Below are 72,089 nucleotides of genomic sequence, written 5' to 3' on the forward strand. Positions count from 1 at the left end.
ACACGCACTTAGAGTTGGGTCTATTAGGCGACAAAGTTTAGATGCCAATGAGGTTGGTGCTATGTGGGCGAGTAGTGGTCGTGTAGCTAGGCATGATCGCCTACTAGATGAAACCACTAGAACCTTGATAGAAAGTTTTTGGGAGGAGAATTGTCGTGCATCGCCAGTTTTCAAGAAAGCTTTGCGTAAGAGAGTGACAAGAGGAGTGTTCATTGAGCACGGTGCTTGCTTTCTTGAAATGTCCCAAACTGAGTTGTATTCTCAGTTTGTAGCTTCGTATCCAGAGCTTAAAATTGGGCAAAGGTCATTTGAGGGGTGTAAGCCTTGGTTTGTGAGGTACTCACGTCAGCGTGACACATGTTGTTGTCGCTACCATGTTGAGTTCAATCTTTTTTATGATGTGTTCCGTTCTCTTAGTGGGCATAGAGAGTTGCCTCGTAGTCCACGTGATTTCATCCACTCTCTTTTGTGTGCACGCACGGAGGATGCCCAGTTCCATAGGATGCCTTGTGTGGAGAGCAATTGCACATCATGTGGTTCACTTGCACATCTACAGATGGTAGATCTTGATGCAAGTGACCAAGAGATAGTGGCATGGCAACGTTATGAGTATGTGACACACCAGCTCCAGAGTGGTGGACAGTCCAGGAAGTTGCAGCTCGTGGACAAACATACACCACGTTGTCACTTCACAGCCACATTTAGGGAGCAGATCTACCCCTACATACGGCACAGTCATTGTGCCAAGTGGCAGGATCGTCAGTTCCGAGCATGCCTAGCAGAGTTTCCTATTGGTGTGGTCGTCTCTGTGATTGATTTTGCAGAGAACTACACTTTCACACCTTTTCAGGAGATACAATCTGAGTATTACTTCTCAGAGCAGGTAATGGTTATATTTTGTACTATTTGTTTTATGTTTGAGCTTCATTACTTAATTGATTTTTTGTGTCCTAAACGTATGTATTGCTTCCCTCACCAGGTTGCTATTTTGGTCCACATTAGCTATCGACATGCAGAGGCTCATGTAGATGGGATAGCGAGTACCCCCGAGACCCGTGTCATTATTCGAGAGTATCATTTCTATATCAGTGATGATCGTTCACATGATGCACATTTTGTGCAACACTGCTTTCGTCTCCATGACGATTTTTTAGGAGATTGTGGGATCAGACATGTCCAGCGATGGGTTTGGTCGGATGGTTGTGGCGCACAGTTCAAGTCATCACGTCAATTCTATTGGCTCTACAGGTTGTACTTATGGCTTTCTTACATTTTCAATTAAACTAAATTCACTAGAACATCTTAAAGAAAACAATAACTAAGACTATCTTTTATGGATTTATAGGTGGCATGTGCAGTCTAGTATCCCAGTGATTTGGTCATTCTTTGAGACTGGTCATGGGAAGGGTGAGCATGATGGTGCAGGCGCGTGTGTGAAACGTGCCTTGAGGCGTCATCAGCTGCGACAGGATGCTCAGCGGTTCAGAGATGCGGGCCACGTAGTCGAGTGGTGCTCCCAACATTTGTGTGGGAGTGCAGCATCATCGTACCCCAGACGTGATGCTCGGATTGTCAGGAGATTTTTTTGGCATGTGGATGGTGGCACGATTGACCGCAGAGCCTCCCATGATTGTGACACAGTACCTGGCACCTTGGGCTTACATTCCATCAGGAGCACGTGCATGGCGGCCCCCACGATTTACACACGACGGTTTGCATGCTTCTGTGGAGCATGTATGGATGGCGATTGGTCACATTGTGCCTCGAGAGGATGGGCAGATGCATGGATACAGACATTCCTCTCCCCCGAGCATCCTTCACATCCAGTGGTGTCTGTTGAGCACACAGGTCCTGCGTTCATGGTCAGTTATGATGACCTGACAGATTTGCTACAGGAGGGTGATGTATTTGCTGTTATTGCCAGTGAGGGAAACAGCGAGGGAGTAGACTACTATCTGATGAGTTGCACTAGGCCAAAGTGCATGCTTGACCAGGATACAGTGGATGATCATGGGTTTTCTTATGACGCCCATAGCATGATTGTGGCAGGCCGGTTCTACCAGCAGATTCGACTTCATCGGGGGAGTCTTGAGTTCCAGCAGTGGAAGTGGGAGTTAGAGGCATTTCAGTTCTCTCATCTAGTGGTTGCTACCAGGCTCACTCTTGTTCGAGTACAGAGCCGAAAACACAGTTCTCACCCTCGTTTTCGGCTTCGAGTGGATGACCATGAGAGCATTCTAGAGCAGTTGAGAGCTAGAGAGGGTGCTGCTGACTAGATCTCTATCTTGATAGTGACTAAACTCAGACTAGCTGGGTTAGCTCACTTACATTGTACTTAGATTTTTGGGCAGTGACTAACCTCAGACTAGCTGGGGTAGCTCATTTTCATTCTGATGTACTTATTTGATGTTTATATCATTATGAGTTTTCTCATTATTGAGTATCATTACATTTTAGTTGATGTTCTTGATTTTATTATATTTTTTAACACTTTGGCTATCATATTGTTTGTTGAAAATCTCCATGTGGGGGGGCCCACCCCCACACGCTTGCAAAGTTTGGTCCCCATCGGAGCATGTTTGGATTGGCAATGGGCGCCCAGTGCGGGTTTTTCAAGTCTCTTGGTGCTTAAGAGGCCATGGAAAATCCGGGCCTTCCCCATACCATCGTACCCAAACATGCTCCGATGGGGACCAAACTTTGCAAGCGTGTGGGGGTGGGCCCCCCCCACATGCTTGCAAAGTTTGGTCCCCATCGGAGCATGTTTGGGTTGGCAATGGGCGCCCAGTGCGGGTTTTTCAAGTCTCTTGGTGCTTAAGAGGCCATGGAAAATCCGGGCCTTCCCCATACCATCGTACCCAAACATGCTCCGATGGGGACCAAACTTTGCAAGAATGTGGGGGGGGCCCACCCCCACACGCTTGCAAAGTTTGGTCCCCATCGGAGCATGTTTGGGTACGATGGTATGGGGAAGGCCCGGATTTTCCATGGCCTCTTAAGCACCAAGAGACTTGAAAAAACCGCACTGGGCGCCCATTGCCAACCCAAACATGCTCCGATGGGGACCAAACTTTGCAAGCATGTGGGGGGGGCCCACCCCCACACGCTTGCAAAGTTTGGTCCCCATCGGAGCATGTTTGAGTACGATGGTATGGGGAAGGCCCGGATTTTCCATGGCCTCTTAAGCACCAAGAGACTTGAAAAAACCGCACTGGGCGCCCATTGCCAACCCAAACATGCTCCGATGGGGACCAAACTTTGCAAGCATGTGGGGGGGGCCCACCCCCACACGCTTGCAAAGTTTGGTCCCCATCGGAGCATGTTTGAGTACGATGGTATGGGGAAGGCCCGGATTTTCCATGGCCTCTTAAGCACCAAGAGACTTGAAAAACCCGCACTGGGCGCCCATTGCCAACCCAAACATGCTCCGATGGGGACCAAACTTTGCAAGCATGTGGGGGGGGCCCACCCCCACATGCTTGCAAAGTTTGGTCCCCATCGGAGCATGTTTGGGTACGATGGTATGGGGAAGGCCCGGATTTTCCATGGCCTCTTAAGCACCAAGAGACTTGAAAAACCCGCACTGGGCGCCCATTGCCAACCCAAACATGCTCCGATGGGGACCAAACTTTGCAAGCGTGTGGGGGGGGCCCACCCCCACACGCTTGCAAAGTTTGGTCCCCATCGGAGCATGTTTGAGTACGATGGTATAGGGAAGGCCCGGATTTTCCATGGCCTCTTAAGCACCAAGAGACTTGAAAAACCCGCACTGGGCGCCCATTGCCAACCCAAACATGCTCCGATGGGGACCAAACTTTGCAAGCATGTGGGGGGGGCCCACCCCCACATGCTTGCAAAGTTTGGTCCCCATCGGAGCATGTTTGGGTACGATGGTATGGGGAAGGCCCGGATTTTCCATGGCCTCTTAAGCACCAAGAGACTTGAAAAACCCGCACTGGGCGCCCATTGCCAACCCAAACATGCTCCGATGGGGACCAAACTTTGCAAGCATGTGGGGGGGGCCCACCCCCACACGCTTGCAAAGTTTGGTCCCCATCGGAGCATGTTTGGGTACGATGGTATGGGGAAGGCCCGGATTTTCCATGGCCTCTTAAGCACCAAGAGACTTGAAAAAACCGCACTGGGCGCCCATTGCCAACCCAAACATGCTCCGATGCGGACCAAACTTTGCAAGCATGTGGGGGGGGCCCACCCCCACACGCTTGCAAAGTTTGGTCCCCATCGGAGCATGTTTGGGTACGATGGTATGGGGAAGGCCCGGATTTTCCATGGCCTCTTAAGCACCAAGAGACTTGAAAAAACCGCACTGGGCGCCCATTGCCAATCCAAACATGCTCCGATGCGGACCAAACTTTGAAAGCGTGTGGGGGTGGGCCCCCCCCACATGCTTGCAAAGTTTGGTCCCCATCGGAGCATGTTTGGGTACGATGGTATGGGGAAGGCCCGGATTTTCCATGGCCTCTTAAGCACCAAGAGACTTGAAAAAACCGCACTGGGCGCCCATTGCCAACCCAAACATGCTCCGATGGGGACCAAACTTTGCAAGCATGTGGGGGGGGCCCACCCCCACATGCTTGCAAAGTTTGGTCCCCATCGGAGCATGTTTGGGTACGATGGTATAGGGAAGGCCCGGATTTTCCATGGCCTCTTAAGCACCAAGAGACTTGAAAAACCCGCACTGGGCGCCCATTGCCAACCCAAACATGCTCCGATGGGGACCAAACTTTGCAAGCATGTGGGGGGGGCCCACCCCCACATGCTTGCAAAGTTTGGTCCCCATCGGAGCATGTTTGGGTACGATGGTATGGGGAAGGCCCGGATTTTCCATGGCCTCTTAAGCACCAAGAGACTTGAAAAACCCGCACTGGGCGCCCATTGCCAACCCAAACATGCTCCGATGGGGACCAAACTTTGCAAGCATGTGGGGGGGGCCCACCCCCACATGCTTGCAAAGTTTGGTCCCCATCGGAGCATGTTTGGGTACGATGGTATAGGGAAGGCCCGGATTTTCCATGGCCTCTTAAGCACCAAGAGACTTGAAAAACCCGCACTGGGCGCCCATTGCCAACCCAAACATGCTCCGATGGGGACCAAACTTTGCAAGCATGTGGGGGGGGCCCACCCCCACACGCTTGCAAAGTTTGGTCCCCATCGGAGCATGTTTGGGTACGATGGTATGGGGAAGGCCCGGATTTTCCATGGCCTCTTAAGCACCAAGAGACTTGAAAAAACCGCACTGGGCGCCCATTGCCAATCCAAACATGCTCCGATGCGGACCAAACTTTGAAAGCGTGTGGGGGTGGGCCCCCCCCACATGCTTGCAAAGTTTGGTCCCCATCGGAGCATGTTTGGGTACGATGGTATGGGGAAGGCCCGGATTTTCCATGGCCTCTTAAGCACCAAGAGACTTGAAAAAACCGCACTGGGCGCCCATTGCCAACCCAAACATGCTCCGATGGGGACCAAACTTTGCAAGCATGTGGGGGGGGCCCACCCCCACATGCTTGCAAAGTTTGGTCCCCATCGGAGCATGTTTGGGTACGACGGTATGGGGAAGGCCCGGATTTTCCATGGCCTCTTAAGCACCAAGAGACTTGAAAAACCCGCACTGGGCGCCCATTGCCAACCCAAACATGCTTTGATTGTGACCAAACTTTGCAAGCATGTGGGGGGGGCCCACCCCCACACGCTTGCAAAGTTTGGTCCCCATCGGAGCATGTTTGGGTACGATGGTATGGGGAAGGCCCGGATTTTCCATGGCCTCTTAAGCACCAAGAGACTTGAAAAAACCACACTGGGCGCCCATTGCCAACCCAAACATGCTCCGATGGGGACCAAACTTTGCAAGCATGTGGGGGGGGCCCACCCCCACATGCTTGCAAAGTTTGGTCCCCATCGGAGCATGTTTGGGTACGATGGCATGGAGATTTTCAACAAACAATATGATAGCAAAAGTGTTAAGAAATATAATAAAATCAAGAACATCAACTAAAATGTAATGATACTCAATAATGAGAAAACTCATAATGATATAAACATCAAATAAGTACATCAGAATGAAAATGAGCTACCCCAGCTAGCCTGAGGTTAGTCACTGCCCAAAAATCTAAGTACAATGTAAGTGAGCTAACCCAGCTAGTCTGAGTTTAGTCACTATCAACAGCAACCCAATCAAAATCGTCATCTCTAACTGCCGGTCGACGTGCGCGTCGAGGCTGCTGTGCACGTCGAGGCGGCTGTGCCGGCTGCGGGGGTCGTCGAATGTCTGCGGGGAGGTCTGCCTCAAAGGAAGGATCGTGAGCTGGTGCCGGTATACTCGGGAGCTCACGAGTCCCAAAAGCTGCTATGGCCCTCTCTCTCTCTCTGCGTCGTGCTAATGCAAGACGCCTCTGTCTGTACACCCAAAATCTATAATCTGCAATGGTGCGTGTCTGCCACTCTGCTCGTGTAAGCTCCTCTGCTGTAAGGACACGCTGCTCATGAGAAGCAGCACTGCTGCTAGCACCATCACCCGCTGTGCCACTAGGGCCAGCACCACCCACGCGCTCAAATGCTGTCACCTGGCTCTCATGTAGCACTCTCTGGTAAGCGTCGAACTCATGTGAGCTCCACTCTATCTCAGGAGGCACCTCAGGCTCCTGGGCTCTATCGTCGAAGGCGTCGAGTCCCAAGTCCATAGCTGATGTAAAGTCGACAGGCCTCCCAGTCCTGGCATCTACTCGTACAAGGCCTGGGTGAAGATCATCGATGCCCAATACCCTGTACGTCGCTAAGTCGACGCGTGCACGGCAGGATGGGCATGCTGAGAACCGGACGAGCTCCTGGGTGATGCAAGACAAGTGGAAAATATGTCCACATCCTAGGGCATATCCTCCTGTACTGTCAATGTCCTCGATGCATAAACAGCAGCACGCATCCCGTAGGAAGGGAGGTGCATCCTGAGGGAGAGGTCGTCGAAAAACCTCTGTGATAGGCCGTGGATATAACGGTAGGTAAGGCACTGTCACATCGGATGATCTACGATACTCTCGAACATGCAGCATCAGCTGCTCTGCCCTGTGCTGGGCAATCTGCTCCATGATCTGATGATGCTGTGCCTCAGCTCTGGAGCTCTCTACCTCGGTCCGAGCCTACGCAAAAAAGTAAAGCATTAAAATATTTGGTTAGTCTCTCATTAGGTATTACTTAAAGAAATTTGTAACTTAAACGTGCAAGAGAAACCTACCTGCTGGATGTCGGACTCTCTCAGATGCTGTGCCTCTGCAGTAGCTGCCTCTGCCATCTGTAATGCAGCTCGGAGGCGGTCTATCTCCGCTCTCGCCTCTACCAACTCCTGAGTGAGCCTCTGAGTGGCAGGTGTGGGAACCTGCGTGACACAATCAACCATGCTGCTCATGTAAAAATATAGAAAAGTACATATAAACATGAAGATAAATGACCAAAAAAACTTAAGACGTAATCTATATGTAAATACCTCCACATCTGTCGTCGGTATAGCTCGTGAGAATAGGCGCACCACGTGCTGGATGCTCTCCGTGGTACTCCGTACGTCAATGCCGACCTGCGTGCCAAGAGCCTCTACTGTCGACAATGGCACAAAGGAAGGATCTGTGGCGGCAGGTGCTACACGAAGTGCTGGTGGAGGCCGCTTACCCTGGTCCTGGAGACGGCCTCGGCCAGCACCACCACCCGGACGATGGCTGGTGTAATCGACCTCCTCCCCTAAGACAAACTCCGCATATAACTGCTTTGCGAAGTATATGGGGATCTGGCGGTTGTTCGGCATCCTCCCATATGCGGCAACATATCGACTATAGATATGTGCCGCCATACGAGGATGCGAACACCGCGAAATAGTGAGGGGCTTCCCCGCCCCGGGCCTCATCCCACGACTATCGAGGAAAAGATCTAGGAAAGCCCCATCCCTAATAGGAGCAAGATCACAGACCTGACGATATGTCAGGCCATGTGACACCGGAGCAGCGCGATGGTGGGCTATCCACTCATCTACATAAACAATATCGTGAAGGCTACGAAGGGACGCAAGCATCGCCTCCAAGTCTGCCACGATATGTAATGTAGACGGAGTGTCTCTAGCACTCCTACGGATAGCCGCTAGCTCACGGTCTATCTCCGCGATGAGGTCCGCAATAGATGAGCGGCCCTCCTCGTGGCCCTCCTCGTGGCCCTCCATGCTAAAACCTAAGCCCAATGTGAAGGGTCCAATGTGAAGGGTCTAATGTGAAATGTCTAATGTGAAAGGTCTAATGCTTAGTGCTAAGTAGCACTAATGAAGCTAAAAACAAAGCTAATGGGCTCACTAACACTAATCCAAATCAAGAGAGAGCAAGGGAGTGAAAACGACTTGTGAAAATGAGCCAAAAAAAAAAGTTTTCCGGTTTTATAACCTCGATCGAGGTTCGGTAACATCATGCAATTTAGGGTTTGCAAGATTAACGCTCTGGATATTAGGGTTAGTGCAACATACGGCCAAGATACACACCTAATTCTAGGGTTGGGGAAGGATCGACGGCTGAGATTTGATATTAATATCTCGATCGAGGTAATTGGACGGCCACGATTTAGAGGCATTACCACGAAAAGGTATCTCGACGGTCAAGATTCATTATATACCTCGATCGAGATATTTAAACGGCCGAGATCGCATCTTCCAGCGTACGTAAATGGACGGTATAGATTGCGTTTCCTTATCTCGATCGAGATAATTGGACGGTGGATATTGCATCTACGTATCTCGATCGAGATATTCGGACGGTGCAGATTGAATCTCTATATCACGATCGAGATATTTGGACGGCTGAGATTTGAACTCAGTATCTCGATCGAGATATGGGGACGGTGGAGATTGTATCCGATTACCTCGAACAATGAATGGTCGCGATTGGATGTATATTTCTCGTTCGAGATACGTGGACGATGGAGATGTGCTAGTCAAATATGCCTACGGGGATACAGCGTGGCCCTGATGTGGATCCGAGTGGCATAGATATCTCGATCGAGATATTGTGGTGGCGGTGACATGTATTGGTGACATGGATGACGCCTGGAAAGCCGGACCTGCTAGCGTGGCATTAGTTGGCATCTCGATCGAGATATGTCGATTTAGGCTCGGGAGCCACGTGTCGTCTTTTGATTGGCGGCACTATCACGATCGAGGTACTCCGCCCGAGATGGATGGATGTCCCAATTTTGGAGAGAGTGAACGAAAGTGAGTACCCTCATCTTGCAACCACCCTGTATACGTAGATGTAGATGTATAGATGTAGATGTGAATGGAGATGTGGATGTATGCATGTAGATGTAGGTGTATAGACGTAGATGTGGATGTAGAGGTGGATGTATGCATGTAGATGTAGATGTATAGATGTGGATGTGAATGTGGAGTGGATGTATGCATGTAGATGTAGATGTATGGAGGTGAATGAGAATGTGGATGTGGATGTATGCATAGGGATGTAGATGTATGCATGTAGATGTGAATGCACGCATATAGTTGTGGATGTATGGATGTGAATATACGATTGTGATGTGAGGGAATATGAAGTGATGAGATGGAAATGAGGTGATGGGATGAGTATACATATAAATGGAATATGGAATAAGTAATGTAGATTGAGGAGGGATAATGTGGAAAAATGAAAGTTAAAATAGAAATTGTATTGTAAACTGTTTGTAAATGCTGTTTGTAAATGCTGTTTGTAAATGATTGTTTTATGTCAAGAATGCTGGGGGGAGCATTTTGACCGTCTTGTGATTAAGGTCGTGATGAGAAAGTTGCAACTGCTGACGGGGAGTCAATGAAGGACGTCTCGCGTAGCAAGGTCGGCCGAGGTCTTGACCAGCCTCGATGCGATTAAAATGGTGAGCTTCCGGTACGGTGGATGAGGGGCCAAGGAAGCGGCCTATGCGTGAAGCGCTAGGTTACCTGCGAAGGATCCTAGAGGGTGCTGACCATACGGTGCTCGGGCTCTGGGTTGCCTAGGATACCCACGCGTGCGTCGAGGAAGATATTGGATCAGAGTTGGAGTTGTTTTCTGAATTCGAGCATGGATCTGGTTGATTGACCTTGCTGGTCTTCAATGGATGAGTCCATGGCTCCTTATATGGATCTGTTGGTTGATCTTGCTGATCTTCAACGAGAGTCCATCTTGTTAAGTGATTATATTGCCAAGTATTATGGGCTAGGAACTATCGAAACGGCTCCTGAGCGTTCTAGTTGCCAATGATGCCATAGATACTCTGATGAAGGAATGATGGGAAATTAAGAATCAATTGGATAAATTGGAAGATGGTGATCAATGATACTATGGTTTTATTAAAGGATTGTTTTAAACTGGTTGAATCTGGTTGAAAAAGGCAATTTCATATTGGGTGTGTGAGTGGTGTGACTAGTTTTATTTTGCATGAACATCCGGCTAGGGGGCCTTGGAACTCTTTTCCTTGGTACCCGGGACAAAACCTAACCAAATTTTTAATTGGATCCCATCACTACAGTGGTTGGGCGGTTGGCTAACCCATGGGATTGGATGGGGTTAGGCTGGACTGATGGATCCGTAAATCGAGACTCAAACTTTTGTTTTTACGATAGAAAAAAAAAATAAATCCCGGACAGAAACTGTTCTATGGATAGGAATCAACGGCTGTGCCTCTTGAATGGGGAAAAAAGCGTTCATCCCAATGATCCAAGTGCAAGTTTCTTCCTTGAACTGACTAAGTATCTTATAGATGTAATCGGATCATCTCGATCAGAAATGATCTTGACTACGTTAGAGTAAAAAGTTATCCTGGTGGAATCGCCCGTGCTTTCCGGTAAAGGAAGTTTTTCCGGGTTCGGTTTTGGAACAACCGACGGATTAGTCTCTTATCCGGATATCCGTGGGCGAGGCCCCGAGTGTGGGACCCCTGTCCCGCGCGAGAAGCGCTACTTCCGCTGCCAGTACCCCGAATCCGTTGCTCGGTGGACTGTAAGATCCCTGTTCCCACCGAGCAACGGATTCGGGGTACTGGCAGCGGAAGTAGCGCTTCTCGCGCGGGACAGGGGTCCCACACTCGGGGCCTCGCCCACGGATATCCGGATAAGAGACTAATCCGTCGGTTGTTCCAAAACCGAACCCGGAAAAACTTCCTTTACCGGAAAGCACGGGCGATTCCACCAGGATAACTTTTTACTCTAACGTAGTCAAGATCATTTCTGATCGAGATGATCCGATTACATCTATAAGATACTTAGTCAGTTCAAGGAAGAAACTTGCACTTGGATCATTGGGATCAACGCTTTTTTCCCCATTCAAGAGGCACAGTCGTTGATTCCTATCCATAGAACAGTTTCTGTCCGGGATTTTTTTTTTTCTATCGTAAAAACAAAAGTTTGAGTCTCGATTTACGGATCCATCAGTCCAGCCTAGCCCCATCCAATCCCATGGGTTAGCCAACCGCCCAACCACTGTAGTGATGGGATCCAATTAAAAATTTGGTTAGGTTTTGTCCCGGGTACCAAGGAAAAGAGTTCCAAGGCCCCCTAGCCGGATGTTCATGCAAAATAAAACTAGTCACACCACTCACACACCCAATATGAAATTGCCTTTTTCAACCAGATTCAACCAGTTTAAAACAATCCTTTAATAAAACCATAGTATCATTGATCACCATCTTCCAATTTATCCAATTGATTCTTAATTCCCATCATTCCTTCATCAGAGTATCTATGGCATCATTGGCAACTAGAACGCTCAGGAGCCGTTTCGATAGTTCCTAGCCCATAATACTTGGCAATATAATCACTTAACAAGATGGACTCTCATAACCAACAGATCCATATAAGGAGCCATGGACTCATCCATTGAAGACCAGCAAGGTCAATCAACCAGATCCATGCTCGATTTCAGAAAACAACTCCAACTCTGTTCCAATATCTTCCTCGACGCACGCGTGGGTATCCTAGGCAACCCAGAGCCCGAGCACCGTATGGTCAGCACCCTCTAGGATCCTTCGCAGGTAACCTAGCGCTTCACGCATAGGCCGCTTCCTTGGCCCCTCATCCACCGTACCGGAAGCTCACCATTTTAATCGCACCGAGGCTGGTCAAGACCTCGGCCGACCTTGCTACGCGAGACGTCCTTCATTGACTCCCCGTCAGCAGTTGCAACTTTACCATCACGACTTTAATCACAAGACGGTCAAAATGCTCCCCCCAGCATTCTTGACATAAAACAATCATTTACAAACAGCATTTACAAACAGTATTTACAAACAGTTTACAACACAATTTCTATTTTAACTTTCATTTTTCCACATTATCCTTCATCTATCTACATTACTTATTCCATATTCCATTTATATGTATACTCATCCCATCACATCATTTCTATCTCATCATTTCAGATTCCCTCACATCGCATATCGTATATTCACATCCATACATCCACATCTATATGCGTACATTCACATCTACATGCATACATCTACATTTCTATGCATACATCCACATCCACATTCACATTCACCTCCATACATCTACATCTACATGCATACATCCACATCTCCATTCACATCTACATCTATACATCTACATCTACATGCATCCATCCACCTCCACATCCACATCTACATCTATACATCTACATCTACATGCATACATCCATATCTCCATTCCCATCTACATCTATACATCTACATCTACATGCATCCATCTACCTCCACATCCACATCTACATCTATACATCTACATCTACATGTATACATCCACCTCCACATCCACATCCGTATCTATACATCTACATCTACATGTATACATTCACATCCACATCTATACATCTACATCTACATGCATACATCCACATCTCCATTCACATCTACATCTATACATCTACATCTACATGCATCCATCTACCTCCACATCCACATCTACATCTATACATCTACATCTACATGTATACATCCACCTCCACATCCACATCCGTATCTATACATCTACATCTACATGTATACATTCACATCCACATCTATACATCTACATCTACATGCATACATCCACATCTCCATTCACATCTACATCTATACATCTACATCTACATGCATCCATCCACCTCCACATCCACATCTACATCTACAAGCATACATCCATATCTCCATTCCCATCTACATCTATACATCTACATCTACATGCATCCATCTACCTCCACATCCACATCTACATCTATACATCTACATCTACATGTATACATCCACCTCCACATCCACATCCGTATCTATACATCTACATCTACATGTATACATTCACATCCACATCTATACATCTACATCTACATGCATACATCCACATCTCCATTCACATCTACATCTATACATCTACATCTACATGCATCCATCTACCTCCACATCCACATCTACATCTATACATCTACATCTACATGTATACATCCACCTCCACATCCACATCCGTATCTATACATCTACATCTACATGTATACATTCACATCCACATCTATACATCTACATCTACATGCATACATCCACATCTCCATTCACATCTACATCTATACATCTACATCTACATGCATCCATCCACCTCCACATCCACATCTACATCTACATGCAAACATCCACATCTCCATACATAATAAAATTCTTTTAATTAATCTAGGATGATAGTTCCTAGAATATGGTAGGAAGTCCTCTTTTTATGCTTTGAATGAATTTATTTTATGCGTAATTTCTATAAAAATTTTTCCATAGCTCCGCTACTATGACTGATAAATCTCAATTTTTTTCTAAGGGATAAAGCTCATTATTAAAGAAATAATTAGAATGGTCTCTAATTGGATCATCAATCCATAATGGTCTCTAATTGGATCATTAAGAAAACAATTAGAATGGTCTCTAATTGGATCATCAATCCATAATAGTCTCTAATTGGATCATTAAGAAAACAATTAGAATGATTTCTAATTGGATCATCAATCCATAATGGTATCTAATTGGATCATTAAGAAAACAATTGGAATGGTCTCTAATTGGGTCATCAATCCATAATGGATTGAATCATCAATGTGCATAAACTAAAAGCATAGCAAAAGCCATTAATTTGGCCTCAAGCATAGCTTAATCTTGGATTAAGGAAAAGCTTTATGAAAAGCTTCATTTGGATTGAGAATGGGTCATGAGTATGACCATTTCTTGAGTGAGAGAGAGAAATTATAAAAACCATTAGAATTTAAATATAAGTGGAAATTAACTTCTATAGCATTTATTAAATTATGTAACTCTTCACTACTATTCACCAATTAACTTCAATAGCATTTAAAAAAACCATACCAATTAAACTTCTCAAGCTTGAGAGGGGTTGAGAAGAGAGAATCATTGAGTAATTATAGAAAGATCAAAATTCAATATACTTACCTTATAATTTGCTTGATTCTTTATTCACGGTAGAGGCCCCCAACCAATCAATTGGTTTAGTGTGTTGATGGAGCCACCAATGGGGATTGAAGAAAGAGAGAAGTATCAAAAACTAGTGAATTATTAAAGAATTCACAGTTCTTGGCTTAGGTAGAGTAGAGTAACAATGCCTAAGACACTCTATATTTTGGCTTAGGTGGAGTAGAGTAATAAAGCATAAGACACTCTATATTTTGGCTTAGGTGGAGTAGAGTAACAAGGCATAAGACACTATATATTTTGGCTTAGGAGGAGTAGAGTAACAAAGCATAAGACACTATCTAATTTGGCTTAGGTGGAGTAGAGTAACAAAGCATAAGAGACTATATATTTTGGCTTAGGTGGAGTAGAGTAACAAAGCATAAGAGACTATATATTTTGGCTTAGGTGGAGTAGAGTAACAAAGCATAAGAGACTATCTATTTTGGCTTAGGTGGAGTAGAGTAACAAAGCATAAGAGACTATATCTTTTTCAACAAGGGTAGGCTTCTATTTATAGGAAAATTTGAGCTCCTAACCAAACAAACTGATTCTAGAATTTTCCAAGTCAGTTTGGTCACTTTTTGACCATTTTTAGGTCACTTAAGCTAACTTTTTGGAACTAGACTTGAATTAGGAGAGAGGAGAGATAAAATATCTCAATTTTTATGAGTTTTAAACTCATTCAAGCATGTGAAATATGCACCTCCTTTAAAGAACTCCCCTTCCTTACATATGTGTCATAATGGAATCATTTTAATATTGCTCATAGTTTTTTACTAATAAACCTTGTACATTTTCAACTCTTCATCTTATGTGAGCATTTAAGGGACTCCCCTTCCTTACATATGTGTCATAATAAAATCATTATTCCCAAAATATCTCATATTTTTAATATTGCTCATAGTTTTTTTACTAATAAACCTTGTACATTTTTAACTCTTCATCTTATGTGAAATATGCACCTCCTTTAAAGAACTTCCCTTCCTTACATATGTGTTTATTTACTAATAAACCTTGTACATTTTCAACTCTTCATCTTATGTGAAATATGCACCTCCTTTAAAGAACTTCCCTTCCTTACATATGTGTTTATTTACTAATAAACCTTGTACATTTTCAACTCTTCATCTTATGTGAAATATGCACCTCCTTTAAAGAACTCCCCTTCCTTACATATGTGTTTATTTACTAATAAACCTTGTACATTTTCAACTCTTCATCTTATGTGAACATTTACTCAATTTTGGGTATCTTCTTTTACAATTTGGATTTATCTCCTCCCTACACATGGATTGATGCTATTGGTCCATAGGAACCTTAATTGGACCATAATCAAAAAAATTCTGAAAATCTAAACCCTTTAGACTAAGGTTCTTTATACCTATTTCCAATTAACTCCAATTGCACATTGGAAAATTCTTTTTGAATTTCTGTTTCAGGGGAACTTATTTTAATAAGATGAGTTATTTTTCTATCCAAAAATATTCATAATCTGAATATTCTCTCTCTAGAATAATTTTCTCTCTCTAGGCTAAAACAATTAGAAACAAGGTCTTTATATTTCTGAAGAGGGATTGATTACAGGGGAAGATACTAGACATCAAAAAGGGGTTGGGGGAGGAATCTTACATTCTACCCCACTTAAAAAACGCGAGATGTCCTCATCTCGCAACTTGGAATAATTTCGCAAGATGCACGAATATGAGACTTAGAGAAAAATTTTAATCACGATTAACCACCAAGAAAAGTCTTAAAGAGAGCAAGATTCAAAATAAGAACAAGATTTAAACTTTATTCATTCTCGGAACTTATACAGTAAAGATAGAGAAACTATTTACACTTCCATAAGCCCGTCCATCATATGGTCACAAAAGCAGTCCTCACAAGCTGCACAAGTATAGGGTAACTCATCTATGGGAATGATTCTGCTGGTTATTGCCGCACCTATCTCAGTGGTATGAGGTGATCTAACAAAAGGACCTCTGAGAGGCAAGCCAAAAACGGGGTAAAGGCATATCTTCTCATGAGGAAGAAAACACGCCAATAAGAAGACCCGCTCAGAAAACCCAAGATGCCTTGATCTCATGACGCAGTAGTATCGGGGACCCAAACCCAAAGCTTCAATAACCATGGCCAAGCGGACATTGTTACGAAAGTGCTGCTGACCCCAGGGTGTTACCCTAGTTATGTTTTGATAGGTCCGCCATTTGGTCTGCGCTATAGAAGTTTCTAGGTGAGGAAAAAGTGAGCGCTCATATTGTTCTATAAAGTCTTTCTTCACAGACTCTCTTGCGTCTTGAAGGTGAGAAATCATCATGGATAAAACTAGTTCTTGTTGCCAAGCCATGAAGGAGATTAAGAAAGAAAGGAGATTGATGGGAGTAAGATTACTGTGAGCGACAAGTAAAAGTTACGACTTATATAAAGGAAGGAGCTAGCGTAACCTAGAAGCCAACGGTAACTTGCCACTGAAGTTTTACCGTCTTTCCATGATTTGTGTTTGACACATTTTTCTATAGAAGGCATTAAGAATTTTGAGATGAGGAGATAAAAGAAACTTGTAGGCTAAGTCACCTACTTTCATTGAATTCAGATATAAGGTCACAATATCTGGAGGATAACTTCTTATACTCCCCAAGAGATAAAGAACTTCTTTTATTTTAGAGAGGGAATAATTATAAGATCAGAAAGGGTGATTCTTACTCCTGTATACCTCGAAGGAGGCTGGGGAGGAATCTTACATTCTACCCCACTTAAAAAGTGCGAGATGTCCTCATCTCGCAAGGTAGAGGATAGCTCTTTTTCTTAAGATCCAATTTTATTCTGGGGTTCCTTATATTCTGGTCAACCTAACAGAACACTGGGATAAATATCCCTTATATAGAACTCATCATTAAATAACAATTCATTCAGATCATATCATTCATATCTTTAACATGATAAAGGTCCATTAGACCGAAAAGTTTCCTTCGGAACATTCCTCCCCACGGAAATTTCAGTCAAGCAAGTTCTCAATTTGACATCCCTTAACTTGATCTACCGGTCAAGTATTAACAGTAGCAATCTGACAGCACAATCCACTAATCTCATAGTGATTTGCTGAATTCGTTATCATCATTTTAGTTATGAATATCATCACAGGGACTCGTCCCATTCCCCCTCATTGTGGTTTCATTATATTTCAACTAATTTTTGAAAATCAACATTTTTTTTCCAATCAGTATTTTCAATCAGCATTTTCAATCAGAATCCAAATCAATTCATCAATTCTCAAACAGAATTAAAAATCATATCAATCACATTCGAAATCATCATCTGGATAGCATTAACGCTTATAATTTCAAGTCTTAGATTTACTCGTATATACTGTCAGTAAAGAGCTGCAGTATACTCTCGGTATATACGCGTAGTCACGGCCCTTAGGATTATAAGGTAAATACTATCATGTCTAGGCCTCAAGCAAGTCAGGGATTCTATATAATTGCGGTACTTCCATCTGAAGAACCGATTACCAAATTATGAATTTCAGTTTGAATATCAAATTGTATGAATTATATCACACAATTATAACCTTTTGATGTTTCTTGATAAATTTTTGACATATTTGTCTTCTCAGTTGATCTTTATTAACCAAATGCTCTGATACCAACTGTAAGATCCCTGTTCCCACCGAGCAACGGATTCGGGGTACTGGCAGCGGAAGTAGCGCTTCTCGCGCGGGACAGGGGTCCCACACTCGGGGCCTCGCCCACGGATATCCGGATAAGAGACTAATCCGTCGGTTGTTCCAAAACCGAACCCGGAAAAACTTCCTTTACCGGAAAGCACGGGCGATTCCACCAGGATAACTTTTTACTCTAACGTAGTCAAGATCATTTCTGATCGAGATGATCCGATTACATCTATAAGATACTTAGTCAGTTCAAGGAAGAAACTTGCACTTGGATCATTGGGATCAACGCTTTTTTCCCCATTCAAGAGGCACAGCCGTTGATTCCTATCCATAGAACAGTTTCTGTCCGGGATTTTTTTTTTTCTATCGTAAAAACAAAAGTTTGAGTCTCGATTTACGGATCCATCAGTCCAGCCTAACCCCATCCAATCCCATGGGTTAGCCAACCGCCCAACCACTGTAGTGATGGGATCCAATTAAAAATTTGGTTAGGTTTTGTCCCGGGTACCAAGGAAAAGAGTTCCAAGGCCCCCTAGCCGGATGTTCATGCAAAATAAAACTAGTCACACCACTCACACACCCAATATGAAATTGCCTTTTTCAACCAGATTCAACCAGTTTAAAACAATCCTTTAATAAAACCATAGTATCATTGATCACCATCTTCCAATTTATCCAATTGATTCTTAATTCCCATCATTCCTTCATCAGAGTATCTATGGCATCATTGGCAACTAGAACGCTCAGGAGCCGTTTCGATAGTTCCTAGCCCATAATACTTGGCAATATAATCACTTAACAAGATGGACTCTCATTGAAGATCAGCAAGATCAACCAACAGATCCATATAAGGAGCCATGGACTCATCCATTGAAGACCAGCAAGGTCAATCAACCAGATCCATGCTCGATTTCAGAAAACAACTCCAACTCTGTTCCAATATCTTCCTCGACGCACGCGTGGGTATCCTAGGCAACCCAGAGCCCGAGCACCGTATGGTCAGCACCCTCTAGGATCCTTCGCAGGTAACCTAGCGCTTCACGCATAGGCCGCTTCCTTGGCCCCTCATCCACCGTACCGGAAGCTCACCATTTTAATCGCACCGAGGCTGGTCAAGACCTCGGCCGACCTTGCTACGCGAGACGTCCTTCATTGACTCCCCGTCAGCAGTTGCAACTTTACCATCACGACTTTAATCACAAGACGGTCAAAATGCTCCCCCCAGCATTCTTGACATAAAACAATCATTTACAAACAGCATTTACAAACAGTATTTACAAACAGTTTACAACACAATTTCTATTTTAACTTTCATTTTTCCACATTATCCTTCATCTATCTACATTACTTATTCCATATTCCATTTATATGTATACTCATCCCATCACATCATTTCTATCTCATCATTTCAGATTCCCTCACATCGCATATCGTATATTCACATCCATACATCCACATCTATATGCGTACATTCACATCTACATGCATACATCTACATTTCTATGCATACATCCACATCCACATTCACATTCACCTCCATACATCTACATCTACATGCATACATCCACATCTCCATTCACATCTACATCTATACATCTACATCTACATGCATCCATCCACCTCCACATCCACATCTACATCTATACATCTACATCTACATGCATACATCCATATCTCCATTCCCATCTACATCTATACATCTACATCTACATGCATCCATCTACCTCCACATCCACATCTACATCTATACATCTACATCTACATGTATACATCCACCTCCACATCCACATCCGTATCTATACATCTACATCTACATGTATACATTCACATCCACATCTATACATCTACATCTACATGCATACATCCACATCTCCATTCACATCTACATCTATACATCTACATCTACATGCATCCATCTACCTCCACATCCACATCTACATCTATACATCTACATCTACATGTATACATCCACCTCCACATCCACATCCGTATCTATACATCTACATCTACATGTATACATTCACATCCACATCTATACATCTACATCTACATGCATACATCCACATCTCCATTCACATCTACATCTATACATCTACATCTACATGCATCCATCCACCTCCACATCCACATCTACATCTACATGCATACATCCATATCTCCATTCCCATCTACATCTATACATCTACATCTACATGCATCCATCTACCTCCACATCCACATCTACATCTATACATCTACATCTACATGTATACATCCACCTCCACATCCACATCCGTATCTATACATCTACATCTACATGTATACATTCACATCCACATCTATACATCTACATCTACATGCATACATCCACATCTCCATTCACATCTACATCTATACATCTACATCTACATGCATCCATCTACCTCCACATCCACATCTACATCTATACATCTACATCTACATGTATACATCCACCTCCACATCCACATCCGTATCTATACATCTACATCTACATGTATACATTCACATCCACATCTATACATCTACATCTACATGCATACATCCACATCTCCATTCACATCTACATCTATACATCTACATCTACATGCATCCATCCACCTCCACATCCACATCTACATCTACATGCAAACATCCACATCTCCATACATAATAAAATTCTTTTAATTAATCTAGGATGATAGTTCCTAGAATATGGTAGGAAGTCCTCTTTTTATGCTTTGAATGAATTTATTTTATGCGTAATTTCTATAAAAATTTTGCCATAGCTCCGCTACTATGACTGATAAATCTCAATTTTTTTCTAAGGGATAAAGCTCATTATTAAAGAAATAATTAGAATGGTCTCTAATTGGATCATCAATCCATAATGGTCTCTAATTGGATCATTAAGAAAACAATTAGAATGGTCTCTAATTGGATCATCAATCCATAATAGTCTCTAATTGGATCATTAAGAAAACAATTAGAATGATTTCTAATTGGATCATCAATCCATAATGGTATCTAATTGGATCATTAAGAAAACAATTGGAATGGTCTCTAATTGGGTCATCAATCCATAATGGATTGAATCATCAATGTGCATAAACTAAAAGCATAGCAAAAGCCATTAATTTGGCCTCAAGCATAGCTTAATCTTGGATTAAGGAAAAGCTTTATGAAAAGCTTCATTTGGATTGAGAATGGGTCATGAGTATGACCATTTCTTGAGTGAGAGAGAGAAATTATAAAAACCATTAGAATTTAAATATAAGTGGAAATTAACTTCTATAGCATTTATTAAATTATGTAACTCTTCACTACTATTCACCAATTAACTTCAATAGCATTTAAAAAAACCATACCAATTAAACTTCTCAAGCTTGAGAGGGGTTGAGAAGAGAGAATCATTGAGTAATTATAGAAAGATCAAAATTCAATATACTTACCTTATAATTTGCTTGATTCTTTATTCACGGTAGAGGCCCCCAACCAATCAATTGGTTTAGTGTGTTGATGGAGCCACCAATGGGGATTGAAGAAAGAGAGAAGTATCAAAAACTAGTGAATTATTAAAGAATTCACAGTTCTTGGCTTAGGTAGAGTAGAGTAACAATGCCTAAGACACTCTATATTTTGGCTTAGGTGGAGTAGAGTAATAAAGCATAAGACACTCTATATTTTGGCTTAGGTGGAGTAGAGTAACAAGGCATAAGACACTATATATTTTGGCTTAGGAGGAGTAGAGTAACAAAGCATAAGACACTATCTAATTTGGCTTAGGTGGAGTAGAGTAACAAAGCATAAGAGACTATATATTTTGGCTTAGGTGGAGTAGAGTAACAAAGCATAAGAGACTATATATTTTGGCTTAGGTGGAGTAGAGTAACAAAGCATAAGAGACTATCTATTTTGGCTTAGGTGGAGTAGAGTAACAAAGCATAAGAGACTATATCTTTTTCAACAAGGGGAGGCTTCTATTTATAGGAAAATTTGAGCTCCTAACCAAACAAACTGATTCTAGAATTTTCCAAGTCAGTTTGGTCACTTTTTGACCATTTTTAGGTCACTTAAGCTAACTTTTTGGAACTAGACTTGAATTAGGAGAGAGGAGAGATAAAATATCTCAATTTTTATGAGTTTTAAACTCATTCAAGCATGTGAAATATGCACCTCCTTTAAAGAACTCCCCTTCCTTACATATGTGTCATAATGGAATCATTTTAATATTGCTCATAGTTTTTTACTAATAAACCTTGTACATTTTCAACTCTTCATCTTATGTGAGCATTTAAGGGACTCCCCTTCCTTACATATGTGTCATAATAAAATCATTATTCCCAAAATATCTCATATTTTTAATATTGCTCATAGTTTTTTTACTAATAAACCTTGTACATTTTCAACTCTTCATCTTATGTGAAATATGCACCTCCTTTAAAGAACTTCCCTTCCTTACATATGTGTTTATTTACTAATAAACCTTGTACATTTTCAACTCTTCATCTTATGTGAAATATGCACCTCCTTTAAAGAACTTCCCTTCCTTACATATGTGTTTATTTACTAATAAACCTTGTACATTTTCAACTCTTCATCTTATGTGAAATATGCACCTCCTTTAAAGAACTCCCCTTCCTTACATATGTGTTTATTTACTAATAAACCTTGTACATTTTCAACTCTTCATCTTATGTGAACATTTACTCAATTTTGGGTATCTTCTTTTACAATTTGGATTTATCTCCTCCCTACACATGGATTGATGCTATTGGTCCATAGGAACCTTAATTGGACCATAATCAAAAAAATTCTGAAAATCTAAACCCTTTAGACTAAGGTTCTTTATACCTATTTCCAATTAACTCCAATTGCACATTGGAAAATTCTTTTTGAATTTCTGTTTCAGGGGAACTTATTTTAATAAGATGAGTTATTTTTCTATCCAAAAATATTCATAATCTGAATATTCTCTCTCTAGAATAATTTTCTCTCTCTAGGCTAAAACAATTAGAAACAAGGTCTTTATATTTCTGAAGAGGGATTGATTACAGGGGAAGATACTAGACATCAAAAAGGGGTTGGGGGAGGAATCTTACAGAATCACCCGTGCTTTTCAAGAAATGGGAAGATTTTTCGAGTTCGAAACCGATGGATTAGTGTCTTGTCCGGATATCCGTGGGTGAGGCCCTGAGTGAGGGACCTTGGCCCGCGCAAGAAGTGCTACTTACACTGCTAGCGGCCCCAAATTTGTTGCGCGGTGGGAATAGGGACCTTACAGCTCTTGCTAGGCTCAAAATTGTGGAAACAGCCAGGGTGGCATGGAGGAACCATTATGACACCAACCATCTAGATAGAAATACTCAGTCTTAGAACGATCTTCAAACCTATATGAGGAAGAGATTTTGTCCCCCCGGGTTTTTAGAAACCAAAATGAATGAATTTTGAGAACTGAAACAAGGGAGCAAAACCATCAAAGAATATCACCAAGCATTCGCTCTTCTACTCAAATATTCACCACCTCTAGATGAAGAGCAACTCATGGCCAGGTTCATTTGGAGAATGAACAAACCCTTAGAAACACTGGTCAAGAATGCCAAGCTAGTATCCATGGCAGAAGTTGTCAGAATGGTGAAGGACTTTGCCAAAGCCTTCATCGTCGTGAAAGTCCCGCCAAAGCCAGCTCCCTCATCCTTCAAAAGATTTCAGACACCGGGAAGTTCTTCCAACCTTCCGCCTCTAAAGAGACACCAAGGTCCTAACCAGAATGTGGAGACGGGAAGCTTAAAAAATGAAGGAAGACCTTTCCCTCGAAGTACTTTCTCAGGAACTCCAGGTCTCTCAAGAATCCAAAGGGAAGAGCTTCAAAGCGAGAACAAATGCTTTGGATGTCAGGGATTTGGACACCAGCTCAAGGATTGCCCATCTCCTTCTGTGGGCCAAGGAGCCAAGGTCCCAGAGTTCAGAGATAGACTCCTTGATATCAGTCCAATCAGGGTCTCCCGCACCAAAATCAGGATTACCTCAGAAGAGTGCCAGCTCAGCCTGCGGCCTCCATGCAAAACAGTCTCCGAACTCCCTCCATGCAAAACAGTCTCCGAACTCCCTCCCAGAATTGGGGTAACCAAAGAGAGGGAGTTCCGCCTCAGACTACAGCAACCAGAACAGTCACTATAGATGAGGAAGTGAAGGAAGAGAAAGTATAAATCTATGCAGCAATAGTGCATCAGGGGAATAATCATCAATTCTCAGTCCTCCCCAGACTCGAGCAGAGTACGAGGGTAAGCAATTTAAGCTTTTGATTGATTCAGGCAACACTCATTCTTTTATTTCCCCAGGATGTCTGCGTAAATTAGTCCTAAATAAAAAATCAGAAAAACCTATGCAAGTGGAATTGGATAGTGAAAAGATTCTTTTCACACATCTTGAGACAGACCTTATTTAGTTTAGCCTAGATGGGAACATAAGAGAGTGCCAGTTCTTCATAGTCCTACCCTTGGGAATCTATGATGGAATCCTTGAAATGGATTGGCTCCAAAAGAATCAGGCTGACATTTATTGTCATAAAGGAACCATCTCTTTCCTAGACCTTCGCAGGAATAAAGTTCAAGGGATTGGAACGTAAGAGAGTGCCAGTTCTTCATAGTCCTACCCTTGGGAATCTATGATGGAATCCTTGGAATGGATTGGCTCCAAAAGAATCAGGCTGACATTTATTGTCATAAAGGAACCATCTCTTTCCTAGACCTTCGCAGGAATAAAGTTCAAGGGATTGGAATTTCCGGATCCTCAGTGCTGCAATTAGTCAAGGCTTCTGAATTATTAAAAGGGCTCAGAAAGAGGCAAGCTGTGTATGTCGTTAAAATGAATCCAATAGACATAAAATGCAAGGCTAAAGAACTAGAGTGGTTAAGTGAGTATGCAAATTTGTTTCCTGAAAAGTTGACAGCGATGCCTCCATCTCGTGAAGTAGAGCTCAGCCAGTGGCTCAGCTTGCATACAAAATGCCAGTCCGTGAAGCCATAGAACTAGCAGTTAGGACAACTATTAGAGCAGGGACTCGTTAGACCCACTGTCTCACCTTCTTGGGGTGCGCCCGCTCTCTTTCAAAAGAAGAAAGATGGAACGATAAGACTCTGTATTGACTACAGAGGATTGAGTCAATTAACAACTAAAAATAAGTATCCTTTCCTAGGATTGATGAGCTTCTGGATCGGTTAAGTGGGACCCAAATGTTCACAAAGATAGATTTCAAATCCAGGTACTACCAGATCAGAATCAAAGAGCAGGACATCCCAAAGACAACATTTAATACTTACTATGGGCGTTATGAGTTCACAGTCATGCCGTTTGGATTGACAAATGCCTCGGCGATGTTTAATTGTCTTATGCAGGATATTCTCAGAGAATACTTGGATGATTTTGTTCTTATCTTCTTTGAATGATATCTTAGTATACTCAAAGAATCCTGCAGATCATAAAGATCATGTGCGCAAGGTCTTGGAAATCCTAAGGAAACACCAACTCTTTGCAAAGAAGATCAAGTGTTCTTTCTCTGTTGACCATGTGGAATACTTGGGATTCATAGTGTCAAAGGATGGGATTTCTCCTCACCCCGCAAAGATCCAAGCAGTAGTAGAATGGCCAACCCAAGATAGTAAAGGAAGTCAGAGGATTTCTAGGGTTAAACTATATGGTATATGATCTTTATACCTACGTATGCTCAGATAGCATCCCCTTTAACTAACCTTCTCAAGAAGAGTACACTTTTTCAGTGGACTGCAATGTGTCAGAGTGCCTTTGACAAGTTAGAGACAGCCTTAGTAAACCAACCCTGTCCTTAAGTTACCAGATTTTACCAAACCCTTCAAGGTGGCTACTGATGCGAGTGGATTTGCCTTAGGTGGTGCTCTCATGCAAGAAGGTCATGCAGTGGATTTGCCTTAGGTGGTGCTCTCATGCAAGAAGGTCATGCAGTGGCCTACAAATCCAGAAAACTCAGAACACATGAGAGAAATTATGCTGTCCACCATGACTTGGAGTTACTCTCAGTAGTGTATGCTCTCATGCAAGAAGGTCATGCAGTGGCCTACAAATCCAGAAAACTCAAAACACATGAGAGAAATTAGACTCTCAGTAGTGTATGCTCTGAAGTTGTGGAGACATTATCTTTTGGGACAAAGGTTCACCTTGATGTGACAAATCATCAAAGTATGAAGTGGATCTTCACCCAAAGGGATCTCAACATGCGTCAAAGGAGATGGATGCAGACCCTGCAGGAATTTGATTTTGAAATTAAGTATCGACCGGGGAAAGAAAATGTGGTTGCAGATGCGCTCAACAAAAAAGCCTCCTTGCTTGCAATTACAGTGGTGTCAAATCCATTGATCAGTGAAGCAAATAAGAAGATCATGTAGGACAAATTATTTGCCCCTATTGCTACCCTTATGATGCAGGAAAGCAAGACTCCTCAGGAAATGAGTCGAGTCCTTCGGTATAAATTGGATGAAGGATACATGTATTATAATAATTGGCTATGTATCCCCAATGATGAGGCAATAAAGGGAAGAATTTTGAGAGAAGCCCATGATAGCCTGATAGCTTGAAATCTAGGGTTTATAAAAACCTATATGTCTATGAAGAAAAGCTTCTTCTAGCTAGGACTCAGAAAGGATGTACTTGATCATGTGCGAAAATGCTTAATGTGTCAAAGAGTCAAGGCAGAGAGAGTCAAGATGCCAGGAAAACTGCAGCCTCTTGACATTCCACGAATGAAGTGGGAATGTATCAGTATGGACTTTGTCACTTCAGTACAATCAGGTTACAACTCCATTTTTGTGGTAGTTGACAGGCTAACCAAAGTTTCCCATCTGATTCCAGGGAAAGAAACATACTCTGCAATGGATGTTGCTAGAGTTTTCCTAAAGGAGATCTTCATATTGCATGGTTTACCCATGAGGATAGTAAGTGACAGAGATCCCAAATTTACATGGAAATTCTTGACTACATTCTTCGAAGTAGTAGGAACTTTCTTGGATCTCAGCACAGCCTATCACCCCGGAAAGAGATGGCCAGACTGAAAGAGTGAACTAGGTAATTGAAGATATCCTTCGGTCATGCTATGGCAGGGAACCCAAGAAGTGGTTAAGCCATTTTCATCTTGTGGAATTTGCTTACAATGCTTCTTATCATCAAAGCATTGGGATGGGTCTTTTTCTCAAAGCTTTGTATGGACAAGATTGCCTTACAGTGTTAAAATCCCAGATGGGGAGTTGATTGACAACATGAGACTCCATTTCTTGTATACAAACGCGCATGGCGGGTGAGAGCTACAAAGATCCAATGAGCCAGTTTGTTGTGTTAAAATTGTAGACATTCATTCTACATTTGAACCAACACCATGGGTAAACTACCAAGACGATATGTACATGGGTAGAAATGGAGTACGCTACGAGGTCTCACCAAAAATCCTGAACAAGTGGATGCTTTGGGTGTACTTCAACGTAGCGCACAAGCAAAGCAGAAGAAGGAGCTTCCATCGGACCCAAATGTGCCAGGAACATCGCGTAGACCTGGTACGTCCATTTCTTTACTTGAAGAATTGTTTTTTGATAGGAATTGGGAGGATAGAGAAAGAACGGGAAAAGAAAAAGGGGCAAAGAAAAACCCATGGGACATAGTAAAAGAAATTCCAGTAGTTAAAATCTATCAAGACGACCCAATTAAAGAGGTGTATAGGGATGTGGTAGAAACCTTCTATGCAACCACTAAGCACTCTCGAGCTTAGAGCTTCCAGTCACGCATACAATAACTGTAGAGCATCTAGAAGGTTTCACTAAGCGTGTTCATGATAGATGGGGGAACGACTTTAGAACCCTTGAATGGCCAGAGGTTAGGGAAATGACATGGAAAGGAAGGCCCCTTTTCACTGTTACATCCTGCATGTGATCACATCTCATCACATCTATCTACCTCACATCTCTTCACCCCTATTTACATCACATCCATCCATCCATTCATGCATATCTATCTGATTCACATCACACATCTATTCACCTCACATCTCATCACCTCTATTCTCATCACATCCATCCATCCCTTCATTCACATATATCTGATTCACATCACACATCTCATCACATCTATTTACCTCACATCTCATCACCTCTATTCACATCACATCTATTCATCCCTTCATTCACATCTATCTGATACTCATCACACATCTCTTCACATCGATTTACCTCACATCTATTTTTCTTCCTGAATTATCTTTCTCTCGAAAAGGGGGTGATATTTCAATTACTAATTTAGTGAATTGCTTTCATTGAATATTCACTTAACTGATTTCTATATTAATCACGAGTTCCGATGAGGAATAAATTAATCATTTATCTGAATATTTTGAATTCGATAGATTTCTTGAATTTTCTCTTTACAAATCGAGTGAATATGAAGCGATAGAATTTTCCCTCTCAGAGTATTTATTTATTCATTTATCAAATATTCATGAAAATTGAACATAGAATTAAAGAGAGTCTAATTTTGATATAAAAATTCTTTATGCATCTATTTATGCATAAAATAAATTTAATAAGAATAACACTTTTAAAATAAAAAGATTTCAAATATGCATCTTTCTATGCATAGAATTTAAATCTAATGAAAATAACACTTTTATAATTAAAAAATATCCAATATGCATCTTTCTATGCATAGAAATTGAATATAATAAAAATAACACTTTTATAATAATAAAAATATCCAATATGCATCTTTCTATGCATAGAAATTGAATCTAATGAAAATAATACTTTTATAATCAAAAAATACCCAATATGCATCTTTCTATATGCATAGAAATTGAATCTAATGGAAATAACACTTTTATAATAAAAAAATTTCCAATATGCATCTTTCTATGCATAAAATATGAATAACACTTTTAAAATAAAAGTGTGGTGGAAAATATTCTTTTTGAATAACATAAAGATAAAACTTATTTCCACAAAATTTAAGAAAATTTTGCCATAACCTCCTTTGTATGGCTGACCATTTCTCAATTTTTACATTCTAAAATTTTCTTTTATCCTAAGATGAAATAAAGCACTCTAATCTAATCAATTGTTCACTTCTAAAGAGTAATCAATAGGAAAAGTTTAACTCAATTTAATTGTTACTCATTTTAGGATAAAGAAAGGCTAAAATTCTTAATGAAGAGAAGGGGGAAACCTTTTCATCAAGGCTTATACTCCATAATCACATTAAAAAGCAAGATTTTTAGAAAACCATAGATTACAATTAAAAAAAAAGTAGAATTAATAACTTACATGGAGTTTTGTAAGCTTTCCTTTGGCTTGAGGAATTGAGGGTTCTACTCTTGTTTGGATCAAGAGTGGCCACCTGTTCTTTGTAGAGGAATTAGTCAAAAACAACTGAATTATCAAGTGAATTCAATGTTTTTGGCTCTGGGGAGGAGTAGAGCAATCATCCACATCTGAAATAGGCACGGCTGTCTAGAGTAGTGGTTCAGTCTAGGTCTATTGGCTTTCACTTTGCCCTCCCTCTGCTCTAGAATCTAAAGACGGAGTGGGCCCACTTTCTTGTGCTTGTTCCATATCTCTCACCCTAGGTTGCGGTTCTTCCAACTACTGTGTGTTTCCGAGGATACAATTGCAGAGCCTCAATGCAAGGCTTCTTTGTGTTGGAGAGATAGGAGCTTGCTCTTGGATATATGGTCTACTCATGCACTAAAGTTCAGGCTCTCCTTTTTTGAGGTTGGGAGTTTCTTGTCTTGTGTTGGGGTGGTCTACACTTTCACTAGTGATGTCAACAAAGACAAGTACCATTTGACTCCATGTGGTATCGACCGACGCGTCCGATCTTACAAGCAAAGGAGCTTCAGGAGAGTTCACTTTGTTGAAAAGAGGGTTATTTTACACCAATCTACCGATCGTAGGTGCATGGAAATGTGGAGCTACTATGTAGAACACGAGCATGCACTTTTGAAACGAAGGAAGGAACGGGTGTTTACCTAGGGATGGAAAGGAACGAGCGTTCCACTGTTGGGGCTAAGAATGGACTGGGTATGGTGAAGATGCCACGGATGTTCACTTCCAAAGATAGGATGATGGAATGGACATTCACTCTTAAAAGGAGAAGGGAACGGGTGTACGCTTCCGGAATCAAGCGAAAGAGGAAATGGCACAGGCAGGGCACGTTGGGAATGGTTGTATCACTTTTGAAGGGTGGTTGCAAGATCAGGGTGCCCAGTTTTGTCCACTCAGGCACCTTGTAAACAGTAAAAAAACAGGCATTTGTTTACCTTTAGTGGCTAATCTCTCCTAGTAAATGAAGGAATTTCGTTTCAAGTTCTTTTGTTGGAACATCATATTCAAAGTTGGAAATATAGTTGCATAATTTGATTAAGCATTAGATATTCAAAAGTCCTCATTTTCTTAGGTACAAAGTCAATGTATACACCCTGTCCCAAATTTGAACTGATTCCATAAAATGCTAATATCTTTTACATATAAACTCATTTGAGATTCCCACTTTGTACCTTAGATCTTCACATAATATGGAGCTTAACTTAATTTTTCAAGAAAATTTTAAGATATTTATCTATTTTCTTTAAATATTTCAAGGTCTTTAAAGTGTTATAATATACGACACTTTTTGTACCCACAATAGCTACCACTTAAAATCCTCAATCTTGTAGATCAAAAGAGTGGGTAGATTCTGAGACATTAGTAGAATATGGTGGTTAGTAAAAATTGCAAATCCAATGGCTGGATTTTTAATGATCTCTTTTTCAAAATTCTTCCAGACTATCAGAAGGCCTGCAAATATTAATAATCTAATTAGTAAAATTACATTTTTGATGTGAATCATCTAAAATCTATAGGGACTAGTGTACTTGTAATGGTGCATCTATGGAAAAATAAATTGGATCACTCTAAGTATGAAAAGATCATTTGTTTATCATTTCATCATATTTTTGATTAATTTTGATTAATTAGACTAATTTATATTAATTTAAGTTATATTGGATTAATTTAAGGGCAAGCATATTTTCTATTATTTGCTTGATCTCATTTTAAGTACCTTGCACCCCAAAATTTGCTCTCCAAGCATTGTCCCAGTCCAGCATAAACTGGATAAAACTGGATACCCTGATCTTGCAACAACCCTGAAATGGGCGTGGCACTTTTGGAATGGCAATGACAGTGTCAAATTTGGAAATTTTTAAGATTTCTATGGGAATTTAATGTTGCAGGTCTGACAACCCCTACAATATTCTTTGACAATTCATTTACACCCACTTGATTGAATGCAATTCAGTTACACCCACTTGATTGAATCCAATTAAGTGTAATTTATGCTCAAGTTGATGCAGATATTCTAATTTTAATGCAATTGCCACATTCAAACCCAAACTCTTACTAGATTTGGTCAGCTGAGAAAGGGAATGGGCGTGGCAGATGTGCCATGGTCATGGCCTGTAAAGAGAACGGCCATTTGCTTCATAGAGTAGCTAGCAGAGTGTAGTTTTGTGTGCTTTTTTCCTCAATTTCTTGCTGATTCAAGTGTTTTCCCACTCTTTTTTGTGTTTTGGATTCAATAGAGAGCTAGAGGTAGTCTCTATCCATCTATTGGTGCCTACAATGCATGATTAAGACTAACAAATTGAGATTAATTTATTGATTAAACTAAGATGCAAGCTTGAAGGAAAAAGAAAAGAGAATAGAAAATTAAGGCTTTGCATGAATGTTAAGCGCAATGTGAGAGCACTCACTTTCTTCTTCTACTCTAGGTGAATATTTGAATGCTCCAATGCTCCATCAACCTCTATTTCTTTGGATAATCACCATTAAAACAAAACAAACCCAAAATTAAACAACAAACCGGTGGGTTTTCACTCCAACCGTGCTAATCAAAGCACTAGCAAATGAATTGGGACCGTAACCCAAATGTAGTCCCTGGCAGTGGTGCCAAATCCACATCTTCAAATATTTTTGTACTTCCCGGATCAATTTTGATTACAAAAAACCACCTATGATCCCTCGGGTCCACCTTGAAGACAACCTACTCAGAATGCTCTGGTAGCACAAATGTGTCTCTTTAGTTTGTCCATATCTTTGTGTAGTCTACTTGAAAAATCCACTTTTATGTCTACGCATGGTTTCTTTGTGGTCCTTGAGATGAACATAGAAAGATTTTTAAACCCAACCTTCATAATTTCTTGTATCGTTCCACAATAATCAAGCATGCCAACTTCACTACTTAGGTCACGTGCACTTGAATAACTTTCTTGTATCAAATTTTCTCTAACACCAAAATCAAATGTTGTTCACTTCTTATCTATTTGCTCCACTCAGTGATGACGACCGCGTGAAAGTGCACCAAATTTGCAATACTACAAGAAAAAGTGTAAGATTCCTCCCTAGCCCCTCAAGATGTCTAGTTTCTTCCCCTGTAATCAATCCCCTTTTCTAAATAATAAAAGATCTTGTTTCTACCTGTTTTGGCCTAGAGAGAGAAAATGTTCTAGAGAGAGATAACTCAGTTTTTAGATATCTTTGGATGAAAAAATATCCTTTCTTATTAAACTAAATTTCCCTAAAACAAAAATTCAAAAAGAACTTTCCAATGTGCAATTGGAATTAATTGATAGGTAAAAAGGACCTTATCCTTCTAAGGGTCCAGATTTTTAAAAAAATTTAGATTAAGGTTCCTATGGACCAATAAGATTAATCCAAATGTGAGGAGGAGATAAATTGAAGAATAAAAGAAAATCCCCCAAAAATGAGTAAATACTCACATAAGATGAAGCGTTGACTAAGAACCAAGTCTATTAGTAAAAAAAGAAGAGATATTTAGAGGAAATGATGCATTTTTGACACTTCGGTATGGGGGAATTCCCCTCACGAAGGAGGCACCTATTTCACATGTGTGGATGAGTTTTAAACTCACAAATAATGAGATATTTTCATCTCTCCTCTCTTCTATTTCAACTAGATCCAAAAAGTAAGCTAAACTGACCTAAAAATGGTCAAAAAAAGTGACCAAACTAATGTGGAAAATTCTAGAATCAGTTTGCTTGGTTAGAGGCTCACTTTTTCCTAAAAATAGAAGCCTCCCTCTTTGTAAAATCTTAATGGTGTTTATGCACTGTTACTCTGCTTCTGTCCTAAGCCATTTAACATTGAATTTCTTGATAATTCAATTATTTTTTGGCCTAATCCTCTCCAAGTGAATTTGGTGGCCACTCTTGCTGCAAATAAGAGTAGAACCCTCAATCCCTCAAGCCAAAGGAAAGCTTACAAGCTCCATGTAAGCTTAATTCTTACTTATTAAATCTATGGTTTTCTCAAATTTTATGCTTTGTAAATGTTGAATTAAAATCTGATGCTATGCTTTGATGGAAAGGCCACCCCCTTCTCTTCTTTACAATTCAGCCCTTCTCAATCCTAGAAAGTTTAATTAAAAGATTTATTAAACTCTTTTCATTGTTTACTCTCTTGATTTACGTGAAGAATGGATGTGAATGTGTATGAGAAGAATGGATGTGAATGAGTATGTGAAAGATTATTGTGGTTTGATGTGGAGCAATGTGGAAAGACGAGAGTTTGTTATAGAAACTGTGTTTTTAAACTGTTTTTAAATGACTGTTTTATGTCAAGAATGCTAGAGAAGCATTTTGACCATCTTGTGAATGAGGTCGTGGTGGAGACCTAATCTGATAAAGTTGCAACAGCTGACGGAGAGTCATTGGAGGATGTCTCGTGTAGCAAGGTCGGTTGAGGTCTTGACCAGCCTTAGTTTGATTAAAATGGTGAGCTTCCGGCATGGTGGATGAGGGACCAAGGAAGTGTGGCCGATGAGTGAAGCGCTAGGTCATCTTCAAAGGATAGAGGGTGCTGACCATACGGTGATCGGGCTCTAGGTCACCGATGATACCCACACGTGCGTCGTGGAAGATATTGAAACAAGGAGTAAGAGTTGTTTTCTGAATTTGGGCATGGATCTGGTTGATTGACCTTGCTGGTCCTCAACGGATGAGTCCATGGTTCTTATATATGGATTTGTTAATTGATCTTGCTGATCTTCAACGAAGATTCCATTTTAATATGTGAATATTGGCAAGTACTATGAGCTAGGAACCATTAAAAAGACCCCTGAGTGGACAGGTGGTGAGCGTTCTAGTTGCCAATGATGCCATAGGTACACTGAGGAAGGAATGATTGGAAATTAGAATTCAACCAAAAAATTTTGGAGGATTATGATCAGTGACTATGATTTCATTAAATGATTGTTTTAAAGAGAGATGAATCTGTGAAAAAGGCAATTTCATATTGGGTGTGTAAGTGGTGTGACTAGTTTTAAGTTTGCATGAATATCCGGCTAGGGGGTCTGGGAACTCTTTTCCTTGGTACCCGGGACAAAACCTAACCAAATTCTTGGTTGGATCCCATCACTACAGTGGTTGGACCCATGGGATGGGGTTAGCCTGGACTGCTGGATCCCTAAATTGAGACTCAATTCTGTTATGGTACGCTAGATGAAGTGAATCTCGAACAAAAAATGTTCTATGGAAAAGAATCAATGGATGTGCCTCTCAATGAGGAAAAAAGAATTGGTCTCTATGATCCAAGTGCAATCTTTCCCTGATTTGACTATGGGACTTACAGGTTTGGTCAGATCAGTTCATTTAGTTAAGACTTTTGACTATGTTAGAGAAAAATTTATCCTGGAGGAACCGCCCGAGCTTTCCGGGAAAGGGAAGTTTTTTTGGGTTCGATTTTGGAAGAACGGATGGATTAGTCTCTTGCCCGGATATTCGTGGGCAAGGCCCAAGTGTGGGACCCTGCCCTGCGCAAGAAGTACTACTTCCACTGCTAGTACCCCTACAGGGATCTTACAGCTGGTATCATAGGAAAATTGGCTAAAGTGGATCAACTGAGAAGCCAAAAATGTCAAAAATTGATGACGTAGGAGTAAAAGGTTGAAATTGTGTGATAAATTCATACAAATTATTATTCAGATTGAAATTCATAAATTGGTTATTGGGTCTTCAGATGGAAGTACCGCAATTTTATGGAATCCCTGACTTGCTTGAGGCCTAGACATGATGGTATTTACCTTACAATTCCAAGGACCGTGACTACCCCGTATATACCGAGGGTATAACTGCAGCTCTTTACTAGTAGTATATACAAATAAATCTAAGATCTTGAAATTATTAGCAAAAATGCTATCCAGATGATGAATTCGAATGTGGTTGATATGATTTTAAAATTCTGGTTGAGAACCGATGAATTGATTTGGATTTTGATTGAAAAATAATGATTTCTGAATTTTGGTTGAAATGTAATAAGCTAAACAAAACCACAATGAGGATGAATGGGACGAGTCCCTGTGATGATGTTTATAACTGGAATGACGATAATGACTTCAGCAAATCACTATGAGATTAGTGGATTGTGCTGACAAATTGCAAAATTGTTAACATGACCTAGTGGATCAAGTTATAAATGGATGACAAAAAAAATCTGTATAATTGAAATCCTCATGGAGGACTGTTCAGATGGAAATTTTGGTCTAATGGACCATTATTGTGTTAAAGATATGAATGAGATGTTCTAAAAGAATTATTATCAGATAATGAGTCCTATATGAATATCTTTATCCCATGATTCTATGAGGAACTGACCAATCTAAAGAACCCCAGAATCAGTTGAATCTAAAATTGGAATTGAATCATAAATAAAGAGACTTAACAAGAACTTTTGTATTGATAGGAGTATGGATCGAGGTCGTCATGGTAGAAATGATAACACCCAACTCGACTTGGATGTTCGTAAAACTCTTCGTAGATCGCAGCCTGGACCTTTCAAGGGTGAAGGGGAAAACTTGGGTGAGGCTGTGGAAAAGTGTATCGAAGCAATGGAAGAGTACTTCGATGTCACCGGGTACAATGAGAAGAGTAAAATGGCTCTTGCAAAATTGAAGATAGTAGAAACAGCCAGAGTGGCATGGAGAAACCACTGTGAGACAAACCGTCTAGATCGAAATACCTAGACATGGAATGATCTCAAAAACTACCTAAGGATGAGGTTCTGTCCACCAGAACCTCCTGGCTTTTTGGAAACAAGAGTTAACCCAGAGGAGCAGAACTATTGAATTATACCACCAAGCATGCTCTCCTCCTCAAATTTTTGCCATTGCTGGATGAAGAACAGCTGCCCAGGTTCATTCGGGGACTAAACGAATCTTTAAATATCCTACTGAAGAATGCCAAGCTAGTTTCCATGGCTGAAGCAGTGTGGATGGCGAAGGATTTTACCAAGGCCTTTGATGTCAAAGTCCCGCCGAAGCCAGCACCATCACGTTTGAAAAGGTTTTTAATTCTAAAAGGTGATTCCAACCTTCTGCCGCCTAAAAGATATCAGGGTCAAAGACCAAGACATGGGAAGTTCCACAATGGAAGAAATGTCCTTTTCCCCTGAAACTCAATCCCCTGGAATTCAACTTCAGAAGTTCCACCCTTGAACAAGGGAGTGAAATGCTATAACTCTCAAGGATTTAGACATCACAGTATGGATTTCCCAACACCTTTTAGATCAAGGTTTTCAGGGCAGGAAAATCAAGGATCAAGATTCCAGACTCCAGCTCCTTCCTTCCAGAGTAATCAGGTTTCTTTCCGCCAAAATCAAGAAAATTCCAGAGGTAGACCCTCTAACCAACCCGTAGTCTCAATCCAAAGTACTGCAAGACCTTCGCCTCAGAAGAGGGGAAGGCAAAGAGAGATATTTCCAAATCGGCCGTCCACTTCCAAGGCAATAACGGTGGAAGTAATTGAAGAAGAAGAAGAAGATGAAAGAGATCATACTCCACCTGTGAGATGAGGGCATCTCGCGTTTTTCAAGTGGGGGAGAGAATGTAAGATTGCTCCCCAGTCCCTTAAGATGTTCTGTTTCTTCCCCTGTAATCAATCCCCTTTTCAAAATAATAAAAGATCTTGTTTCTACCTGTTTTGGCCTAGAGAGAGAAAATATTCTAGAGAGAGATAACTCAATTTTTAGATATCTTTGGATGGAAAAATATCCTTTCTTATTAAACTAAATTCTCCTAAAATGAAAATTCAAAAAGAACTTTCCAATGCGCAATTGAAATTAATTGAAAATAGGTAAAAAGAACCTTATTCTGAGGGTCCAGATTTTTTGAAAATTTTGGATTAAGGTTCCTATGGACTAATAAGATTAATCCAAATGTAGGGAGGAGATAAATTGAAGAATAAAAGAAAATATCCCAAAAATGAGTAAATACTCACATAAGATGAAGAGTTGACTAAGGATAAGATTTATTAGTTAAAAAAGAGGAGATAATGCATTTTTGACACCTCTATGTGGGTAATTCCCCTCATGAAGGAGGTGCCTATTTCACATGTGTGGATGAGTTTTAAACTCACAAATAATGAGATATTTTCATCTCTCCTCAACTAGATCTAAAAAGTAAGCTAAACTAACCTAAAAATGGTAAAAAAAAGTGACCAAACTGATCTGGAAAATTCTAGAATCAGTTTGCTTGGTTAGAGACTCACTTTTTCCTATAAATAGAAGCCTCCTCCTTTGTAAAAGCTTAATGGTGTTTATGCACTATTACTCTGCTTCTGTCCTCCCTCCTGAGCCATTTAACATATAATTTCTTGATAATTCAATTATTTTTTTGGCCTAATCCTCTCCAAGTGAATTTGGTGGCCACTCTTGCTGCAAACAAGAGTAGAACCCTCAATCCCTCAAGCCAAAGGAAAGCTTACAAGCTCCATGTAAGCTTAATTCTTACTTATTGTTGTGAATTTTTAAATCTATGGTTTTCTCAAATTTTATGCTTTGTAAATGTTGAATTAAAATTTAATGCTATGCTTTGATGGAAAGGCCACCCCCTTCTCTTCTTTACAATTTAGCCCTTCTCAATCCTAGAAAGTTTAATTAAAAGATTGACTAAACTCTTTTCATTGTTTACTCTCTTGATTTTTGGAAAATAGAGTAGATTAGAGATATTAGAATTCAAATTGGATTAATTCAAGTCATAAATTGAATGATAAATTTGAGAAATGGTCAGTCATACAAAATTTTCTTAAATTTTGTGAAACTAAAGTTTATCATTAGGTTATTCTAAAAGAGTAATTTCCTTTGCTTGTGCATTCTAAAAGATTTATTTTTATATCAAAAGTTCTATTCTCATTAAAATTGAATTTATGCATACGAAGATGCACAAAACCAAATTCCTAATTGGATCCCATCACTACAGTGGTGGTTGGGCGGTTGGCTAACCCATGGGATTGGATGGGGTTAGCCTGGACTGATGGATCCCTAAATTGAGACTCAATTCTTTTATGGCATGCTAGATGAATTAAATCTCGGACAAAAATTGCTCTATGGAAAAGAATCAACGGCTGTGCCTCTCAATGAGGAAAAAAGCGTTGGTCTCTATGATCCAAGTGCAATCTTTCCCTGATTTGACTATGGGACTTACGAGTTTGGTCAAATCAGTTCAATTAGTTAAGGCTTTTAACTACGTTGTTAGAGAAAATTTTATCCTGGAGGAATCGCCCGAGCTTTCCGAGCAAGGGAAGTTTTTTCGGGTTCCGTTTTGGAAGAACGGATGGATTAGTCTCTTGTCCGGATATCCATGGGGAGGCCCCGAGTGTGGGACCCTGTCTCGCACAAGAAATGCTACTTCTACTTCTGCTAGCACCCCTGAATTCGTTGCGCGGTGGGGACACGAATCTTACAAAAAGAAGATTTGTATCAAGAACAAAGACTTATACAAGACTATATCTCACGGTTTCTTGTCTACATATAAAAACTCACTTAGATGGTAATAACAACCATATGCAAGCTCCTACTCCTCGTCGCATATAAACTTGGCATTATGTTTTGCTTATTGTATGGTTTGCTGAAGCCATCCACTAGAAGGAAAATCTAGAAGTTGAGCGAGTGAATCTAGGTTTGGCAATGCTCTAGTTGTTTGACTCTTTCTAAAATTCAAACGATCTCGGTCTCTTTCTCTCTTTGTTAGTTTATACCTCTCGATCCATTTCTCCATAGGCAATTTAGTTGAGGATGCAAAATTTATTAATCTTCTCTTGCAATGACATATTCATTGTTCTTTGAAGGCCTTGTTCTTGAGGCTCTTTCCCAACGAGCCGATCATCCTCTTCTTGTGTCCACAACCATGGAATATCTAGGTTTGATATACTAAGAAATTTTGTTATGTATATAAGAGATTCTTAAACAAGCCATCCCATTGCTACTCTACCCTCAGGGCAAGCTTTTTGATGTGAACAAAACCTTTTAGTGTCTTCATAAATCTCTCAAGGAGAAACATCCATTGGCTCTATGAAAAACACCTCCTATAGCAACCTCGTCAACCATATGAACAAGTAGGTACAGTTCAATGGTTAGGAAATTTGTTGGAAAGAATTTTTCCGCCATTGTAACTGCTTCAATTGAGTTTAGACAAGCTACTTCCAAAGTATTTCTTCTAATCTCCTTCTTTGATATCCACCATACCATTGCCTACTCTTGTATATTATCATGCTTATGTCTATTTTGAGGCAATCCTTAATGGCTATATGCAGCACAAACTGTAATATTTTGTGCGTCATGAGACTTCAAGCCACCAAGCTTTTCATCCTTTGTGAATCCTCCCTTCAAGAAATGCATACAACCATTGGGAGCACAAAACCCAGTGATGCACTTCTTTACACACCTCTTCTCTTCTTTGGTTAATCCCCAAGGTGCTCTAGGGAGAATCACCTTTCCAATAGGTCTGCTTTGTGCCCATAAGTGAAGCATGCAATCCACCTCTTGTAGATCATACCTTTGTCTCTTTCTCTCTTTAGCACCTGTGATGGTTTTCCAAAGCATATCGGCTATGTTCTTAAAAATGTGCATAGGATCAAGAAGATGATTGACTAGAAGGTCAGTCCAGTATGGGAGTAGATGGAAGATGGATAGCCACTTCATTCCAAGGGTGAACAACATGGATCCACTTCCCATGCCCTCCTTTAATCACTTGGCTTTAGCACACGAGGAGGCCTCCCTAGAAAATCTCTCTCGCAACTCATGGTTGACAGGGAGATAATTTTTGTGGCCCTTTTTGCAAATTCTTTGATGTGAGGTGACTTATTACTTGCAACGACAAGTGACTGCATGGGCACAGGGTTTTCTCCTCTAAATTGACAAAATTTGAAAGGTTCATAGCATTCACATGCACCATGTATGTTGAATACGCGTGTGCATTTGTGTGTAAATGAGGGGGAGGTGGAGATTCTTTTATAGTTTATGCATGGCCTAGTTGGTATATTCTTATTTTTTATGAAAAGGTGTCGGTACACTAAAAACAAAAAATTTGAGTTAAAATAACCTTTGAAACATGCGTTGAAAACTATCATCAAAACACACATCGAAAACATTTTTTTATCGACCATTATATCGATTCTTATTTCCACGCCTATATCACGACATGTATTTTGACACTGGGAGATTTTTAACAGAACCATTATGCCTCACTATAAGCATTTTTGAAAACTTTAGTACGTTTACCTCTCTTCCCAAAAATCTATAGGTTCTCTCCTCTCATCTCTCCCATCCCTATACCCTAAACCTAAGCCCTCCTCCCATCCCTTTCTTGCTTCATATTTTCTTTGTATATGTGTGGTGCTAACATGCTGTGGTTTTTGTTTGTTTTGCAAGTTCTATTCTCTCCCCCAAATTTCAACAAGTTTTCTCCCTTCACCTCCCCTATCCCTAAACCCTAAATCTAAGCCCTTCCCCCATCCTTTTTTTGCTTCAGATTTTGTTTTGCATGTGTGTGGGCTAACATGCTGTGTTTTGTTTTTGTTTTGCAGCTTCTAATTCGCTAAGATTCCAAGTAGCCCTTCTCCTTTTCTCTTGTTTTTAATTTATTATTTGCCTTCCTTTTGATTTTTTCACCCTTAGATGTCAAGGTTTAGGATTAGCTTAGGCTTTAGCATGCATCTAGCTTAAGCTTAATGCATATATTAAGCTCTATTCAAGGAGCTTAATGCATGCATTAGTCTCTGTGCATAGAGATTAATCTATGCATTAATGTCTATGCATAGATCTTAATCTATACATAGAAATTAATGCATAGATTAAGCTCTATTGATGCATATAGCTTAATCTATGCATTAATGTCTATGCATAGATCTTAATCTATACATAGAGATTAATGCATAGATTAAGCTCTATTGATGCATATAGCTTAATCTATGCATATAGCGTAATCTATCCATAGAGATTAATGCATAGATTAAGCTCTATTGATGCATATAGCTTAATCTATCCATATAGCGTAATCTATCCATAGAGCTTAATATATGGATAGAGCTTAATCTATGCATGCATATATTAAGCTCTATACATAGAGCTTAATCTATGGATAGAGCTTAATGCATGCATAGATTAAACTCTCTTCTTCATTGAGATTAATGCTTTCGATTATATGTGTTGTGGTGTGGTTTTTAAAAGTAGCTAATATGCTTTGTTTGTTTTGTAGGTTTTTAGTCATTTTCAGTCTCTCTTGGTCTTTCCCTCTCAAGCCCTGCCTCAGCCCTTCCTCAAGACTATATGTGTTGTGGTGTGGTTTTTAAAAGTAGCTAATATGCTTTGTTTGTTTTGTAGGTTTTTAGTCATTTTCAGTCTCTCTTGGTCTTTCCCTCTCAAGCCCTGCCTCAGCCCTTCCTCAAGACTCCAAATAGCAAACAATATATTTAGTAAGTACCCTAATATCATGCTTATGGGTTTTTTTAAAGTATCATCTTGCTTTTGATGTTGCCCATGTCATGGCATAAGCATGGGCATATTGTTGGGCAAAAATTTCCAATGGTTTCCCCGAAACCCAGATCGGAAAAATTTCCCTTGCCCAGAAAGCACGGTCGATTCCGCCAAGAAAATCTTCTAACAAAAATTTCATCTAATGGGTCAAGGCCTTAAACTATCCTTTCTATTCTCACCGAACCTGTAGGGCACATGGCCAGATCAATGAAGGGAATTGCACTTGGTTCATAGAAATCCTCGCTTTTTTGCCCTTACGTGAGGCACACCCATTGATTCTTTCCCATAGAACAAGAATCTTCCTGGGACTCACTCTAACTAACATAACTTGAACGTATCTAAATTTACTGTAGGAATCCACCGATCCAGCCTAACCCCAACTGGCGACCCATGGGTTAGCCAACCGCCCAACCAGTGAATTGGTGGGATCCCTTTTTATAAGAGTTTGGTTGTATTTTATCCTGAGTACCAGGGAAAAGAGTTCCCATACCCCCTAGCTGGTACTCAAACAAAATAGAAAATAGACACACCACTTACACACCTAATATGAAATTGCCTTTCATAGATTCAACTGTCTTTAAAGAAAAAATGGAATGAAACCGTAGTATTTCCATCATAATCCTCAAAATTCCAGTCCATTGGTTCAATAAAAATGTCATGTGGACTCTCCGTTGAAGACTAGTTAGTCAACCAATGAGATCCAATTTCCAGTTCACTTAGATAATTTGCAACCAAACCATCAATATCTTCCTTGACATACGCATGGGTGTCCTGGCAGCCCCGAGCCTGTGCATCGCCTAGTCAGAACCCTCTAGGATCCTCCTTAGGTGTCCTAGCACTTCACTCAGGGAACGCTTTGTCGGCCCTCGCCCATCGTACCGAAAGCGCTCCATTTTAACAATACCAAGGCTGGTCAAGACCTTGGCAGGCTTTGCCGCGCGAGGGACATCCTTTGATGACTCCCCGCCAGCTGTTGCAATGTAACTCTCCTTAGATTAAACCAAAAGCCAAATGCTTCCTCTAGTATTTTTCAAAAACAGAGTTTCTATGCAAGTAAGAATTTCCCGTTGAGATTTCATAATACCCTTTTTCTCAAAACCCATACTTTCGTAATGAAAATCATAAATCTCGTATCTCGATGATCCACCCATCAATTACAATGAGTGTCTAACTTAATTCTCGACGATTTCGGTCTTAGGGAAACTTCTCTAGATTAGCCAATTACTCATTCTTCGTACTGAAGAAATGGGAATGGTCACAAGACTTTGTTTAATTTCTGATTCAAGAGATGGGCAGGGATCTTACACTGACCCACCTTTCTCATGCAGTCGAGGTCTAACCCTGAATTACTTGGATTTAGTCCTAGATTTGTTCCCTAAAGATTTTTCTCCTATTTATCTAATAAAGTATCTATGATTTCCAATCGTAAATGGTAAAAATCCCAAAATTATGAATATTCATTCTTTCTTGGACATAATAAAATTATAAATGATTCTATTCGAGAATAATGGAATTTTATTGAGGATACTTCTTTTTCTAACTGATAGAATATGCATACATCATTTTATTGAATTATTCTCATAGAAATATTCTAAAATTTTCTTTTCTCCATTTGAAACTCGGCATCAACATGCCCTAGATTATCTATGTAGAATTATGGTGAAACCTTCTCTTTTAACACTGAAATTACTTTAGGCATTTTCCTAGTTAAAGAACGATGAAAATTCCTCTTTAAAAATATCCATGTATATGAATATACCTATTTTGAAATATGATCAAACATTCCTCTTTTAATATTTAAAATTTTTGCACATGGAATATCATGAAAATTCTTCTTTTTGCATCTAAAATTTTATGCATGTAAAATAAATATAACAAAATTTCATCTTTTCTCTATTTAAACAATTATGTATAAATACTATAAAAATATTTTCCATAAATGTAACAAAAGTCATTCTTTTAGCATAAAAATGTTTATTCCTAGAATATGATGGGAATTCCTCTTTTTGTATTAACAAAATTATGCATAAAATTAAAGTCGTTTTAATGGAAAACTTTTACCATAGCTTTGTTGCAATTTCTGAGAATACTCAAAATTCTACTTTTAAATAAATACTTATAATTATGAAATGTGGTGGGAATTCCTCTTTTAAACTAAATATTTATTATGCATACATAACATAATTATAAATATAATTATAAGCGTAATTATAATTAAACCTCTTGATTAATCTTAAAAATATCCATTTATCATTCCTATATGAAAATACTTACAAAAATGTTAGCATAACTCTTTTTCAACTTAGAATGAGTTAACATGATTTTTCTTAATCATAAACAAGATTAAAAGAATTAATCATCATTTTAACTAGATTAAAAATCATAAAAATACTTAATCTTCTTCTCTAGCTTGTTAGGCCTAGAGTTTTCATAAAGATAATGAGATTAGCACTAAGATCCATCCTTCTATCAAGGATCCATTCAAAAAGATGATTAATCTTTCAAAAAGAGAGATTTACTAATCAAAAATATTATATTTAAACATAAAATATTAGCATTAATCCATCTAAACATTATGAATCACTAAAGGCTTGGTTTTTAAGAAAAAACCCTTTTTTTAAAATGCTTCCCAAGCATTAGGGAGGTTGGGAAGAAGATTACCATTGAGAAAGATAGAAAAACACCATTGATTATGGCTTACCCTTGATTTTTGGCTTGATTCTTTGGAGAGAAGTGAATCCCACAAGGGAGAACTTGGCCACCAAGATGTAGAGGGTAATCTCCAAGAGGGGATGGAGATTAGTGAAGCTCCAAAGCTTCCTAAAGTAGAGGCAAAATAGAGGGATATTAAAATTACACTAATTTGAAGATAATACTAGCATGTAAATACACAAACATGAAAATACAAAGTAATGAGGGTCTTTTTATAGGTGAGGGAGGCCACTTAGCAAGTCCAACTGGGTTCTAGAGCTTCTAGCTTCAGTTTGACCCAATTTGGACAAGTTTTGGACCAGTTTGGCTCACTTTTTGATCCTATTTGCAGGAGGAGAGAGGTGAGATGAAATATCTCAATTTTTTTGAATTAAAAATGCAAGATAATGATGTGAAATAGGAACCTTCTTCATCAGCCCCCTCCCTCCTTTACTGAGGTGTCAAAAATTTATTTTTTTACTAATAAACCTAGTACTTGGTCAACTCTTCATCTTATGTGAGCATTTACTCATTTTTGGGGGATTTTCTTTTGTTCTTTGCATTTTTCTTATTGAAACACTTGGATTAATCCTATTGTCTCTTTAGAACCTTATGTGGACCTTAATCAATTCTTGAAAATGTGGACCCTTAGGCTAAGGTCTCCAATACAAATATTCAGTTAATTTCTAATACACATTGGAAAATTCTTTTTGAACTTCTATTTCATAGGAATTCATCTTAAATATAAGGAGAAACTTTGTATCCAAAAATATATCAAAATTGTATTATCTCTCTCTAGAACATTTTCTCTTTCTAGGCTAAAAATAAGAAAAAACAATGTTTTCTTGCATTCTGAAATAGGGGATGATTACAAGGGACTGAAAGGAGATCTTATACATCTTTTAGGGCTGAGGAAGAACCGTACAAAATAGTTCTCTACCAAAACTTCTTGAAAACTATTGAAAATACCCTGTAGTGATGAAATGGGGCCCGTAATGTGCCGAAATGCAAATATGGCTGAAAAAATTATCCAATAGGTTATTATACCTTTCTTGTAGCTCTGCTCCCGCGCAAAGACATCTCCTCATCACTTGGAGATGTGTATCTCCGAGAGCTACTGAGGGGGTGTTGTACCTAAACCAAGAAGGGGAAAGAGATGATGGTGCTCTTACCCGTGTAGTACCACTTCCTTCCTTGCTTTTTATTTCCTCTTGCTTGCCTCCTTAGCTCTCACATGAACTAGGCTCTGAAACCATAAAGAGAATGTAGGGGAGAGGGAGAGCTTCAAACCCTAGCAAGCACACACACACACACAGGAGAGAGCAAGACACAAGAGAGAGATGGATAGCTGAATTTTCTTCTATCTTCTTCTTCTCTAATCAACCAACATAACATAAAGATAAGAGTACACACTATATGGGTTAGTACTAAACTACTACAACATACAAGGGTCGGTCCATAATGTGAACCCAACTAAATGACCTAGCGCTATAACTATGCGAGTCTTTAGTAATCCAAAATGGCTGTCACACAATCATCAATGTCCGTCAAATAGCACTATTTGAGCTCGATATCTCAACACTAATTATGAAGGGGATGATTTTTTTTTGTGAGGGAGGTGCTTAAGGGGTAGGATTTTAGGGGGTTGTAGGCTCCCCAAGTTGAAGGGATTTGGCCCCCCAAAGCTAGGGGTTTGGCGGGCCTCTTGACCCCCAATGGTGGGGTTCAGGGGCCACCAACCAATGGCTAGGGTCAATTTGCATTGTGTGACATCAGGAACTCATCATGGAATCTGTCCACTTTGTTTTTAAAAATTCAATAGAAATCAAATCGACTTGTGCTAAGTGAAAGCCCGTTTTTGAAGTAGTAGTAACCCATTAGTTTCTTCCACAAAACAAGGTGTCCCAAATCTACTCTCTTTATTATATTGGATATCTTCCATTAGATTCATCATTAGTGTGGAAAATGAAATCCCATTTTCCTTTTCTTTTCTTGAAACATTTCCGTGTAGGGAAGAAGCAAGCAAAAAAATGCTCAGTATCTCCATCAAGATAACTCACAAGACTCTGCTTTTCACATATTAACGGATCATTTATCTTCACTGTTCTGTATTCTTCATCCTTTACACCAACCACAATTTCTTCATCTTTGCCAAGGGCCTACGTTTTTCCCTTTCTCTTTGCTGCATCAAGAACCTATATTTTTTTGCGCATCTTCTTTATTTTTTCCTTCCTCTTACATTGCCATCAATATCCCCTCTACATGTATATTGTCCTCTTTGATTCTTTGTCCTACTTTCAACAAACAAGGTATGATAAACCCCATTTGACTAATCTGCTTATACTAATGTTGTTTGCCTATTATACAGGAACAATAAGCAATACCCCATTTGACTAATCTGCTTATACTAATGTTGTTTGCCTATTATACAGGAACAATAAACAATACTCTAATGATTTCTCTCGCTTTATTCTTAACATTTAAAAGGTTTCCAAGTTCGTTTCTCTTAAACCCACATGTCTTTCCCAAAATAAACATTAAAGCATTCCTTTACTTATATCTATTTCTCACACATAACTCTCTTTCATAATTCAGCTGATATACAATAAATAGCAATAGTTATAAAAAATAACGAGTAAGTGTTTATGGATCCTATTTTCTATAATAATCATTAGGAATAGACAACCTCAATATTACATACCTGTTTTAATATTGTTTGTTTCCAAAGTAGGTTCAGGGCTTGGTGGCTTCACATTGATTTGGAGCCTTCCATCTTCTTGGTGAATCTTGTTGCAGCTCTTTCCTCAAACATAAGTGACGATTTGTTGAATATTTTGTGTATGTTAAGGTTTTTTCTCAAGAGTGTTATAAGATTCCTCCCTCCAGCTTTTGAGGTGTATAGGTGTAAGAACCTTCCCTTCTGATCTTATAATTATTTTCCTCTCTAAAATAAAAGAAATATCTTGTTTTACCCTATTTTGGCCTCGAGAGAGAGAAAATGTCTAGAGAGAGGTAATTCAAAATAGAGATATTTTTGGATATAGAAATCCTCCTAGTGTCTAAAATGGTTTCCCTTGAAACAGAAATTCAAAAAGAACTTTCCAATGTGCAATTGGAATTAATTGAAAATAGGTATAAAGGACCTTAGCCTAAGGGTCCAGATTCTCAGAAATTTTTGGATTATGGTCCAATTAAGGTTCCTATGGGCCAATAGGATTAATCCAAGTGTTGGGATGAGATAAATCCAAAGAATAAAAGAAAATACCCAAAAATGAGTAAATGCTCACATAAGATGAAGAGTTGACTGAGTACAAGGTTTGTTAGTTAAAAATTAAGAGATATTAGTTAAAAAATGAGATATTTAGAGGAAATGATGTATTTTTGACACCTTAGTGTGGGGATCTCCCCTCATGAATTAGGCACCTTTTCTCATCATTATCCCTAATTTTTAATCGATAAAATAAGATATTTTCATCTATTCTCCCTCTTGTTTCAAAACTAGATCCAAAAAATAAGATGAATGACCCAAAAATGGTCAAAAATTGACCAAACTGATCTGGAAACTAGACCCAAAAAATAAGCTGAATGACCAAAAAATGGTTAAAAATTGACCAAACTGATCTGGAAAATTCTAGAATCAGTTTGCTTGGTTAGAGGCTCACTTTTTCCTATAAATAGAGCCTATCTCTTTGTAAAAGCTTAATGGTGTTTATGCACTATTACTCTACTCGTGTCCTGAGCCATCTACATTGAATTTTTTAATAATTCAAATGTTTTTGGCCTAATCCTCTCCAAAGTGAATTGGTGGCTACTCTTGCTTCAAACAAGAGTAGAATCCTCAATCCCTCAAGCCAAAGGAGAGCTTACAAGCTCCATGTAAGCTAATTTTCTTACTTTGTTTATGAATTTTAATGAAAAATCTATGGTTTTCTTGATTTTTATGATTTCTAAATGATTGAATTAAATTCAAATGCTATGCCTTTGATGAAAAGGCCACCCCCTTCTCTTATTTACATTCCAACCTTTCTTAATCTTAGAAAGATTAACTAAGTGATTAATTAAACTCTTCTTATTTAAAAAATTATGTAGATTAGAATTCTATAATTCTAAATTTTAATCAAAACTATACATTTGGTGCTTTGTGCCATAGAGGCTACCCAGAGCACCTTAGAGAGGGCTTTCAAAAAAAAGAAGAGAGTAAAGGCAGATTGAGGGGTGTAGTCCTTGTGGATGATGGTGATGCCATCATCCATATGAAGTTGACCAAGATAGTGCTCCAACATAGCATCATGTCCATTGACCTTGGCGTAGTCTGTGCTGTCGCCACCTCTCCCAGCAAATGCGTCAATTTCAACCACCCTCTGCAATCAAAGAAAAATTTAAAATATTTTCCTATACATAATTACAAATGTTTCTAAGTTTTAAAAGGTCTATTATTACCTATTCCTCAATGTTTTCTTTTGCCAAAGTGGTGCTCGTGGGTGCGGAGAGGTCAATCGAGGACTTAGCCTCATCCTTTTTAGGTGCTTTGGTCTCCTCCATAACTCCAACACATCAGGGTTATCCTTTTTAGCCTCTAGCTTGTCTTGTAAGTTTGTGAATTCCTAATATGCTAGGAGAACCAAACAAGAATTCAAATTGGAGCCCCATCATTAATTTTCCACTAAGAAGAATTCACTTTTGCAATACGAACCTTGCTATTGAAATTTATCCAAAGCTGTTTGCGCATATTTACAAGAGCTGGCATTGGAAAATCTACATTTGTGGTGATTGCACACAGGTCTCTCTAGAGTCCGTAGGTCTGCTTTGAATTCTCTATGTTTGTTGGCTTCTCCAAAAATCTCCTTGCCTTTGCTCGAGTCATGGAGACCTCATATGGCATACCAAAGGCCTGCTTATTCACTTCAATTTTCGCGTTTCCGCCATGGCAGCCTAAAAAATTCAAAATATGCTCTAAGGAATCAAAATTGCTCCTCGAAGGCTGAGGAAGCTATGCCAAAATAGTTTGAATTTGGCCTCTGTAGTGGCGATGTAGGCTGAAAATTCACACTGTTCTGGAACTTCTCCCCTTGCCACTCACGATCATTTTTGATGCATTTATAATGACGTTGAGTACATTGATGCAATCATTTTGGATGCATTTATAATGAAGTTGAGTACATTGATGCAATTATAATGAAGTTGAGTATACTGATTGTGAGAAATAGTAGTTTACAAGATAAAAACACCTTTAATCTAGTGTAAAAATACATTGTTTGTCATCCAATGCATCAGAATTTCTCCTGGAGGGTTGGGAAGACTGTGCTAGAATAGTGCAAATTTGGGCTCTGCAGCGACGGTGCAGGCTCAAAATTTGCATTGTTTTGGTAGTGCTTCTCCAACCACTCAAGATCATTTCTGAATGAAGTTGAGTACACTTATTGTGAGAATTAAAAGTTTACAAGATAAAAACACCTTTAATCATGTGTAAAAATACATTATTTGTCATCCAATGCATCAGAATTTCTCTTGGAGGGCTGGGGAAGCTGTGCCATAATAGTGTAAATTTGGGCTCTATAGTGGTGGTGCAGGCTCAAAAGTTACACTGCTCTGGTAGTGCTCCCTGAGGTCCGGAGGGTCATTTCTGATGCATTGTTCTATGGAAAAGAATCAACGGCTGTGCTTCTCAAATGAGAAAAAATTGTGTTGGTCTCTATGATCCAAGTGCAATCTTTTCCTTGATCTCACTATGGGACTTACGGGTTCGGCTAGATCAGTTCAATTAGTTAAGGCTTTTGACTACGTTAGAGTAAAATTATCCCAGAGGAATCGCCCGTGCTTTCCGAGCAAGGGAAGTTTTTTCGGGTTTGGTTTTTGAAGAATCGAGGGATTGGTCTCTTGTTCGGATATCCGTGGGCAAGGCCCCAAGTGAGGGACCTTGCCCCATGCAAGAAGCGCTACTTCTGCTGCTAACACCCCTGAACTCGTTATGCGGTGGTATCAGAGCAAATTGGCTAATGTGGATCAACTGAGAAGCCAAAAATGTCAAAAAATCTATGAAGTAGGAGTAAAAGTGTAAGATTCCTCCCCCAACCCCTTTTTGATGTCTAGTATCTTCCCCTGTAATCAACCCTCTTCAGAAATATAAAGACCCTGTTGCTAACTATTTTAGCCTAGAGAGAGGAAAATTATTCTAGAGAGAGAATATTCAGATTTTGAATATTTTTGGATAGAAAAATATCTCTTATAATTTAGATGAGTTTCCCTGAAACAGAAATTCAAAAAGAATTTTCCAATGTGCAATTGGAATTAATTGGAAATAGGTATAAAGAACCTTAGTCTAAGGGTCTAGATTTTCAGAAATCTTTAGACTATGGTCCAATTAAGGTTCCTATGGGCCAATAGCATCAATCCATGTGTAGGGAAGAGATAAATCCAAATTTGTAAAAAGAAGATACCCGAGTTGAAAATGTACAAGGTTTATTAGTGAAAAACTATGAGCAATATTAAAATGATTCCATTATGACACATATGTAAGGAAGGGGAATTCTTTAAAGGAGGTGCATATTTCACATAAGATGAAGAGTTGAAAATGTACAAGGTTTATTAGTAAAAAACTATGAGCAATATTAAAATGATTCCATTATGACACATATGTAAGGAAGGGGAATTCTTTAAAGGAGGTGCATATTTCACATAAGATGAAGAGTTGAAAATGTACAAGGTTTATTAGTAAAAAAAACTATGAGCAATATTAAAATGATTCCATTATGACACATATGTAAGGAAGGGGAATTCTTTAAAGGAGGTGCATATTTCACATAAGATGAAGAGTTGAAAATGTACAAGGTTTATTAGTAAAAAAACTATGAGCAATATTAAAATGATTCCATTATGACACATATGTAAGGAAGGGGAGTTCTTTAAAGGAGGTGCATATTTCACATGCTTGAATGAGTTTTAAACTCATAAAAATTGAGATATTTCATCTCTCCTCTCTCCTCATTCAAGTCTAGTTCCAAAAAGTTAGCTTAACTGACCTAAAAATGGTCAAATATTGACCAAACTGATTTAGAAAATTCTAGAATCAGTTTGTTTGGTTAGGAGCTCAATTTTTCCTATAAATAGAAGCCTCCCCCTTGTTGAAAAATATATAGTGTTTGTGCATCGTTACTCTACTCCACCTAAGCCAAGAACTGTGAATTCATTTAATAATTCACTAGTTTTTTGGAGCTTCCCTCTTTCTTCAATCCCCATTAGTGGCTCCATCAACATACTTAACCAATTGATTGGTTGGGGGCCTCTACCGTGAACAAAGAATCAAGCAAGTTGTAAGGTAATTAGTGAATATTGATCTTTCTATAATTTCTCAATGTTTCTCTCTTCTCAACCCCTCTCAAGCTTGAGAAGTTTAATTGGTATGGTTTTTTTTTAAATGCTATTGAAGTTTGAATAGTAGTGAAGAGTTACATAATGCTATTGAAGTTAATTTTCATTTATGTTTAAATTCTAATGATTTTTATGTAAATTCTCTCTCTCACTCAAGAAATGGTCATACTCATGACCCATTCTCAATCCAAATCAAGCTTTTCATAAAGCTTTTCCTTAACCCAAGATTAAGCTATGCTTGAGGCCAAATTAATGGCTTTTTTTCTATGCTTTTAGTTTATGTATATTAATGATTCAATCCATTATGGATTAATAATCCAATTAGAGATCATTTTAATTATTTCCTTAATGATAAGCATTATCCCTTAGAAAAATTGAGATTTATCAGTCATAGCAGCGGAGCTATGGCAAAATTTTTATAAAAATTATGCATAAAATAATCTCATTCAAAGCATAAAAAGAGGACTTCCTACCATATTCTAGGAATTATCTTCCTAGATTAATTGAAAGAATTTCATTACAATCATGGAGAAATTGAATTTTAATGTCATGCATAAAGGATAAGTTTTTATATCAAAAGTGTTATTTTTACCATTTTTATTTCATGCATAGAAGTATGCATAATGGATAAATTTTTATATCAAAAGTGTTATTTTTACCATTTTTATTTCATGCATAGAAGTATGCATAATGGATAAATTTTTATATCAAAAGTGTTATTTTTATCATTTTTAATTTTCATGCATAGAAGTATGCATAAAGGAAATTTTTTTATATCAAAAGTGTTACTTTTATCATTTTTAATTTTCATGCATAGAAGTATGCATAAAGGAAAAATTTTTATATCAAAAGTGTTACTTTTATCATTTTTAATTTTCATGCATAGAAGTATGCATAAAAGAAAATTTTTATATCAAACGTGTTACTTTTATCATTTTTAATTTTCATGCATAGAAGTATGCATAAAAGAAAATTTTTATATCAAAAGTGTTACTTTTATCATTTTTAATTTTCATGCATAGAAGTATGCATAAAAGAAAATTTTTTTATATTAAAAGTGTTACTTTTATCATTTTTAATTTTCATGCATAAAAGTATGCATAAAAGAAAATTTTTATATCAAAAGTGTTACTTTTATCATTTTTAATTTTCATGCATAGAAGTATGCATAAAGGAAAATTTTTTATATCAAAAGTGTTACTTTTATCATTTTTAATTTTCATGCATAGAAGTATGCATAAAGGAAAAATTTTTATATCAAAAGTGTTACTTTTATCATATTGGATTTCATGCATATAGGTATGCATAAAAGATATTCTTTTTATACTAAAAGTGTGATTTTCCTCATAAATGGATTTTATGCTTAACTTAGATGCATAAGAGAAATTCTTTTATTCTAAAAGTGTAATTCCCTACCAAATTGAAATTATGCATAAGAAGATGCATAAAAGATTGATTTTAATTTCGAAAGTGTTAGTCTCCTTAAATGGAATTTATGTATAAATAAATGTGTAGAGAAATCTTATATCAAATATAAGAATTCTCTTTTTAAAAAAAAGATATGAAATGTGATAAGATGTGATAAGAGGTGTATGAGATGTGATAAGAATTGATAAGATGCGTATGGAAAGTGATAGGATGTGATAAGAGGTGTATGAGATGTGATAAGAATTGATAAGATGCGTGATAGGATGTGATAAGAGGTGTATGAGATGTGATAAGAATTGATAAGATGCGTATGGAAAGTGATAGGATGTGATAAGAGGTGTATGAGATGTAAAAAGATGTGATAAGATGTGTATGAGATGTGATAAGAATTGATAAGATGCGTATGGAAAGTGATAGGATGTGATAAGAGGTGTATGAGATGTAAAAAGATGTGATAAGATGTGTAAGAGATGTGATAAGGTTTGAAAAGATGCGTATGGAAAGTGATAGGATGTGATAAGAGGTGTATGAGATGTAAAAAGATGTGATAAGATGTGTATAAGATGTGATAGAATGTGTTAAGATGAGTTAGGATGTGTTAAGATGTATATGGGATGTGTTAGGACGAGAATGGATGTAATATGGTTGTATGAATGTGATGTGGATGTATACATGTAGATGTATATGTATGAATGTGAATGTTGATGTGGATGTGGATGTATGGATGTAGATACGGATGTGTATGTATGTATGTGGATGTGTATGTATGAATGAGGATGTAAAAATGGACGTATGTATATAGATGTGGATGTATGGATGTATGTATGTAGATGTGGATGTATGGATGTGATTGTGAATGAAGAGGTGGATGTGAATGTATGGATGTAGATACAGATGTGGATGTATGTATGTAGATGTGGATGTATGGATGTGATTATGAATGAAGAGGTGGATGTGAATGTATGGATGTAGATACGGATGTGGATGTATGTATGTGAATGTGGATGTATGAATGAGGATGTGAAAATGGATGTATGCATGTGAATGTGGATGTATGAATATGAATATGGATGTGTGGATGTGGAAATGGAGGTATGGATGTATGAATGTAGATGTGGATGTATGCATGTAGATGCATATGTATGAATGTGAAATTGGATGTATGATGTGGACGTACGAACATGGATATGTATGTAGAATAATGAATATGAAGATGTATGTGAGATAATGTAGTCTATATGAGTGAATGGATGAGAACGAGTACACACTGAATGGAATGTGGAATAAGTAATGTGGTCCGAGAGTGGATAATATGGAAAGACAAGAGTTTGTTATAGAAACTGTATTTGTGACTGTTTGTAAACGACTGTTTTATGTCAAGAATGCTGGAGAAGCATTTTGACCGTCTTGAGGATTAAGGTCATGAAGACTGAACTGATAAAGTTGCAACTGCTGACGGAGAGTCAATGGAGGACGTCTCGCGTAGCAAGGTCGATCGAGGTCTTGACCAGCCTCGGCTCGATTTAAATGGTGAGCTTCCGGTACGGTGGATGAGGGACCAAGGAAGCGGCCTATGAGTGAAGCGCTAGGTCACCTGCGAAGGATCCTAGAGGGTGCTGACCATACGGTGCTCGGGCTCTGGGTCGCCGAAGATACCCACACGTGCGTTGTGGAAGATATTGGAATAAGGAGTAAGAGTTGTTTTTCTGAAACCGGGCATGGATCTGGTTGATTGACCTTGCTGGTCCTCAACAGATGAGTCCATGGCTCTTTTATATGGATCTGTGGGTTGATCTTGCTGATCTTCCATGGAGATTCCATTCTATTATATGAATATATTGCCGGTTACTATGAGCTAGGAACCATGGAAAAGGTCCCTGAGAGAACAGGTGGTGAGCGTTTTGGTTGCCAATGATGCCATAAGTATACCGATGAAAGAATGACTGGAAATAAGGATTCAACCAGAGACTTTGAGGATTGTCATCAGTGACATAATGGTTTTATTAAAGGATTGTTTTAAAGCTAGTTGATGCTAAGAAAAAGGCAATTTCATATTGGGTGTGTAAGTGGTATGACTAGTTTTATGTTTGCATGAACTTCCGGCTAGGGGGCCTTGGAACTCTTTTCCTTGGTACCCGGGACAAAACCTAACCAAATTCCAAATTGGATCCCATCACTACAGTGGTTGGGCGGTTGGCTAACCCATGGGATCGGATGGGGTTAGGCTGGACTGATGGATCCGTAAATCGAGATTTAATTTCTATTATTACGATAGATGAAGTAAATCCCGGATAGAAATTGTTCTATGGATAGGAATCAACGGCTGTGCCTCTTGATGGGGAAAAAAGCGTTGATCCCAATGATCCAAGTGCAAGTTCTTCCTTGATTTGACCAAGTACCGTTAAAGGTGCAGCCAGATCAGTTTGATCAGTAATGATCTTGACTACGTTAGAGTAAAGAGTTATCCTGGTGGAATTGCCCGTGCTTTCCGGGTAAAGGAAGTTTTTCCGGTTTCGGTTTTGGACAAACCGACGGATTAGTCTCTTGTCCGGATATCCGTGGGCGAGGCCCCGAGTGTGGGACCCCTATCCCGCGCGAGAAGTGCTACTTCCGCTGCTAGTACCCCAAATCCGTTGCTCGGTGGGAACAGGGATCTCACAAAAAGGTTATAGTTGTGAGATGAAATGCAGACACATTGATATTTAGACTGAAATTCATAAATTAGTAATTGGGTCTTCAGATGGAAGTACCGCAATTGCATTGAATCCCTAACTTGCTTGAGGCCTAGACATGATGGTATTTACCTTATAATTCCAAGGACCGTGACTACCTGTATATACTGAGGGTATAATTGCAGCTCTTTACTGGTAGTATATACGAATAAATCTAAGACTTGAAATTATAAGAAAAAATGCTACCCAGATGATGAGTTCGAATGTTGTTGACATGATTTTAAAAACTCTGGTTGAGAAGTGATGAGTTGATTTGGATTCTGATTCAAAAATGATGATTCTTGAGTAATCACTATGAGATTAGTGGATTGTGCTGAGAGATTAGTGTTGTTAACACTTGACCCAGTGGATCAAGTTAAGGGATGTCAAATTAAAAATCTGTATAATTGAAATTCCCATGGAGGACTGTTCAGATGGAAATTTCGGTCTAATGGATCATTATTGTGTTAAAGATATGAATGATATGATATGAAAGAATTGTTATCTGATGATGAGTTCTATATAAGGAATCTTTTTCCTAGGATTCTGTTGGGTTCACTAGACTATAAGGAACCCCAAAATCAGTTGGATCTTGAGGGAAAGAGTTGTCCTCTAATTTGTGAGATGAGAACATCTCGCGTTTTTAAGTGGGGTAGGATGTAAGATTCCTCTCTCCAACTTTTGAGGTGTGCAGGTATAAGAACCTCCTGAAATAAGATCTTTCTTTGAAATAAAAGAAAGATCATGTTTTACTCTATTTTGGCCTAGAGAGAGAAAATGTCTAGAGGGAGGTAATTCAAAATTGAGATATTTTTTGATATAAAAATCCTCCTAGTATCTAAAATGGTTTCCACTGAAACAGAAATTCAAAAAGAACTTTTCAATGTGCAATTGGAATCAATTGAAAATAGGTTAAAAGGACGTTAGCCTAAGAGCCTAAGGGTCCAGAGTTTCAGAAATTTTTGGATTATGGTCTAATTAAGGTTTCTATGAGATTAATCCAAATGTAGGGAGGAGATAAATTGAAGAATAAAAGAAAAACCCCCAAAAAAGAGTAAATGCACACATAAGATGAAGAGTTGACTAAGTACAAGGTTTATTAGTTAAAAATTAAGAGATATTTATAGGAAATGATGCATTTTTGACACCTCAGTGTGGGGATCTCCCCTCAGTGTGGGGATCTCCCCTCGTGAAGGAGGCGCCTATTTCACATGTGTGGAGGAGTTTTAAACTAAAAAATAATGAGATATTTTCATCTCTCCTCTCTCTTGTTTCAACTAGATCCAAAAAGTAAGCTAGACTAACCCAAAAATGGTCAAAATTTAACCAAACTGATCTGGAAAATTCTAGAATTAGTTTGCTTGGTTAGAGGCTTCTATTTTTCCTATAAATAGAAGCCTCCCCCTTTGTAAAAGCTTAATGGTGTTTATGCACTGATACTCTACTCCTATCCTGAGCCATTTACATTGAATTTTTTAATAGTTCAATTATTTTTGGCCTAATCCTCTCCAAAGTGAATTTTTTAATAGTTCAATTGTTTTTGGCCTAATCCTCTCCAAAGTGAATTGGTGGCCACTCTTGCTCTTCAAACAAGAGTAGAACCCTCAATCCCTCAAGCTAAAGGAGAGGAGCTTACAAGCTCTATGTAAGTTAATTTTCTTGTTTAATTTTAAATCTATGGTTTTCTTGATTTTTATGTTTTGTAGTAAATTGAATTAAATTCAAATGCTATGCCTTGATGAAAAGGTCACCCCCTTCTCTTCTTTACATTCCAGCCTTTGTTAATCCTAGAGAGATTAACTAAAGGATTATTTAAACTCTTCTTATTGTTTACTCTCTTGAATTTAGAAAATTGTGTAGATTAGAGCTCTATGAATCTAATTTGGGTTAATTTAAGTCAATTAAAGAATGATAAAAATGAGAAACGGTCAGCCACCATAAAAAGGAGGTTATGGCAAAATTTTCCAAAATTTTGTGAAAAAAAAAGATTGTTTTTATGTTATTCCAAAAGAGTAATTCCCACCATTTTTGCATGTAAAAGAAATATTATGATTACTACATGTACATATTCACCTATGAATATGCATAAAGGAGTTATTTTTATTTGAAAAGTGTTATTCTCATTAAAATTGATTTTTATGCATAGAAAGATGCATAAAGGAATTACTTTTATTTCAAAAGTGTTATTCTCATTAAAAATGATTTTTATGCATGGAAAGATGCATAAAGAAATTATTTTTATTTCAAAAGTGTTATTCCCAGCTGATGTATGTGAAGGAATGGATGTGAATGTGTATGTGAAGAATGGATGTGAATGAGTATGTGAAAGAATGGATGTGGATGTATGTGAAAGAATGGATATAGATGTGTATGTGAAAGAATGTGATGTGATGTAAAGAGATGTGATGTGAAGTGATAGATATGAATGTATGGATAGATGTGAGAAGTCGTACATGTGAACGATTGGATGGATGTGGATGAATGAGATAAGATGTGTATGAATGGATGGATGTGGATGAATGATTGGATGGATGTGGATGAATGAGATAAGATGTGTATGAATGAGATATGATGTGGATAGAAGTGATGTGATATAATGTGGATAGAATGTATGTGATGGGATGGTTATGAATGATGTATGTGGTGGATATGAACGAATGAATGTGATGGATATGAATGTTCAATGTGATGTGATGTAAATGGATATAGATGTGATGTGTGATGTGAACGAATATGATGATTGAATATATGTGGTGGATATGAACGAATGAATGTGATGGATATGAATGAATGTGATGTGATGTGTGTGATGTGAATGAATATGATGATTGGAATTGGTCAACGAGGTTTTTGCTTGATTGAGATTCGAGAGATGGGGGCAAGTAGTTTACTGGCCGCCCCTCTCGCAATCGCGGTTTGTAGTCGTAGTCTAACCAAAATTATTTGGTTTACTTCTAACTTTGATTTATAAGGATTTTCTTCATATAAAAATCTACTAAACTTCTAACCATAAGGAAAATTCCAACTTTATGAATTTCATTCCTTCCTAATAGATTAAGAAATGATTCTATACGAGAATATCGGGTTTTTATAAAAATACTCTTCTTCCATTAATCTAATTTTGGGTAAATATCAATTTGGTGATGTATCCACCTAAAATAACTAAGAATATTCTTTCTACCAATTTAATTATCAACCCTGAGTTTCTAGGTAGAATTATGATGAAATTCCTCTTTTGTCACCAAAACTTAATTTAAACCTTTCTCTACATAAAATACCATAAAAATTCTTCTTTTAATTAAATACAAATATCCTTTTTTATATGGTTAAAATTCCTCTTTTTTCATTTAAATGATTTAATTCCAAATGTCATGGGAATTCCTCTTGTATCATAAAATAAATTTATCTATTTTTTTAAAAATTAAATAAAAATATCAATTTTTTCAGCTATGCCAAAATTTTCTCTTTTGTATTTAATGATTGAATTCTAAATGTCATTCGAATTCCTCTTTTATCATTTAAAAATTTCTTATGCATAAAATAAATTTACCAAAAATTTCTCTTTTCTTTTAATTAAATATTTATGCATAAATACTAAAAAATTATTTCCCATGAATATGATGAAAATAGGATGTCCGTCTTGTTTGGGCATAAGGAAATTACATAAGGCAATTGTAATGCAAGGGCAAGCATTCTCATGGAGTGGCAAAAGATGCATGAAGATATGCAAGGGCTTCATCAAGAGTTCCAAGGAACATTTGAGGGTATAAGAAGATTACCACCATTAAGGGATGTTGCTTCTTTTGATATTGCTTATTTTGATAGTTCTTCTTCATTTGGGAAGGATGGAAAATCTACTTGTTTACAATGCCAAATGGAAATTATAGAACTTCCATGTATGAAAGTGCGGCTTAACTTGGGAGAAGAAGGGGATGGAATACCTTCCCTGGTGTATACTCTTGTACATGAATTCAATTTAAAAATGTAAAAGAGAGGGTTTCGATTCACTTCTGCATTTGGGCGTTGCATGGAGATGGACATTGGAGATCTTTTGAAGGTTGCTATAAAGTCCCAAGTCAAAGAAGAGCATGTTGCAATTTATGGATAGATTGGTACATGTGGTTTCATCTCACTAATTATCTTGGCAAATGCTCCCAATTTCACACAGTACACTCTTCAAGATCGGAAGATTGTTCTTCAACAGCCCATGCGACAAAAACCAAGCGTGCCAGGGGTTTCATACGATGGTCCAGAAGATGCAAAAAAGATTGATATTGCTAAGCCAGGAGAAGAGCCTCGCTATGTGTGGATTGCCACAGACTTGTCCTTAGAAGAGGAGAAGTTATTAATACAAACAATAAAGGAGTATCGCGATGTTTTTGCTTGGAGTTATAAAGACCTCAAAGGAGTTGATCCAAGCATATGTCAGCATACAATTCCATTGCGAGAGGATGCAAAACCCTCCAAGCAACATCCTTATACCTACAATGAAAATTTTGCACGGAAGAATCTAAAGGAAGAAATAGACAAGCTCTTAGAGGCAGAATTTATCTATGAGATTGAACACACTGAATGGGTCTCCCCTATTGTAGTGGTGCCCAAGAAAAATGGAAAACTTCGAGTATGTGTAAACCTCAAGAAGGTAAATGCAGCTACTGTGCGTGATCATTACCCACTTCCAATCACGGATCATGTTCTGGAACGAGTTGCAGGGAAAAAGGCATATAGTTTCTTGGATGGATTCTCCGGTTACAATCAAGTGTCAATTGATCGAAAGGATCAACACAAGACAGCCTTTGCTACTGAAGATGGCATCTTTGCCTATCGTGTTATGCCATTTGGTCTAACAAATGCACAAGAAACCTTTCAGCGGTTAATGAGTCATGTATTCAAGGAGTACCTTAGGCAATTTCTTGAGATTTTCATGGATGATTTATGTGTTCACTCACAAGAGCGTGATGATCATATAGAACACCTGAGACTTGTGTTTCAAAAGTATCAACTTTATCGTATATGCTTGAATCCTGACAAGTGCAAATTCATGGTAAGACAAGGGAAAATTTTGGGCCATATTGTTTCTCGCAATGGGATTTCAACAGATACGGATAAAATTGATGTCATTGTCTCATTACCTCGGCCTATCAACCCTAAAGGGGTACAAACATTCATGGGACATTGTGGCTATTACCATAGATTCATCTACATGTATGCTGTCCTAGCATTTCTATCAATGGTATGATAGAAATATAACAACTGGCTGATTCAAAAAAGGAGACCTGGTGCTCTTGTACACACTTAAGAAACATAAGAGAAAGCTCAAAAAACGTGGCCTAGGACCGTTTGTGATTAATGAGCTTACTCCAAGTGGTGCAGTGCGTTTAGAGACACTAGACGGTGAGCAAATGCCTAACTTCATTAATGGAAGTCGTCTCAAGAAATACAATGAACCATTAACTGAAGCCATGCTTCAACAGATGCATGCTGCACAAACACGGAAAGAAGCACTTGACCTACTTAAACGTCAGGCTCAAGAGGAGGCTAAAGCTAGAGTTGCAAAAGCCAAGGAGCGTCGCAAAGCTTCTATGTTAGCCATACAGTTGGCTACTGATGAGCCATATGTCGATCCATTCAATATTCAAGTGTGCCTTCATCTTCATGAGACTACCTACTTTGTCTGTGCCTTAATTGACTCTGGTGCAGATTATAATGTTCTCTCGCTTGACACTTGGATAGCCTTGGGTCAACCACCACTTGTGCAAGTTCCTGTGGACCTACGAAGCTTCTCAGGAGAAGATAACCCTATAGAGGGAAAATGTGTCATTATGATGACCATTCAGGATCACCAGATGTCAGTGCCCTTTTATGTGGCACGTAAGTCCAAGGCAGTAGTAGAGGTTGTTCTCGGTAGATCGTGGTTAAGTGCTACCAATTGCTCATTAGATTGGAAGAATAGACAATACAAGTTGCAAATTGATTCTGATTGCATCTTGGGATCTGCTACACCACGAGCTTTATCGTGTCAAAGGGGTAATGTTTCTACCTTACCCAACCCACAATCCAAATCTGCTCTTGAAGCTCCAAAACAAATGATGTGGATAATTGATGAATACTCAAGTGAGGGCCATGGCTGGCATGTTCCAACTACTCTAGTTGCTGCTCAAAGAAGGCCGGGCAAGAAGGAATTATCAATGTGGCTACCCAAAGATGCGTACAAACTTGTACCATCTAGTCCAGTTGCTAAACCTCTTAAGAAGCACATCACTTCCAAGCCTAAGCCTCGGATTGTTACTCGATGGGTCCCAAAACATGTTCTTAAAGCACAAGGCTATTATGAGGGTGCAACAGCAATTTGGCTTCCAAAATGCCATGCTTTGGCAGGGGTAAAAGAGTGTTTCAGAAAGATTCCAAAAGCCACCCTTGATTGTCCATATCAGTGGGTGCAAAAGAAATCAACACAAACTCTTCAAGAAAGGAAAGGTGGCTGTGATAGCACCTACAAAACTACTTGTGTTGATCTTCCTAAAACATGTATTGAAACACCGGTTGTCCCAATTTCTCCTTGTTACACAATTCAACCATCAACTTGTGTACCTACGACATGTCCAAATGAGTCTCATTTGAGCATAGATTCTAGCATTTCAATGCCTAAATCCTATTATCTTGCTCAAATTCCAAGACAATTGCTAAAGTTTCCACCTCTTAAAAAGGATATACCAAAAACTAAAGATAAGGCATTAACACTACAATTAAAGCTCTTTGGTAAATCAATGTTTGAATAATGTAGTTCCTTATGCCTTTAGAAGATGTGTTCTCTTTGAGATAATCTTGTTTTTGATTGAAATTGTCATGATGGATATGAGTGTTCTAAATTTCATTGTTCTACGTCCAGATAACTCCTGATGGAGATTTGGCGAGATACATGTCCACCATGCATTGACCCTGATAGTACTCGACCAGATTATCGCGGGGGTTATAGTGCTCCTCCGTTTCAAACACATTCTAGGTACTTCTATGCTCCTTTAGGTGAAAATTACTGTGGACATCACTTTGTCACGTTATTCTATCAACAGCATCACCCATTTCCACATTGTCAAGAATGTGCACGGCTCATATTAGAAGAAGCTTCACATATTTGTTGGATATGCCGCTCTTACTTTAGACGATATGGCACGGGCTTAATGAATCAAATTGTGGGAGTTACACCCCAACGCCATAATCTTCTTAATGTGAGAATACCAGAGAGAGGACCAAATCAACGTAGATTACCTGAGGAGGTTCAAGCACAACAATGGAGGGATACAAGCTTAAATGACTTACAACCACCGATCTTGCAAGCCCTCCTTCCCCAAGCCTCAACATGTCAATATTGGATAAATATGAGTACCTATATTGCGCAGTTCCAAAATTGAAACTGTCTTTTTAACCTTCCCATAGAACCAATGCCATATTTTAGTGAGGAAGCACTCCTTCCTCTACCACCTTCTCTAGCGGCCGGTTTTTGTGAGGGGTTGTCTCTGCATCCTGAGGAAATTGATACCATCTTTCCAGCAGATGAGGACACGGATCCACCACCAGCGCAAGGGTAAGTTCAGTGACTCCATAATAAGATCGACAAGCCAGGGCACTTTTCTCCCATTGGGTTTTTCCCCTCGGCTATATTCGGTGTTTGGCACCAATGGCAAATTTTATTCTTTTCTTTTCTTTTCTTGTTTGTTAATAAAAATTTTGCAGAGATCTCCGTAAAAAAACAAGAACATCAAGCACGCCCCAATAGTCCACCTATCGTGCACACAAATTAGGAAGGGGGGACACATGCTATGCCTACAAAGATCAAGGAGGAGCAATCTGCACAAAATCAGCAATGCATCAATGCAAACGAACAACATCAACAGGGCACTACAACAGGTGTATTCAAATCTTAATCTTTATTTCTTTATGTGCTCTTATCTTTCGAATATATGGTTTGCATGTTCACACAATGTTGGCTGGTTTAAGTTTTTGATTAGTTGTTAAAATATGGTGAGTGAATTCTAGACTCTTAGAAGACTTAGTAAAAGATATTTCTATCTAAAGACAGTGTAGGATATATACCAAGGGAATATGCCAAGTTCTTATGCTTTCAAGGTATATTAGTTATCCCTAGTGGTAGCTACCTCTTAGATATGAGCTAGGTGCTAGGAGTAATAAAAATTTATAAAAAAATTATATCCTAAAAAATATATATACAAAGTGAATTGAGACATGATGTGTCTACAGCCATGTGAAATGCTTGGTAGGACCTGGGGTTGTCTTAGCACCTTGGGGCCGATGCCTTGGTTTCTATGGGGTGAACACTGATGTCTAAAATCCTCAGAAAAAGACCTTTGAGGAATCTATCGCCTTGATAGATGTTGGTAGGACTCTGGGGTACACTATGGGCCCTCGAGACCGATGCCCTCATCTTCAAGGGGTACTCCTTAGGTCATAAAAGAAAGAAAAAGGGTCTGTCGCCCTTGAGATACTTAGCAGTCTTTAGACTCTCTTGGCGGAGGTCTCTTGGCCATTGCTTGGGTCTCTTTGGGATAGAACCTTAATCTTTATCACCTTCTATACACATATCAAAAAAAAAGGGGAAAAAAAAAAGAGAGTTCCAATCACCTTTGCTCATATTTAGGAGTAGGTTTGCCACTTAGGAATAACTTACATACTTGTAGGACATTGAGACTGTGGTCATTACCGGCGGTGTACAAAGCACATTGGGCTTTGCATGGCACTATCTACCACTTACGTCTCACTGTGACTAGTCTTTACTCACCTATTTTAGTACTCATTAAAACTTTAATCAGCCTTGCACTTGTATGCTCACGTGTGAAATTATCATTGCTGGTTTTTTCTTTTCTTTTCTTTTCTTCAATAAAAGACTTTACTTGTATCCATTGTTTTTTTTGTTGCAGCTCTTGCTACTACCGCGCTCGAGGACGTCCGCAAAATAGGAAGGGGGGAGTGTTGCATGACGAATGAAGATCAATACAAGGATGCAACAAAAAAGACACTTAGGGCTCTTGAAAAGAGTTCCAAGTTGTAGATGAATGTGGGAGAGAGCTTGACAATAATCCCACATGGGAACTTTTGGGAGTTCTAGAATTTTTGTATAAAAGGTGGCCCATTTGAGAGCTAGAGAGGACTCTTTGGTCATTTGGTTGAGAGGCTCATAGAGAGAGCTTGCTCCATAGCTCCTTCTCATGTGCACTCCCAAGGCTCTCCATCTCCATTCATGCTTCAATCTTGTACTCTCTATTCTCTACATTTTCAATGATATGAGGTTTTGGTCTACACACTTGCTAATCTAGATTTCTTAATGATGTTTTGATTTGTGAGTTGTAGAGTGCATGTGATGAAGCTTGTGCATGAAATGATGTGTAGTTGAGGCTTGTGTGATAGCTCTTTGCATGTTAGATTCTTTGCATAAGTTGCATTTTTATGCTTAAGTGTAGCCTAATCTTGATGCTTTGATTATGTAAGATTGATTGCTTGAGTGTTGAAGAAGGATTGAGTAGGACTAGAAGTCATTAGTGTGTGGTTAACTCATCTTCTCCCATTCGAGATAGCCTCTATGCGCTAACCGGGTTGCATTCACGGATTGACAAGTGTGTGGGTTGGAGTGTAGCCTCCGCTATGCTATGATGTCCCAAACACGATTCCTCCAGGAAAATCATCTAATGGGAGAATTGATCTATCGAGTCAAAGTCTTAACTAACCAAACTGAAGCGAACAAACCCGAAAGTCACATGGTCAAATCAACAAAGAGACTTGCACTCGGTCCATAGAATCACCAGTTTTTTTCTCTTTTAGGCGAGGCACAACCGCTGATTCCCTCCTATAGAACAAGGGCCTTCCTAAGACTTATTCTAACTAACGTAACTTAAGAAAATCTAGATTAAGGAAAAAGGATTTTGTGGAACCAATCTCGAACCGGAAACTCTACTTGCATAGAACCTCTGTTTTCTTTTAAAGGACTGTTTTATGCCAGAATGCTAGAGGAAGCATTGAGTATGTGTTTAACTAAGGAGAGACTCGTTGCAACAGTTGGGGCAGGGAGGAGTCGTCGAGGGACATTGCTCATCACGGCAAAGCCTAGCGAGGTCTTGACCAGCCTCGGTATGGTTAAAATGGTGCGCTTTCGGTATTATGGACGTGGACTAACAAAGCGGTCCTTGAGTGAAGTGCTAGGACACCTAAGTAGGATCCTAGAGGGTTCTAACTAGGTGATGCACGGGCTCACAGTTTTGCTAGGACACCCATGCGTACGTTGAGAAAGATATGGATAAGCTAAAAGAGGAATTACTTTTGTGAACTCAATTTTGATATTGGATCTCATTGGTTGACCAACTGGTCTTTAACAGAGAGTCCAGATGATATATTTTGTAAAACAATGGACTCAATATTTTGGAGGATTATGATTAGTAATACTATAATGTCATTGAAAGATTATTTTAAAGACTGCCAAATCTATTAAAATGGCAATTTCATATTGGGTGTGTAAGTGATATGACCACTTGAATTTTTCTTCAAGCGCGGCTAGGGGGCCAGGGAACTCTTTTCCTCGGTACCCAATCAAAACATAACCAAATTTTTATAACGAAATTCCACCAATACAGTTAACCATCCAAAATATCCAATTGAATTCTAATTTCCAATCATTCCTTCATCGACGTACCTATGGCATCATTGGCAACCTGAACGCTCACCACCTGTCCACTCTCAAGGACCTTTTTTTGCATGAAAATAAAATTACCAAAAATTTCTCTTTTCTTTGATTAAATATTTATGCATAAATACTAAAAATTAGTTTCTCATAGAGGATTTCCCATGATAATGGAGATCCATGTAATTAAATGGAAAAAGAGAAATTTTGGTATATTTAAAAATGGATATTTTTATTTAATTTTAAGAGAAATTTTAGATAAATTTATTTTATGCATTAGGAATTTTAAATGATAAAAGAAGAATTCCCATGACATTTGGAATTCAATCATTTAAATGGTAAATGTGTAATTCTTGGCATACTTAAAATAATGGATATTCTTATTTAATTTAAAGAGAAATTTTAGATAAATTTATTTTATGCATGAGAAATTTTAAATGATAAAAGAGAAATTCCCATGACATTTGGCATTCAATCATTTAAATGGTAAGAGTGGAATTCTTGGCATATTTGAAATAATGAATATTTTTATCTTAATTAAAGAAAAGATAAATTTTAGATAAATTTATTTTATGATAAAAGAGGAATTCCCATGGCATTTGGAATTCAATCATTAAATGAGAAAAACAAGAATTTTAAGTTTATTCAAAAAAATGGATATTTGTATTAAGTTAAAAGAAGAATTTTTATGGTATTTAAGTAGAGAAAGAACTTAATTAAATTTTGGGACAAAAGATGAATTTTTATGGTATTTAAGTAGAGAAAGAACTTAATTTAATTTTCGGACAAAAGATGAATTTTCACCATAATTCCACCTAGAGAATTAAGGTTGATAAATTAAATTGGAGAAGAATATCTTTAGATATTTTATGTGGATAAATAACCAAAGTGATATTTACCCAAAATTAGATTAAATGGAAGAAGAGTATTTTAATAAAAATTTGATATTCTCATATAAAACCATTTCTTAATCTTTTATGGTTAGAATGAAATTCATAAAGTTGAAATTTTCTTATGGTTAAAAGCTCAATAGATGTTTATCTGAAGAAAATCTTTGGAATCAAAGTTAGAAATAGACCGCATGATTTATGTTAGACCACGACTGTGAGAGGGACGGCGGTCTGTAAACTACTTGTCCATCTCTCGATCTAAATCAAAAACTTCGTGGTGACCAATTCCAGTTCTTAATACAAAGCATAGACTATCGTTGAATTAACCTAGTTTTTCCTTGACCGAAATCACCAAGAATCTAGTTGGACATTCAGTCAAATGATGGGTAGATTACCCAGATGAGAGATCAATGATTCTCATTAAGAAAATATGGATTAAGAAAAAAAGGTTTTGTGGAACCAATCTCAAATCGGTAATTTTACTTGCATAGAAACTCTGTTTTCTTTTAAAGGACTATTTTACGCCAAAATGCTGGAGGAAGCATTTGGTATGTGTTTAACTAAGAAGAGGCTCGTTGCAACAGCTGGCGGGGAGTCGTCAAGGGACATCGGTTGTCTCGCGACAAAGTCTGTCGAGGTCTTGACTAGCCTCGGTATGGTTAAAATGGTGCGCTTCTAGTACGATGGGCGAGGACCGAGAAAGCGGTCCCTGAGTGAAGTGCTAGGACACCTAAGTAGGATCCTAGAGGGTTCTAACCAGGTGATACATGGCCTCATAGTTGCTAGGACATCCATGCATACGTCGAGGAAGATTAAGATAAATTGAAAGAATGACTTTTGTGAATCGAATTTTGATATTGGATCTCATTGGTTGACCAATTGTTCTTCAACGGAGAGTCTGGATGATATATTTTGTAAAATAATGGATTCAATATTTTGGAGGATTATGATTAGCAATACTATGATTTTCATTGAAAGATTGTTTTAAAGACAGCCGAATCTGTTATAATGGTAATTTCATATTGGGTGTGTACGTGGTATGCCTATCTTAAATTTTGCTTGAAACACCGGCTAGGGGGCCTAGGAACTCTTTTCCTCGGTACACGGGAAAAATATAACCAAATTTTTATAAAAGAATCCCACCAATACAGTGGCTGGGTAGGTAGCTAACCCATGGGCCGGTCTGGATCGGGAGATTCCTACGGTACAAATAAGTTACGATTAGTTCATTAGTTAGATTAAGTTCTACGAAGACCCTTGTTCTGTGGGAGGGAATCAGCGGGCTGTGACTCGTTAGTTCATTAGTTATGATTAGTTCATTAGTTAGATTAAGTCTTACGAAGACCCTTGTTCTGTGGGAGGGAATCAGCGGGCTGTGACTCGTTAAAGGAGGAAAAAAGCGGTGATTCTATGGACCAAGTGCAAGTCTCTTCTTTGATCTGAGCATGTGACTTCTGTTTCGGTCGGATCAGTTTGAATAGATAAGACTTTGACTCGTTAGATTAATTCTACTGTTAGATGATTTTCCTGGAGGAATCGCCCATGCTTTCCCGACGAGGGAAGTTTTTCCGGGCTCAGTTTCGAAGGAACCATCGGGCTAGTCTCTTGTCCGGATATCCGTGGGGGCGAGGCCCCAAGTGTGGATCCCTGCCCCGCACGAGATGGTGGCATTGGCATGGTGGGTGGTTCTTCTAGCTTACGCTTGTACGGAGGTGATGGGGTTTATGAGCAGTCCGATGCCATTATGTGGTTATAACATTTTTTATGCAATCAACTTGGGCTTCGCTTGTAGGCTCCTCCATTGTTTGCGCCTTGTTAGGATTATGGGGTTGACAAGGTGAATTTGGTAACATAGGATTTAACATGTGAAAGTTCAGTCTTTTTAACAATAGGGGGCTTTTTACTAGTGTCTGTTCACTAGTAACAATAGGGGGCTTTTTACTAGTGTCTGTTCACTTTATCAAAGCAAGCAAGAAGAAAGAAATTGAACTTGGGAAAGCACGAAATCGAGAGTAAAACAGGACCGTAGACCCTTCGAGCTTCTTTTCAACAGCTAACAACGACTGCAGTGACGTCCTCTCTTCCTGTTGGTGCTACGTTTCCCACCTCCCTACTACTGAGTCATGGCGCGGACGCAGAATCATGACGAGGAGAATGGGACTATGGCGCGTCTGCACAATGCTCATGCTAATAGTAGGTTCGTGTAAGTGGCTCCGCTGATCATCCATCCACGTTAATCCAGCTATGGCGCATTAGTGATCTACGAAAGCTGCTTGAAAACATGTTGTTGACGTGGTTTGTTGGCGCAGTTCTAGTGGTGTTGGACACGGCGGCGGGGCAGGCGCCGGTGCATTGCTCGGCCAAGAAGAACATTAGAATTGAGCAGCACGAGCTGGACGGCAACAGCGGGGGCGGTGGGCTTTAGGGAGCCGGTGACCTCTACGACGGTGCTATTTACGTGCGGCGTGGCCGAGGGACGGTGGTGCGTGACGAGCGACGTGAAGCTGGCGTGCGGGCCGGAGTGGACGCAGAGGCTGGTGATGCCCACCGTCCTGGGCAACGGCGTCTGCCTGCTTACTCCCTACACGAGCTACAGCCCCTACTTCAGGTACGCGCTCTTCCTCTACTTCGGCTCCTGGAGCTCAAGCCCCTTAGCGCAACCTCTCACGTGCAAGAGCACTAGCTCCTAAATTATTGCTGCCATCAACCTTACAATTAGCATTAAATTTCAAACCTGTCCCAGTAGAGATTGTCCTTTAAAAAAAATCACAATAATAAACCTGATTGAAGCAGCCACGGAAATATCAGCACCTTCTTTTCTTCAAGATAACTATCATCTGTACTCCTATCAAACTGAGTCATGGCGCGGATGCAGAATCACACGTTGCTTCCGCCGCCAGCACTTTCGGAGGGGGCATCGCGGAGGGTCTCACAGCTGGTATCAGAGCTTTGTTGAAAGCTAATAAGAAAAATTGAATTCTTAGCAAAAATTTATAATAAAAACTCAGAAAGAACATTTATGTATTGTATTTTCATTCCTTAAGCTTCATTAATGATCAAAGAATTTGGTTTTATATAGATGGAAGTTCCACACTTATCTAGTATTCCCGACCTCACCCAGTCACAAGATATGACTCCTTTTGCCTTCGAGTATCTCATCTCTTCTGCTACAACTCGCACGAGCCGAGCCCGACTCGTCGCAGGCCATTTCGAGGATTTATATTTCTCCGACCCAGCAGAGAGACGGTGGCACAAATGGTTTGCAAGGCAGTATGTCCACGGCTACCAGCGTGCAATGCTGAGGCAGAATATCTCATTGGCCATGATTATGATGAGGCAAAAAGTGATACATGGTGTTATTTTATGTCACCCTACGCCTCGAGATTTCAGACTTTCATACCATATCTACAGACTTCTTAGTCGCTTTAAGGAGAAGATAGTAGCTCCCTTGGCAATAAAGGAACATTTGTATCAGGGCATGTATGTAGCCCAGTATCGCCGTATTATGCGTCTCCAGAGGAGATTTTGACTTTCTTGAGGCGAGATGCTCTATGTACATATTGCAATCTTTATTTAAATAAAGAAATGTTTTGTGAAAAGTTGTATAAGTGATTGTTTATTATATGACGAATTGATGAAGAAAAATCTGTTACTCGAACATATGTCATAGATCTCCAACCAGATCGTTCATGTTTAAGAAATTATTTTTCGAACCTCTTAAGTCTTAGGATCTCGTGGACGAAATCAAAATAAAAATTTAATAATGTATCATTTTGGTAGAATCATGAGGCGAGGGAACTGTGGCCGACAGCCAGACCCTCTCAGTGATGAAGAAGAGCTTGACTCCGACGTTCACAAGGCTCTTGACAGAACTCAACGAGGACCCTTCAAAGGTGAAGGGGAGAACTTGGGCGAGAATATGGAGAAGTGGGTTGAAGCCATGGAGGAATATTTTGATGTCACCGGATACAACGAGAGGAGTAAAATGGCTCTTGCTAGGCTAAAAATTGTGAAAACAGCCAGGGTGGCATAGAGAAACCATTGCAACACCAATCATCTGGATAGGAATACCGAGTCCTGGAATGATGTTAAAGCCTATCTAAGGAAGAGATTTTGTCCCCCTGAATTTTTAGAAACCAAGATGAATGAATTTCTAGAGCTAAACAAGGGGAGAAAAACCATTGAAGAATATCATCAGCAGGCATTTGCTCTTCTTTTCATGTACTCACCATCGCTAGACGAAGAGCAAATTATGGCCAGGTTCATTCGGGGAATGAACGAATATTTAGACACTCTAGTCAAGACTGCCAAGCCTATTTTCATGGTTAAAGCTAT

At 39.1% G+C, this 72,089-nt stretch overlaps 1 protein-coding gene across 1 annotated transcript; it reads right to left on the reverse strand.

Moving 5' to 3' along the window:
- Positions 1-6,126: 6,126 nt before the first annotated feature.
- LOC147611553 (uncharacterized) lies at positions 6,127-39,615 on the reverse strand. The gene is made up of 4 exons (XM_086784915.1): positions 39,544-39,615; positions 7,496-7,681; positions 7,247-7,387; positions 6,127-7,151 (listed from the first exon to the last, which is right to left on the reverse strand). The coding sequence occupies exons 1-4, from the start codon at positions 39,613-39,615 to the stop codon at positions 6,168-6,170; spliced, it is 1,383 nt and encodes a 460-aa protein (XP_086641041.1). The 3' UTR covers positions 6,127-6,167.
- Positions 39,616-72,089: the final 32,474 nt, after the last annotated feature.

The sequence above is a fragment of the Cibotium barometz genome, chromosome 47, assembly GCF_041138505.1.
Source record: "Cibotium barometz isolate CiBa-2024 chromosome 47, ASM4113850v1, whole genome shotgun sequence".
In the NCBI taxonomy this organism is placed as follows: domain Eukaryota; kingdom Viridiplantae; phylum Streptophyta; class Polypodiopsida; order Cyatheales; family Cibotiaceae; genus Cibotium; species Cibotium barometz.

Bases quoted from the DNA above. Each gene is read 5' to 3' on its own strand.
- LOC147611553 (XM_086784915.1), bottom strand. From the start codon at position 39,615: ATGGCGGAAAAATTCTTTCCAACAAATTTCCTAACCATTGAACTGTAC. The intron at 7,682-39,543 runs GTTGCTATAGGA...GGCCGTCTCCAG, and splicing joins TTGTTCATATGGTTGACGAG to GACCAGGGTAAGCGGCCTCC. The intron at 7,388-7,495 runs GTATTTACATAT...TGTGTCACGCAG, and splicing joins TACCGACGACAGATGTGGAG to GTTCCCACACCTGCCACTCA.